This window comes from Stegostoma tigrinum, unplaced genomic scaffold (assembly GCF_030684315.1).
Source record: "Stegostoma tigrinum isolate sSteTig4 unplaced genomic scaffold, sSteTig4.hap1 scaffold_286, whole genome shotgun sequence".
NCBI lineage: Eukaryota > Metazoa > Chordata > Chondrichthyes > Orectolobiformes > Stegostomatidae > Stegostoma > Stegostoma tigrinum.
In genome coordinates this window covers 148,597-219,858 of record NW_026728214.1, presented here as the reverse complement: position 1 = coordinate 219,858, position 71,262 = coordinate 148,597, and the positions used below count along the sequence as shown (strand labels likewise).

The following is a 71,262-nucleotide window of genomic DNA, read 5'->3' as shown; positions in this document are numbered from 1 at the left end:
GCCATATTCTCTCTGGTTGGAGCTGATTGCTGCTGAGCACTTGTGTGGTGCATATGTTACTTATCCTTTATCAGGCCAAGCCTGATCGTTGTCCAAGTCTCACTGTATTTTCTCATCGTTGACTTCACTGTTGGAAAAGTCATGAATTCTGCTGGACACCTGGACAATATTCAATGAACGTTCATGTCTCCACTTTGGTTCAAATGAAGACATGACTTCAACCAGTGCAGGTATCCAGTGAATGCCACTGACTCAATTTTCTATTCCTCTGCTGAACACCACATTCAATCAGAAGTTGCCTTGGTGGAAATGACAGATTGCAGTTTCCTTCCTTTTCAAGCTCAGGATCTCTGATCATATTTGTGGTAAATCCTGAACGAGGTTACGAGAAGTGTGGGCATGACGAAAAGTAAACTGAGCCTTAGTGTGCAGCTGTTTGACAGCACTGTCATCCAGATGTTGCATTACTTTGCTGATGATTGAGAATACATTGAGGTCATAATTGGTCAGGACAATTTGTCTGCCGATTGCGTGATAGGTCATCTTTCTCTGAAATATGAGTATCGCGAGTGTTTAAAAATGTACTGGAAAACATTTACTGTTGGTGTGCTGACCTTGGCGCACATTGTTCCAGTACAGTTTGTGGGATGCTGCCAGGTGCCATGGCATTTGCAGTATCCAGAGCATTCAGTCTTGTTATTGCATGAAATAATTTGAATTGCGTGTAAGTTAAGATCTGTGATGCCTCCTCAGGATGAGGGCAAGAAGATCATCCAGACTGATGCTATGAATGGTTTCATCTGCTCCTACACCTTTTGTTCATAACATCTTGTAGTAACTCCATGTAGCCTGATGAGAAACTAAAGCTCATCTTGATTCATTTGCATTTGAAGGTGCCTATTTTTCCCAAACAAAAGGACCCATCACTGAGCGGGAAGTATGGAGAATGTTATAGACATCAGTGGTGAGATAATGCTGGATCTTGACCAGCAAAACTATTGTTGTGTTGGTGAAATGCAAACAAAAATCTATATGATGTAAACTTTATTCTCAGCTAATCCCTTTCTCAAATGACAGATTCTGATGTCGGTAACTGGAAAGCCTCCATTGTTGGAGGACGAGAAGCCGTATCCAATTGAAGCAGCACAGGCTTCTGCGATGACTGTGGAAACCACTGCTTAGGCCTTGCTTCAAGCATTGTCAAGGAATGATATTGACTATGCAACACGGATTGCGAGGTGGCTAACGATGCAACAGAACTATGGTGGTGGATTTCACTCGATGCAGGTAAATGCTTGAGATCACAACAGCAGGCATTCAGATATTTCCATTGATCGTGTTACTAACTGGTGGTTGTTGCAGTTTGCAATCAAACTGGGCACTGCATTTTCATCTGCAGGTTTGGTGCATTGACACAAATTCCAGTTCTTCAATGGTGTTAATCCTTGGTTAAATTCTTACATGCACTTTGCCTGTGCATCACTTTTCCTTTTGGCATTGTCCTTGAAAACGACCTGTTTCTGCAAACCTTCACTTACTTGTCATAGGATCATTGAGGGACAGCATAATAGAGTGCTGTGGCAATGGAACAGACCCTTCAGCAAATTGTATGTGCCCTCACAAGATGCAAGTCCCAAACTATTCTCATCACATTTCCCAGCACTCGACCCAGAGCCTTGTATGCCTTGGCATCACAAATGCCCAATCAAAGACTTGTTAAATGTTATCATGCTTTCTGCCTCTACCACCCACACAGTCGGTGCGTTCCACATTCTCACCACAGGTTGGGTGCAAAAACAAGTAAGCTTCCTCAAGAGATAGTAGGAACTTGCCAATGCTGGAGAATCTGAGAGAACAAGGTGTAGAACTGGATGAACACAGCGGGCCGAGCAGCATCAGAGAAGGAAGAAAGCTGACGTTTCAGATTGAGACCCTTCTTGAAAACCGGGGGAGGAGAAGGGGATTCTGTAAAACATAGGGAGAAGTGGGGAGGCAGACAGAAGATGGATAAAGGAGAAGATAGGTGAACTGTCCTGTGCTGTCCCCTCACTGCCCCCTGCTCCAGAATCAGAGTATTCTACAGAATTGAACAGGCACTTCATTCCATTGTGTCTGTAACCACTGAAGCCACACTAAGTTGACATTCGGCTCATGTTCCAGCAATAGACCAATTGCCTTGAATGTTATTTCATTTTAAGTGCTGTACCAACCCTTTTTCTTTAATGTGAAAAGATTATCCACCACCTCAACTAAAGTCCCAGACAATGAATTCCAAACACCCAGCACCTTCTGGGTGTCTTTTCTTTCCTGAAATTCCTTCTGAGCTTTTAACTTAAATGTACGTATCTCTTCCTCTACCACCACCGCCCCCCCGCCACCGACCCCATTATGAACCTTCTTTTTACCTCGCCTATACCCATATTAATCCAAACAATTTTTTCAGGACCTCCTTCAACCCTCTCTACTCGAAAGAAAACAATCCAACCTTATCCAGATAAAACAGTGATGCTCGAGACAATGGAAACTGCAGATGCTGGAGAATACAAAAGAAAACATAGTGTGGAGCTGGCTGAACACAACAGGCCAAGCAGCATCTCAGGAGCGCAAAAGCTGATGTTTCAGGCCTAAACCCTTAATCAGAGATCAGCAACAGTGATGCTGCCTGGCCTGCAGTGTTCCTCCAGGTCCACACTGTGTGATCTCAGACTCGAGCATTGGCAGTTATTACTAACACAAACTTATCCCAAGAGTTAAAATGCTTCACCCCCTCAGAACATCTTGATGAATGTCCTCCACACATGCTCAAATGCAAACACCTCCTTCCTATAATGGAGAGACCAGAACTGCACTGAGCAGTTCAGCTGGGGCCTAACCAAAGTCCTGTACAGCTCTTGAGCCATATGCTTTCTGAACTGTCCTTTTAAGCTGCCATTCCATGTTCAGGAATCTGTGGCCGAGTACCCCAAGATCACACCATTCCTCTGACCTTCCTAGTGTCCTGGCATTTCTTTGAATGATTCCTTGCCTTGTTCGTTTGTCCAAATTGCATTACCTGACTGATCAGGGTTAACATTCCATCTACCACTGACCTGCCCATTTGACCAATCTGTAACTTTGGATTCAACTTGCTGTATTTTCCTGGACCCCATGAGCTTTACCTTCTTTGCCACGCTCCCATTTGGGACCCTGTCCAAGTCTTTGCTGAAATCTATTTTCACCACATCAACTCCCATCTGCACACTCCGTCACCTCTTTGAAAGGATCATCTCGGTTTGTGAGGCATGACCTCCGTCTGACAAAGCTATGCTGACCGTCGCTGATCAAACCCTGCTTCTTTCAAAGGAAATTAAGCCTGCCGTTCAGAATTTTGTCCAATATTTTCCTATCTACTGATGTGATACTCACTGGTCTGTAATACTCTGCTTTATGTTTGTCACGCATTTTGATAAGTGGAACTATGTTACCTGTTCTCCAGTCCCTTGGTACTTGTGAAAGCTCTGTATGAGGGCGAGTGGATTTTTTTCTCTCATCTCCCTGGGCATCTTGGCATACACTTCATCCAAACCTGGGATTTGTCCAATTTTAAATTCACCAAAACACCTAACATCTCCCCAGTCTCTGTTAATTCTGCTCGGGAATTGTGTGCTCCTTCTCACATGTAAAAGCTGATGTGAAGTTCTCGTTTAACACCTGACAATTGCTCTCCAGTTCAAACCATTGATTTGCCTCTTCATCCCTAATGAGACTTGGTTTTCCCTGGGTTTTCTCTTTCCCTCTGAGACACTTGTAGAAGATTTTGAGATTCTCCCTAATTCTAATCTTGGTCACCAGCGTTCTGTTGCCCTGTATTTGTTCTCTGAATTGCTATGACGAGATGCCCCTGCACACTATACATCATGATCATGGTGGTTTCTCGCAGATATGGATGAAACTCTGACACTCTCCCACTCTCAGGCTGAATTGATCGGCGGCTGTACAGACCGATGCAGCTACCGTAGGCTCTGTTGCACTCGGGGCAGAAGGCAGTCGTGGGAAGGGGTGAGGGAGGTTTGGTATGGCTGCATGGCTTCCACTGCTTCCAAAGGCAAGCCTCGAGGTGTTTGATGCCTTCCCAGGTGCTCTTCAGGCTTTGGACCGTCTTAGGCTGGCGATTCCCAGGTGTCTGCAGGAATGTTGCACTTCACCATTGAGGCCTTGAGTTTATCACCGAGTGCTTCCTCTGCACATCTGGGTCTCGCCTGCTGTTTTGAAGCTCGGATGAGAACGTGGGGAGAGTCTTGTGTCAGTCATACAGATGAAGTGTCCAGCCCATTGTAGCTGATCGAGGATGGTCAGTGCCTCAGTGCTGGGGATGTTGGCCTGGTTGACGTCAGTGCGTCTACAGGGACTCTTGTTCCCTTGATGACTGTTATACACCTCCCTTTTCCTTTTTATCTGGTCAAAGAACAAAGAAAATTACAGCACAGGAACAGGCCCTTCGGCCCTCCAAGCCTGCGCCAGATCCTATTGAAAGTAGTGTGTTGATGCAATTGTGTAATGATTGTGTTTTGTTTGAGCCCTAACACTCAAAGCAGTGTAAGAATGTCTTTGTGCAGCAGGCAAGATTGAGCCTGCATAGACTTGCAAGGTGTTGAAAATTTGCCATTATTTATGAAAACGGTGATAAATTTCCATGATCAACATTTCTGTTACACTGCAATGATTATCCCGTGGCATGTAAAATCAGAAAGATACGATAAAATGAGACTGGGTCATGCCCTCGTCTTGCGGACTTGGGTCAGCATGCAGAGGGAATGGTTGCCTTTCATGTATATGGAAGTACTGAAATATTTCCATGAATCTAAAAGTCACATTTCCCTTCATTGAAGGACACAATCATTGCCTTGGAAGCTTCAACACGATGCGACATTGCATTTCTGAAGAGGGAAGAAGAAATCAATATGCAAATTCAATTCCATGTTTTTGGAAGTCCCATTGAGAAAACGATTCATTTGCGCCAGCATAATGCTCTGACTGAGAAAGAATTGAAGGTGAGTTTGTTGTTTAGAAGATCACAGCAATTTATGCATCAACGTCTTCATCAATAATGTTCCTTTGCTTTCAAACTGCATTTTCCACTCTGCAAGGTAATAACTGTTTGAACAAGCAAGAGTATTGGTAGATGGCCTATGGGGAATGCAATGTTACAAAACCCAATCCATTCAACAACATAGTGAAATGTGAGGCTGGATGAACACAGCAGGCCCAGCAGCATCTCAGGAGCACAAAAGCTGACGTTTCGGGCCTAGACCCTTCATCAGAGAGGGGGATGGGGTGAGGGTTCTGGAATAAACAGGGAGAGAGGGGGAGGCGGACCGAAGATGGAGAGAAAAGAAGATAGGTGGAGAGGAGAGTATAGGTGGGGAGGTAGGGAGGGGATATGTCAGTCCAGGGAAGACGGACAGATCATGGAGGTGGGATGAGGTTAGTAGGTAGGAGATGGAGGTGCGGCTTGGGGTGGGAGGAAGGGATGGGTGAGAGGATGAACAGGTTAGGGAGGCAGAGACAGGTTGGACTGATTTTAGGATGCAGTGGGTGGAGGGGAAGAGCTGGGCTGGTTGTGTGGTGCAGTGGGGGGAGGGGACTAGCTGGGCTGGTTTAGGGATGCGGTGGGGGAAGGGGAGATTTTGAAGCTGGTGAAGTCCACATTGATGCCATTGGGCTGCAGGGTTCCCAAGTGGAATATGAGTTGATTATCACCATTCAACAACATATTTCAGATATGTCGACAAATTAAATATTCCAGCAGAGGGATAAAACAAGGAAGATGAGAGTGAGGAGGCAAAAGTTTTGATGACAAAAGAACAGAAATTTACCTTTATCCATTTGAGCAATAAAGCAGGCACACAAACAAATAATCAGCTAACAATGCACATGTGCAACGGAGGCTACAGGGGGACTAAGAATGCCGAATTGTTGTCATGCGTATTGCTGAAAGGATGATTGAAACAGGATCTGTGGTAAATTTGAAGAAATACAGATAATACATCTCAGGATGTTCGAGAAAGAACATTATGGACTGAGGCAAATTGTATTGCCCTTTTCAGGAGTTATTAGGTTCATAATGAATTGAAAGACTTTCTTCCGTGCTGAAAGCTTTAGTTTAGTTGCACCTGGATGACAATTTCTGTTCCTGGTAGTATTTAGCAAACTGTTAAAAGTGAATGTCACTGCACAGAATTCCAAACATGACTCCAATCAGTAGAGAAAATATCCAAGGGGTGTGATGAGTTGTATCCTCTCATGTTGAACAATGCAGCTACAGATACAATGGAGGCACTGATGATAATGTTCCAAGAATCCTTAGATTGTGGAAAATTCTCAGAGGATTGTAAGATTGTGAACATAACACCATTATTACAAAGATACTTGGACAAAATAGTAAGCCAGTATTGCCAATTTAGGTCAACCTGGGTAGATGTTCATGCCGGCAATGAAAGATGAAATAACAGGGTACTGAGTGTGCAATAACATCCTACAGAGTTAACATCCTTTCATAAAGGGGAAATTATTCTTGACAAACTTGCTACAGTGCTTTGAGAAGGAAACAAACATTACTGATGAAGGACCACCACTTGATGTAGTACATTGAGATTTCAAAAAAGCATTTGATAAGGTACAGCTCATAAGGTGTCTCAAAAGAAAAGAGCCCATGTGTTCAAGGGTAGTATGTTAGGATGGACAGAGGACTGCATCGTAAATGGAAGTAGAGTCGCAGCAGCAGGATGGTAACTTACAAGTCATGTACGGCCACAGAGCGAATGCTGCGGAGGCCGTACGCCTCATGTTGACTGGGTTGATTTCAGAAATGGCGCAGGGGATTGCTATGCTTATGAATGTTGGGCAGGGTGGGACTACGTTCATTGGCGTTTATAAGATTGAAAAAAATCTTATTTTTTCGACATTTAAGATTCTTAAGAGGCTTGATGGTGTATATCCGTAGAGATTACTCCCATTTGTGAAAGATTTTACGACCAGAGGCCACATTTTCAAATTGGTTGCCCATTATTTCAGGGAAGAATTACTTCTTTCAGGTTGTAGCAATTTATTGAACACTTTAGCCAAGAAGATTTTAGAGGTAATGCCATTAATTATATGCTAGGCTGTAACGGCCAGGTTAATTTTTAAATCAAGAAACAATGATAATGAGAAAGAGGTCTAGGCCTGAAACGTCAGCTTTTGTGCTCCTGAGATGCTGCTGGGCCTGCTGTGTTCATCCAGCCTCACATTTTGTTATCTTGGATTCTCCAGCATCTGCAGTTCCCATTATCAGTGATAATGAGAGAAGGGTAGTCTTTCCAGTGGAAGATACTTCAAGGATCCCCTTATTACTACAGAATACAGGGAGGAATTAAGCCCGTCACTGCCACACCATCAGTACCATGAGAGAAGTAGCAGTAGACAATCAGATGGAGTGAAAGCAGATTAGACTCTTTGCCGTGATGGTTTCCTTTCTAAGATTCTCAACAATGAGCTTCAGAGTCGGTGTATGCATTGATTGTAATTTCCCAAACAGGTTTAGATTCGAGAGAAGCATCCGAGGGCTGGAAAAATGCTGATGTGACATCCCTATTTAAAAAGGAGAGAGGCAAAAAGAAGGTAACTACAATCGAAACAGCCTAACATCTCTTGTTGGAAATATGTGGCAATCAACTATGAAGAAAATAATAGCAGGACATTTGGAAAATCAGAATCTAATCAGACAGAATCACCATACATAATGGGAACTGCAGATGCTGGAGAATCCAAGATAATAAAATGTGAGGCTGGATGAACATAACAGGCCCAGCAGCATCTTAGGAGCGCAAAAGCTGACGTTTCGGGCCTAGACCCTTCATCAGAGATGGGGATGGGGAGAGGGTTCTGAAATAAATAGGGAGAGAAGGGGAGGCAGACCGAAGATGGAGAGAAAAGAAGATAGGTGGAGAGAGTATAGGTGGGGAGGTAGGGAGGGGATAGGTCAGTCCAGGGAAGACGGACAGGTCAAGGAGGTGGGATGAGGTTAGTAGGTAGATGGGGGTGCGGCTAGGGGTGGGAGGAAGGGATGGGTGAGAGGAAGAACAGGTTAGGGAGGCAGAGACAGGTTGGACTGGTTTTGGGATGCAGTGGGTGGAGGGGAAGAGCTGGGCTGGTTGTGTGGTGCAGTGGGGGGAGGGGACGAATTGGACTGGTTTAGGGATGCGGTGGGAGAGATTTTGAAACTGGTGAAGTCCACGTTGATACCATTATGCTGCAGGGTTCCCAGGCGGAATATGAGTTGCTGTTCCTGCAACCTTTGGGTGGCATCATTGTGGCACTGCAGGAGGCCCATGATGGACATGTCATCTAAAGAATGGGAGGGGGAGTGGAAATGGTTTGCGACTGGGAGGTGCAGTTGTTTGTTGCGAACTAAGCGGAGGTGTTCTGCAAAGCGGTCCCCAAGCCTCCGCTTGGTTTCCCCACTGTGAAGGAAGCCACACCGGGTACAGTGGATGCAGTATACCACATTGGCAGATGTGCAGGTGAACCTCTGCTTAATGTGGAATGTCATCTTCGGGCCTGGGATAGGGGTGAGGGAGGTGGTGTGGGGGCAAGTGTAGCATTTCCTGCGGTTGCAGGGGAAGGTGGTGGGGTTGGAGGGCAGTGTGGAGCGAACAAGGGAGTCATGGAGAGAGTGGTCTCTCCGGAAAGCAGACAGGGGTGGGGATGGAAAAATGTGTTGGGTGGTGGGGTCGGATTGTAGATGGCGGAAGTGTCAGAGGATGATGCGTTGTATCCGGAGGCTGGTGGGGTGGTGTGTGAGAACGAGGGGAATCCTCTTTGGGCGGTTGTGGCGGGGGCGGGGTGTGAGGGATGTGTTGCGGGAAATATGGGTGATGCGGCCAAGGGCGTTCTCAATCACTGTGGGGGGGAAGTTGCGGTCCTTGAAGAACTTGGACATCTGGGATGTGCGGGAGTCGAATGTCTTATCGTGGGAGCAGAAGCGGTGGAGGCGGAGGAATTGAGAATAGGGGATGGAATTTTTGCAGGATGGTGGGTGGGAGGAGGTGTATTCTAGGTAGCTGTGGGAGTCGGTGGGCTTGAAATGGACATCAGTTACAAGCTGGTTGCCTGAGATGGAGACTGAGAGGTCCAGGAAGGTGAGGGATGTGCTGGAGATGGCCCAGGTGAACTGAAGGTTGGGGTGGAAGGTGTTGGTGAAGTGGATGAACTGTTTGAGCTCCTCTGGGGAGCAAGAGGCGGCGCCGATACAGTCATCAATGTACCGGAGGAAGAGGTGGGGTTTGGGGCTTCCAGTGACAGTGCAGCACTCCCTTAATATTGTGAAAGATTTTACGACCAGAGGCCACATTTTCAAATTGGTTGCCTATTAATTTTGGGGGAAGAATTACTTCTTTCAGGTTGTCGCAATCTATTGAACACTTTAGCAGAGAAGGTTTTAGAGGTAATGCCATGAATTATATGCTCGGCTGAGATGGCCAGGTTAATGTTTAAATCAAGGAACAACGACAATGAGGAAAGGGTAGCCTTTACAGTGGAAGATACTTCAAGGATCCCCTTATTACTAAAGAATACAGGGAGGAATTAAACACCTCACTACCACACCATCACTACCATGAGAGAAGTAGCAGTAGACAATCTAATGGAGTGAAAGCAGATTGGACTCTTTGCCGTGATGGTTTACTTTCTAAGATTCTAAACAATGAGCTTCAGAGTCGTTATATGCATTGACTGTAATTTCCCAAAAAGGTTCAGATTCTCGAGAAGCATCTGAGGGCTGGAAAAATGCTGATGTGACGTCCCTATTTAAAAAGGAGAGAGGCAAAAAGAAGATAACTACAACCGAACCAGCCTAACATCTATTGTTGGAAATATGTGGCAATCAACTATGAAGAAAATAATAGCAGGACATTTGGAAAATCATAATCTAATCAAACAGAATCACCATAGCCTGATGAAAGAGAAATTATGTCTGGCTAATTTGTTTGGGTTTTTGGAGGAAGTTTTGGGAGGAGAATTAATAGAGGAAAACCAGTAAATGTGTTGTGTTTGGACTTGGAGAAAGCATTGAGAATGTATTCAAAAGTAATAAGCTAAGAGCTGAGGTTTTGAAGGTAGTATATTGCTATGGATCAGTATGCTTTGCACGTTCTGGAAGAAGAGATCACATCTCGAGTGAAATGCACCAAGTGAATATATATTTTGGGGAACTTGGTGGCAACGCGGTAAGTCAGTGCAGAGTGTAAGAGGTGCCATTTGCTTGCTTTTTTTGCCTGATAGTTCATAAGCATTTTTTTTTTGAGACAGGGTGAATTGAAGCCAGAATCAGGGACCGAGAGGGTGAACCAGGTTCATTGGTTGGTGATCGCTACTGGTTTAAGAATCTATCATCGGTAGCTTTCAGATTGAAAGTAAATCGGAGAAATATTTACAGGCTACAAACTAAAAGACCGTAATGTTTTCAAATCAAATTAAGATCGAAGTAATTGAAATGGAGATGCCAGGCCAGATGATGATTTGTACCTACATGACGGGCGAGTGGTCAGGCCCCAGACTCCACCTTACGGTTGATGAACTGGAATCTCAGTTTTGACCAATCAACAAATCATGTGGGGCAGAGTTACCAGGGAATGCTGTGTTTCAGGAGGCAGTCACACACCTTAGATTAACTAGCTGAAACTCGGTCAGTGGCCAATGACAAAGAACAGGGCAGGTGGAAGGATCCAGGATGTCGTGCAGAATGAACCTTGGTCTTTGATCTTATCTAACAGGTTTGAGATTCTTTCTTCCTGTGTGGATGAGAGTGCAGGGTATAGGGAAGATGAGTAAACTGAGTGTAGCACTGTGGTACAGGTGGGACATTCAGGAGGGGATAAAAAGTGAAATGTGGTTATAATCAGAGGTAGTATAGTTAGGGGAATGAACACTGTTCGTTGTGACCAGGATCGAGAGTCTCGAAAGTAGTGTTGCCTGCCTGGTGCCCAGGTTCAGGATATTCCATCTCGGCTACAAAGGAACTTGAAGTGGGAGGAGTAGAAATCCAGCTATTGTGGTCCGCACAGGTACCATTGATATGGAAGAAAGAGGAAAGAGGTTCTCCTGAGGGATTATGAGCACCGAGGTGCTGAGTTGAGAAAGCAGAACTAGAATGGTAATAATCTCTGGATTATTATCTGAGCACTTTGGCACGGTGTGAACATAATTATAGATGTACATTGTTCAAATGGTGGCATGGCAGAAATGTGTTTGAATTCATGGGACATTGGCATCGGTATGGGGAAGGAGGGAGTCGTACTGGTGTTATAGGCTCGACGAGAATCATATTGGGACAAGTATCCTCGCAAAATACAGAGCTAGGTCTGGGGCTAGGGCGTTAAAATAAAAAGTGTGGAGTGGGTGAGCTCAGTTGCATGGAAAATTGTGGAAAAAGTTAGAAGCTGGTAAGTGCTCAGCAAAGTTTCCAGAGCAAGTAATAGGACAAAAAGTATGGAAATGGTCAGGAGTCTCACTTCAGCTGCAGCAGATAAGAAGGGTGGCTGTAAATGCCAGACTGAAGATCTTGTATTGAATTGCAGGGAGTGTATGAAACAAAGTGAATGAGTTTGTGGAGCAGATTGAAATTGACAGATACATCACTCTGGGTATCACAGAGAGGTGGTTGTTTGGCTATTTCGTTCCCAACACTTATCCCCTATGATTCATGTCCGATAGAAAGAACAGGCAAATGAACAGAGATAACAAAGTGTGGAGCTGGATGAGCACAGCAGGCCAAGCAGCATCTCAGGAGCGTAAAAGCTGACGTTTTGTGCCGAGACCCTTCTACTTCTGTGTGTTCATGCTGCTGTGTTCATCCAGATCCACACTTTGTTATCTTGGATTCTGAAGCATCTGCAGTTCTCATTATCTCCGATACAAATGGACAGAGATGCCAGGGTTGGCTTGTCAGTCAGAAATGAGGTCGCGCTGAAGGAACCACAGCTCTTGTGCTTGTTTATTAATGACTTGGAGGAAAGAGGTGCATGTGCTGTGGCTAAATTTGTAGATGACTGAAAAAATATTTAGAAAGACAAGGCATGGCACAGAAACAGAGATTTACCAGGATGTTACTTGGATCGGAATGTATTAGCTATAAGGAGGGTTTGGTGGAAATGCTGTGTCATGATAAATGTAATGAGATCAATCATGATCTCACCGAATGATGGAGGAATATTCAATGGGCCAAGTGGCTTTTTTTGTGAGCCTTCTTGTTTGACAATGCATTCATGAAGGTGTTTTTTTTTCACTCTTGGATAAGATGTGAAAATGAAATGTATACGAGATAATGGGAACTGCAGATGCTGAAGAATCCAAGACAACAAAATGTGAGGCTGGATGAACACAGCAGGCCAAGCAGCATCTCAGGAGGACAAAAGTGCTCCTGAGATGCTGCTTGGCCTGCTGTGTTCATCCAGCCTCACATTTTGTTGTCATGAAATGTATACACTTCCTTTTCATCTGGGAATAAATAATTGTTCTGAACGATTTCCATTGACTAATAGCAATCTGACAAGCTTCGCAATGTAAAGAGATTTTTAGCTTCATTTTAATTGTAAAGGTATTCTTTGGAATTAATTTGGCATATATTATTTGCATCTCAGGAAGTATGTTCATCACTGCATCTCAAAAAGTGCTCTGTTGTATGACAGCAGCTTTTTAAAGATCACTTCAATGGTTGTGATTTTGAGTTGCCATAACACACATTAAATTACACTGTTGGCCAATCTGTCCATGATTATTTCATTATGTTATGCTTCAAACAGACAAGGAAATATTGGTGATGCAATGAAGTGTTTGACTCTCAAATATAATTGCTGTTATAGTTTCCACTTGGAAGAAAGATTCACATCAAATTGACTGGTCAAGGAAATGGGACACTGACTGTGAGTACTTTGAATGTTCGAGTTATTCCTAAAATGAAAGTCATGACCTTGATGATTTCTCTTTCATGCAGATATGAAGAGACTCTTTTAAAATACCCTCTAGGTTAGTGGTTCAGGCATAAAAGTGCAATATGTATATTTATGTATATACATGTACATGCGTCATCTGAAAAGATAATGAGTATAAATCACTTGTGACAAGGTGAGAATGAGTTATCCAGATAGTAAGAACTGCCAATGTTGGTGTCTGAGATAACACATTGTGGAGCTGGAGGAACACAGCAGGGCAGGCAGCATCAGAGGCTCAAGAAAGTTGAGGTTTTGGGTCAGGACCCTTCCTGAGAAATGGAGGGTGGAAGGGAGCTCAGAAACAAATAGCGTGGAGGGGGAGGAGGTGCTGGGGAAGGTAGGTGGGACGGTAATAAGTGAGTACTATCCAGATTGGAACAGATTTTCCCCAGGGGGTATTGAGTACCAATTCCAAATCACTCTCAAAATCTTAGTGACTGTTAACATTGATGTTTTTTGTCTGTGTGTTTCAGTAATTGCATGACTGTTGAATGGTTCGTTGAGAGTGAGGAACCTATGGACTCTCACACACCAAGATGGAATTTAGTTCGAAGAGTGACTTCAAAATAGTTGCTTGCTTTTAAAATCTTGACCGTTTTTGCTGTCCAGTTGAATGAATTTAGCTTCATACTGCTTCAATAGGAATTAGTGTTTAATAGGAACATATTTGTGAAACTTACAGTTGCGTAAGTTTTAGCATAAACTGGTGCAGCGTTTCGGTGCTTGCGAAAAGGCTCACCTCTCCATTAATACCGAAGGAAAATTGGAGTTTAAAAGTAAGTTCACCCGCTGTCAGGGAATGAAATGTTAATGTTGACTCGAACATAATTTTTAAAAAAGTGATATCTTTGTGTAACACTGAACTCAAATTAAAATTTGGATATGCTAGTTTTACAGATGGTTGGATATTGAATTCATTTTAAATGAGGGTGAAGATCACTTTAAATCTAGCATATTTGTGAAGAAAAGAAATAGCATGTCAAATAAAATTAACTGCATGACTCTTCATAGCCCTATATGTAGAATTTCATTCTGAACTATGAGACAGTTGTGACCCCATTCTACCTCAGTGCTCCTGGCAAGAGTAAGACCCCTGTTTGACCTGCTGTGCACTGCATGGAATGGCGGCAACATCAGATTCATTGATGCTTGAGAATCAAAAGAATATGACGATAAGATTTAAAATCAAAATCTCATTGAACACTTCAAGGAATGTATTACAGGAAGAGGGGGAAAGCATGTATGACTAATAGAAGGTGGTGGCGCAGATCACATAGACCTGTGTGCTAAAACTTATCACAAATTTCACATTGAATGTAACAGTTCAAACAGGCTGGAGGAAGCAGACATGCCAGCCCAAACTTTTTGAATTTGAGCATTCTGTTCATAAACATCAGCAAAATTGTGGGAAACATGTTTATTCTTTCTCTTTTATTGCACAGAACCATACGATGAGACTGTTTTGATGAGGAATTTAAAGATTATGTGTCCCATCCGTTTGACTCACAGTTTGGTACCATAGGTTGGTACGATCTTCGTTCGAGAAAGAAAAGGGATGTTCCAGAGACAGAAAACCGTCAAACCATTTACAACAAAGTCCGTTTCTGGTTAGTATTAATTAATGCAGTTAACATTTTTAGCTTGACATGATTGCACAATGGAGTCAATAAGAAAATTCCATCTGATATTCCACATAAATTTTCAGTGGATATTAAAGCAGCTCATTTCTTTTTCACGCTGTATGCTGCTTTTAAGAATGGTTGTCTTCTTGTCGAAATGTTTAGCTTTGACTCCATGGCTTCTTCCATTAGCTCACATTGAAACACATGTTTCTTCAGCCAAAAATGCACGTTTACCCGGTGTAGCTTAACTCACTTTCCCCTGTGGTCGTTCCCCTGAAATCCCCTGCGGTCGCTCCCCTGAAAAACAACTAGACCATTTTGGATATTGTTCCGAGGGACGGGTTAGCAGGGGTATGCAGTAGGGTGCAGGTCTCTGGCACAGAGTCTGTCCCTCTTGCACAGAAGGGAAGCAGGGATAGGAAGAGAGTGATAGTCATTGGGGACTCAGTAGTAAGAGGGACTGATGGAAGATTTGCCGGGAATGAAAGAGACTCACGATTGGTGTGTTGCCTACCAGGTGCCAGGGTCTGTGATGTCTCGGATCGTGTGTTTAGGGTCCTGAGGGGAGAGGGTGACCAGCCGCAAGTCGTGATCCACATAGGCACCAACGGCATATGTAGAAAGAGGGATAGGGATGTCAGGCAGGATTTGAGGGAGCTAGGGTGGAAGCCGAGAGCTAGAACAAACAGAGTGGTCATCTCTGGTTTGTCACCCGTACCACGTGATAGCGAGGCAAAGAACATGGAGAGATTTCAGCTGAAGACGTGGCTGCAGGGATGGTGCAGGTGGGAGGGCTTCAGGTACATGGACAATTGGGGCTCATTCTGGGGAAGGTGGGACCTGTGCAAACAGGACGGTCTCCACTTGAATGAGAGGGGCACGAATACCCTGGGTGGGAAATTGGCTAGTGCCATTCGGTTGGATTTAAACGAGCTCGGAAGGGGGATGGGAAACTGAGGTGTAGTCCTAGTACACAGGAGGATGAGCGTCGGGAGGACATGGTCAGGACCTCACTGTCACAGGAGTGTGCTGGCAGACAGCAAGCTGGATTGAAGTGTGACGACTTTAATGCCGGGAGTATCCGGAATAATGTAGGTGAGCTTGCAGCTTGGATAGGTACCTGGGACTTCGATGTTGTGGCCATTTGGGAGGCATGGATAGAGCAGGGTCAGGAATGGATGTTGCAGGTTCTCGTGTTTAGATCTTTCATTAAGGTCAGGGAAGGTGGCAAAAGAGGGGGAGGTGTGGCTTTGTTGGTCAAGGACAGTATGACGGCGGCTGAAAGAACCTTTGAGGACTCGTCTCCTGCGGTGGTATGGGCTGAGGTTGCCAAGGAAGGTTTGTCGACTGAGTCAGTGTGGGTGGAAGTTCGGAACAGCAAGGCAGCAGTCACCTCACTGGGGGTTTTCGATAGACCCCAAATAGCAGTTGGGAGATCGAAGAACTCATTGGCCGGCAGATTGTTGAAAAGTGCAAACGTATCAGGGTTGTTGTTATGGGTGACTTCAACTTTCCCAATATAGATTGAAACCTCCTGAGTGCAGATGGTTTGGATGGAGCCGTTTTTGTCAGGTGTGTTCAGGAGGGTTTCCTGACTCAGTATGTGGAGAGGCCGACGATGGGGGGAGGCCATTTTGGATTTGGTGCTCGGCGATGAGCCAGGACAGGTGTCAGATCTTGTGGTGGGAGAACACTTTGGCGACAGTGACCGCAAGAGCCTCCCATTTACCATAGCCATGGAAAGGGAAAGGAGCAGTTCCCAGGGGAAGATATTTCACTGGGGTCAAGGAAACTATGCTGCTATCAGACAGGAGTTGGGAAGTACAGATTGGGAGCAATTGTTCCACAGAAAGGGCGCAGCAGACATGTGGAGGCTGTTCAAGGAGCAGTTTTTGCGAGTGATGTATAAATTTGTTCCTCTGAGACAGGTAAGAAGGGGTAAGATTAAGGAGCCTTGGATGACGGGTACAGAGGTGCTTCTTGTCAAAAAGAAAAGGCAGCGTACGTAAGGTGGAGGAAGTGAGGGTCTAGCACAGCTTTAGAGTATTACAGGCCTGCTCGGAAGGAGCTCAAAAGATATTGCGTGTACAATTGTTACCTGTTACAACCTTTGCATCCACGCTTGCTCATTCAATGGTGTCAAGATGCCAACAGTGAGTGTACCTTCTCCATCCCCGAATGCTGTCAGCTCACATAAGACATAGTCCTTACTTAAAATCTTCTGATCAACCAAAGTTCATTGTAATGGACATTTTAGTTGTCTGTCATGAAACGAAAACTGATTCTGACTGGCATGACCTGCAGTGCAAATGAATATAATCTGCGAAACGAGATTCCTTATGGGCTTGCAGCCGCTACAAATAATTGCTTTTCAAAGACGTTGCACACATACATTTTTTTCTCCTATTACCTTAGATTATTTTTTTGTTTATGCATGTTGTGTGGGTTTCCAGTCAGGCCCATAAACACAGGTTGATGCAGTCACTGTTACAACACGGTATTGAAGGAGAATTTGTGATCTTTGGAGTTTGATTCCACTGCCTGAAGGAGTGCACCATCAAGCCACTTCAGAGCACTACTGGCGACGAATTGTTGCAAGTTTTCAAGTGTTACCGATCGTCACATAAAATATGGCCTTTTTGTTGTTACGCTATTCATCTTAACTGCACCATATCTAGTATTTAGGCTTGGAAACTATTTCAATTTTTTTGATTTACTTGTTCAAAATCATTTATGATTGTTGTCATGATATCTACAAGATGTTATTTTGATAGGACATAGAGGATTGGATCTGTCTTAATGGAAATAATGTATGCGCTTATAAAACCCCTTCTGGGCAAGGTAGTTGCTCAGTGGTTAGAGCTGCTCATGCACTGGGGAGCCAATTGAGATTCCAGTCTTGGGTAACTATCTGTGTGGAATTGACACGTCCTCCCCGCGTCTGCGAGGGTCTTCTGCCAGGTGCTGCAGTTTCCTCCCATTGTTCAAAGATGTGCAGGTCCTTATATGTGATTTGTGAAGCATTTCTTAAATGTTTCAATCCTGCCAGCATCCAGTGCCTTGGACAAAATAACTGGAGATGAATAAAAGATACAGTGCCTTTTGACACCATTTCCTACTGGATTTTCATCAATCCTGCTTTATATCGGTGACAACTTCCATGACCTTTTTTGATGCTATGTCTGAATTGACAGTCTAGTTCCAAATATTAGTTGTGCAGTATTTCAAGGTCTCTGTTACAGCATACCCATGAATGTCCACTTCAAAAGATACTTCCATATCATAGAATCCCTACGGTGTGGAAACAAGCCCCTTTTGACCCAAGAATTCCACGGCCACGCTCCAAAGAGCATCTCACCCTGACTCATCCCCCGACCCTTTCCTCAGTAACCCTACATTTCCCATGACTAACACACCTAATCTACACATCCCTAAACACAATGGGCAAGTTTGGCATGGCCCATACACCGAGCCTGCACATCTTTGGACTGTGGGAGGAAACCAGAGCACCCAGCAGGAACCCATGCAGGCATGGGCAGAATGTACAAACTCCGCACAGAAAATCGTCCAACGGTGGGATCGAACCTGGGTCCCTGGCGCTGTGAGTCAGCAGTGCTAACCACTGAGCCACCGTGCTGCCCTTGGAGTTATACAGAGCTTGCTTGTTCCTGGGTGGCCTCAAACTGCCAACCTCCACTTAGTGGCAAAAGTGCTGACCAACTGCACTCATCTTCACTGCTTTTTGCTTTTTATCATTGAATTCAATCCTTCAAACTCTATGATAAATATTTAAATTTCCATTGATATGTGAGCGTTGTTTTTAGTACGCAGTATTGGTTTATTATGTTTCATTGGTACATAATGAATATTTTATGTATATGCAAATGGGCAAGTTGGTAATGATGCAGTCCACAGACCTGGAGGATAATAACACTGTCCTTCAATCGCCCACGATGCCCTCTGCAAATTGGTAGAAAACAAAAATTTCTATAAAATTAATCTCTCCTCCCGTCAGTCAATCAAAATTAATTCAGGATTTTGTACAGGCCAATAACCGTAAGATTACACGAGCCTAAACAAAACTACTGGCTCATGTTAGTTGAGTGAAGTGAAAGGGTAACAATAGAGGTAGTAGGAACTGCAGATGCTGGAGAATCTGAGATAAGAAGGTGTAAAGCTGGATGAACACAGCAGGTCAAGCAGTATCATTCGGCTCTACACCTTGTTATCTCAGACTCTCCAGCGCCAATTTTCTGAAGCAGGGTCTCGTCCCGAAACATCAGCTTTCTTGCTTCTCTGATGCTGCTTGACCTGCTGTGTTCATCCAGCTCTCCACCTTGGGCAACAATAGAGTATGCTTGAAGTCACTAGGTATGTTACGTGGGTTTGTCTTCCTTAGGGTGGAGTTAGTGGAACCGAAAAAGATGTCTCCCTCACAGCGTTTGTGACAAAAGAATTGCATCGTTCCTTGGCGGCCTTTCAACAGAAGAATATTCAGAGATTTCACGAGTGGTAAGAATGTAACTTCTTTTACTTCTCTTTATCTCACTTTTTCCAACAATTGGAACATAGATTTTAGAAATCACGTCGAGCTGATGAAGTGTGAAAAGAAGAATAATTCCAAGCAGTGGTGGGAGTTGGTCAGTGAGGTGGGAGGAGTGGATAGGTGGGAGAGAAGGCGGACAGGTCATGGAGGCGGGGATGAGGGGAGGAACTAGTCTTGGGATGAGGCTGGCGGGTGGGGAGATTTTGAGTGTGGCCAAGTCCACATTGAGGCTGTTGAGTTGGAAGCTCCCGAGGCAGAATATGAGGTGCTGCTCCTCCAGTTTCTGGGTGGTTTGGTTGTGACACTGGAAGAGGCCCAGGATGGACATGTCATTCAGGGAGTGGGAGGGGGAGTTGAAGTGATGCAATGATTTGGACATGAAAATAGAAGGTGTGGTTAGTAAGTTTCCCAATGATTGAAGGTGTAGTAGCCAGCCAAGAATGTCACCTCAGAATACAATGGGATATTGACAAGGGCCAATAAACTGAGGAATGGCAGGTGGTGTTGAGGTTAGACAAATGTGAGGTGCTACATTTTGGAAAGGCAAATCAGGGCAGCACGTTTACACTGAAGGTTGTGGGGAGTGTTGCTGAATAAAGAGACGCTGGAGTGCAGTTTCGTAGTTCCATCAAAGTACAGCCACCGGTAGAAAGGATATGAAGGAGACATTTGGTGTGCTCGCCTTTATCGGTCAGTGCATTGAGTATAGGAGTTGGGAGATCACTTTGCAGCCATGTAGGACGTTGGTTCGGCTGCTTTTGGAATACTGCAATCGATTTTGGTCTCCTTGCGAGAGGAAGGATGTCGGCGCAACATTGAGGGCCGAAGGGCCTGTTCTGCGCTGTATTGTTGTATGTTGTAAACTTGAAAGGGTTCAGAGAAGCTCTAAAAGGATGTTACCAGCATCGGAGGTTGGAGGTATACCGTGGGATTGAACAGGCAGCTATTTCTTGGAACTTTGGAGTTCAGGGCTGACCATATAGAAGTTTATACAATTACGAGGGACGTGGATAGAGCGAACAGCCAAGATCTTTTCCCCGGATTGCTGGAAGCCAAAACTGGAGGGAATAGGTTAAAAATGAGAGAGGGAAGATTTAAAATGGACCGGATTTTTTTCATAGTGGTGCATGTATGGAGTGAGCTGCCAGAGGAAGTGGTGGAGGCTTGTACATTTAAAAGGCATGTGGATGGGTATATGAATAGGATGGGTTGAGAGGAATATGGGCGAAATGCTGGCAAATGGGACTAAATTAATTTAGGATATCTGGTCAACATAGACAAATTGGGCCAAAGGATCTGTTTCCCGACTGTACATCTCTGTGATTCTAAGTGTCTTTTTTCTTAACCACGTGGCCCATAATTAGAAAAACGTGAATCAGGATTTGGGAATGTGACAATTCTAATTGGATCTGTTTGATGAAATTAACTCTGAAGGTAATGGTGGTTGAATTATGATTCGTCAAATTTGAGTTTATTGCAGCATCCTATAGAATAGAGGAGACACATGTAATCAAAATTGAAAATCAAAACTTGGTAAAATTTTGCATTGGAAATACATGACCAACCATTGGAGGAGATTCATGACCATTGCATTCAAGTGAGAACAACAAATGTGATTCAGTGATTCAGTGAAACGGGATGCAGTGTCTCAGTGAAATGGGATGCAGTGACTGAGTGAAGTGGGATGCAGTGACTGAGGGTATTGGGATGCAGTGACTGAGGGTATTGGGATGCAGTGACTGAGGGTATTGGGATGCAGTGACTGAGGGTATTGGGATGCAGTGACTGAGGGTATTGGGATGCAGTGACTGAGGGTATTGGGATGCAGTGACTGAGGGTAATGGGATGCAGTGACTGAGGGTAATGGGATGCAGTGACTGAGGACAATGGGATGCAGTGACTGAGTGAAATGGGATGCAGTGACTGAGGGAAATGGGATGCAGTGACTGGGAAATGGGACGCAGTGATTGATGGAAATGGGACGCAGTGACTGAGGGAAATGGGATGCAGTGACTGAGGGAAATGGGATGCAGTGACTGAGGGAAATGGGATGCAGTGACTGAGAGAAATGAGATGCCGAGACTGAGTGAACTGGGATGCAGTGACTGATGGAAATGGTATGCAGTGTCTGTTGGAAATGGGATCCTGCGACTGAAGGTAATGGGATGCAGTGACTGAGGGTAATGGGATGCAGTGACTGAGGGTAATGGGATGCAGTGACTGAGGGTAATGGGATGCAGTGACTGAGGGTAATGGGATGCAGTGACTGAGGGTAATGGGATGCAGTGACTGAGGGTAATGGGATGCAGTGACTGAGTGAAATGGGATGCATTGACTGAGGGGAATCGGATGCAGTGAATGAGGACAATGGGATGCAGTGACTGAGGACAATGGGATGCAGTGACTGAGGGCAATGGGATGCAGTGACTGAGTGAAATGGGATTGCCGTGACTGTGGAAAGGAGATGCAGTGACTGAGGAAATGGGACGCAGTGACAGATGGAAATGGGATGCCCTGACTGAGTGTAAAGTGAAGCATTGAGTGAAACGGGATGCAGTGAATGAGTGAAATGGGATGCAGTGGCTGTGTGAACTGGGATGCAGTGACTGTGTGAATAGGGATGCAGTGACTGAGGGAAAGGAGATGCAGTGTCTGTTTGAAATGGGATGCTGCGACTCAAGTGAATGGGATGCCGTGACTGTGGGGAATGGGATGCAGTGACTGAGATAAATGGGATGCAGTGACTGAGATAAATGGGATGCAGTGACTGATGGAAATGGGATGCAGTGAATGTGGGAAATGGGATTCAGTGACTGTGGGGAATGGGATGCAGTGTCTGAGGGAAATGGAATTCAGTGACTGAGATAAATGGGATGCAGTGATTGGTGGAAATGGGATGCAGTGACTGAGGGAAATGGGATGCAGTGACTGTGTCAAATGGATGCAGCGACTGAGTGGAATGGGATGCAGTGACTGATCAAAATGGGATGCAGTGACTGACAGTAATTGGATGGAGTGACGGACGGTAATGGGATGCAGTGACTGAGAGAAACGGGACGCAGTGTCACAGTGAAATAGGATGCGGTCAATGAGTGAAATGGCCTGCAGTGATTGAGTGAAGTGGGATGCAGTGACTGAGGGAAATGGGATGCAGTGGCTGAGTGATATGGGATACAGTGGCTGAGTGATATGGGATACAGTGGCTGAGTGATATGGGATACAGTGGCTGAGTGAAATGGGATGCAGTGTCTGATGGAAATGGGATGCTGTGAGTGAGTGAAATGGGCTGCTGTGACTGAGCGTAATGGGATACAGTGACTGAGGGAAAGGAGATGCAGTGACTGAGACAAATGGATGCAGTGACTGATGTAAATGGGTGCAGTGACTGATGGAAATGGGATGCATTGACTGATGGAAATGGGATGCATTGACTCAGGGAAAGGAGATTGCGTGACTGTGGAAACAGGATGCTGTGACTGAGCGAAATGGGATGCAGTGACTGAGTGAAATGGGATGCAGTGACTGAGTGAAATGGGATGCTGTGACTGAGGGAAAGGACATGCCGTGACTGAGGGAAAGGAGATGCAGTGTCTGTGGGAAATGGGATACTGTGACTCAGGGTAATGAGATGCAGTGACTGAGTGAAATGGGATGCAGTGACTTGGTGAAATGGGATGCAGTGACTGTGTGAAATGGGCTGCAGTGTCTGTGTGAACTGTAATGCAGTGACTGTGTGATCTAGGATGCGGTGGCCGAGTGAAATGGGATGCAGTGGCTGAGTGAAATGGGATGCAGTGGCTGAGTGAAATGGGATGCAGTAATTGGTGGAAATGGGATGCAGTAATTGGTGGAAATGGGATGCAGTGACTGTGTCAAATGGATGCAGTGACTAAGTGTAATGGGATGCAGTGACTGATCAAAATGGGATGCAGTGACTGACAGTAATTGGATGGAGTGACGGACGGTAATGGGATGCAGTGACTGAGGGAAACGGGACGCAGCGTCAGAGTGAAATAGGATGCAGTCAATGAGTGAAATGGCCTGCAGTGATTGAGTGAAGTGGGATGCAGTGACTGAGTTAAATGTGATGCAGAGGCTGAATGAAATGGGATGCAGTGACTGCTTGAAATGGGATGCAGTGACTGAGTGAAATGGGCTGCTGTGACTGAGCGTAATGGGATGCAGTGACTGAGGGAAATGGGATGCAGTGACTGAGGGAAATGAGATGCAGTGTCTGTTTGAAATGGGATCCTGCGACTGAAGTTAATGGGATGCAGTGACTGAGTGAAATGGGATGCAGTGACTGAGTGAAATGGGATGCAGTGACTGAGTGAAATGGGATGCAGTGACTGAGTGAAGTGGGATGCAGTGACTGAGGGTAATGGGATGCAGTGACTGAGGACAATGGGATGCAGTGACTGAGGGTAATGTGATGCAGTGACTGAGTGAAATGGGATGCAGTGACTGAGGGAAATGGGATGCAGTTACTGGGAAATGGGATGCAGTGATTGATGGAAATGGGACGCAGTAACTGAGGGAAATGGGATGCAGTGACTGAGGGAAATGGGATGCAGTGACTGATGGAAATGGGATGCCGAGACTGAGTGAACTGGGATGCAGTGACTGATGGAAATGGTATGCAGTGTCTGTTGGAAATGGGATCCTGCGACTGAAGGTAATGGGATGCAGTGACTGAGGGTAATGGGATGCAGTGACTGAGGGTAATGGGATGCAGTGACTGAGGGGAATGGGATGCAGTGACTGAGGGGAATCGGATGCAGTGAATGAGGACAATGGGATGCAGTGACTGAGGGCAATGGGATGCAGTGACTGAGTGTAATGGGATTGCCGTGACTGTGGAAAGGAGATGCAGTGACTGAGGAAATGGGATGCAGTGACGGATGGAAATGGGATGCCCTGACTGAGTGTAAAGTGAAGCATTGAGTGAAACGGGATGCAGTGGCTGTGTGAAATGGGATGCACTGGCTGTGTGAACTGGGATGCAGTGGCTGTGTGAACTGGGATGCAGTGACTGAGGGAAAGGAGATGCAGTGTCTGTTTGAAATGGGATGCTGCGACTCAAGTGAATGGGATGCCGTGACTGTGGGGAATGGGATGCCGTGACTGTGGGGAATGGGATGCAGTGACTGTGGGGAATGGGATGCAGTGACTGTGGTGAAGGAGATGCAGTGATTGAGTGAAATGGGATGCAGTGACTGAGTGAAATGCGAAGCAGTGACGGCGTTAAATGGGATGCAGTGACTGCGTGAAATGGGACGCAGTGACTGAGTGAAATGGGATGCCGTCACTGAGTGAAATGTGTTGCAGTCACTGAGTGAAATGGGATGCAGTGACTGAGGGAAATGGGATGCAGTGACTGATAGAAATGGGATGCAGTGTCTGACGGAAATTGAATGCAGCATCAGTGAGAAACGGGATGTAGTGACTGAGAAAAATGGGATCCAGCGACTGAGGGAAATGGAATGCCGTGACTGAGGGAAATGGGATGCAGTGACTTAGGGAAAGGGGATGCAGTAACTGACGGAAATGGGATGAAGTGACTGATGGAAATGGGATGCAGTGACTGAGTGAGATGGGATGCAGTGTCTGAGTGAGATGGGATGCAGTGTCTGAGTGAGATGGGATGCAGTGTCTGAGTGAAATGGGATGCAGTTAATGAGTGAAATGAGATGCAGTGACTGATGGAAATTGAATGCAGTGACAGAGTGACATGAGCTGCAGTGCCTGATGGAAATGCGATGCAGTTACTGTGGGACATGGGATGCAGTGGCTGAGGTCCTGGGAAGGAGTGACTGAGTTAAAAGGGATTCAGTGCCCGAGCGGGCTTGGGGTACAGTGACTGAGAGAAATGGGACGCACTGTCTTAGTGAAATGGGATGCAGTGAGTGAGGGACATGGGATGCAGTGAGTGAGGGACATGGGATGCACTGACTGCCTCTGACCCGGTCACAGGGACCCTGGCCCCGCCGCCCTGACCCGCTCACAGCGGCCTGGGCCCCGCAGCCCTGTCCCGCTCACAGGGACCCTGGCCCCGCCTCCCTGACCCGCTCGCAGTGGCCTGGGAACCGAAGCCCTGACCCGCTCACAGCGTATTGCCCCCTGCAGTCCTGACCCGCTCACAGTGGCCTGCCCCCTCACTCCTGACCCGCTGGCAGGGACTGGGCCCCGGCGCCCTGACCCGCTTGCTGCGGCCTGGGCCCTGGCGCCCTGACCCGCTCGTAGCCGCCTGCCCCCGCCGCCCTGACAGGCTCGCAGCGGCCTGCCCCCGCCGCCCTGACCTGCTGGCAGGGACTGGGCTCCGCCGCCCTGACCCGCTCACAGCGGCCTGTGCCCCGCACCCCTGTCCCGCTCACAGGGACTGGGCGCCGCATCCCTGACCCGCTCGCAGTGGATGGGTCCCGAAGACCTGATCCGCTCACAGCGGCCTGCCCCCTGCGCCCTGACCCGATCACCACGGCCTGGGCCCCGCAGCCCTGACCCGCTCACAGCGGCCTGACCCCTGCGCCTTGACCCGCTCACAGCGGCCTGCCCCCGCCGCCCTGAGCCGCTGACAGGGACTGGGCCCCGCAGCCCTGACCCGCTCACAGCGGCCTGGGCCCCGAACTCCTGACCCGCTCACAGCGGCTTGCCCCTGCAGCCCTGTCCCTCTGACAGGGACTAAGTCCCCCAGCCCTATCCCCCTCACAGGGACTGGGCCCCGCTGCCCTGTCCTGCTCACAGCGTATTGCCCCCTGCAGTCCTGTCGTGCTCAAAGCGACTTGCCCCCGCCGCCATGTCCCGCTCACAGCGTCCTGACCCTGCAGCCTTGTCCCGCTCACAGGGACTGGGCCCCGCAGCCCTGACCCACTAACAGGGACTGGCCCCCGCAGCCCTGACCCGCTCACAGCGTACTACCCCCGACAGCCGTGACCCGCTCACAGCGGACTGGGCCCTGCAGCGCTGTCCCGCTGACAGTGTACTGCCCCCCGCAGTCCTGTCCCGCTCACATGGACTAGCCACCGCAGACATTTCCCGCTCACAGGGTCTGGCCCCCGCAGCCCTGACCCGCTCACAGGGACTGGGCCCAACAGCCCTGACCCGCTCACAGGGACTGGGCCCTGCAGCCCTGTCCCACTCAGAGCGACTTGCCCCCTCAGTCCTGTCCCGCTCACAAGGACTAGCCACCGCAGACATTTCCCGCTCACAGCGGCCTGCCCCCTCAGGCCTGACCCGCTCGCAGTGGCCTGGGCCCCGAAGCCCTGACCCGCTCACAGCGGCCTTCCCCCGCCGCCCTGACAGGCTCGCAGCGGCCTGCCCCTGCCGTCCTGACCCGCTTGCAGCGGCCTGGGCCCTGCCGCCCTGACCCGCTCACCGCGGCCTGGGCCCCGAAGCCCTGACCCGCTCACAGCGGCCTGGGCCCTGAAGCCCTGACCCGCTCACAGCGGCTTGCCCCTGCAGCCCTGCCCCTCTGACAGGGACTGGGCCCCCCAGCCCTGTCCCGCTCACAGGGACTGCTTCCCGCAGCCCTGTCCCGCTCACAGGGACTGGGCCCCGCAGCCCTGACCCGCGCACAGCAACTTGCCCCCTGCAGCCCTGACCCGCTCACAGCGACTTGCCCCCTGCAGCCCTGGCCTGCTCACAGCGACTTGCCCCCGCAGCCCTGTACCGCTCGCAGCTTATTGCCCCCTGCAGTCCAGACCCGCTCACAGGGATTGGCCCCCACAGCCCTGACTGCTCACAGGGACCCTGGCCCCGCCGCCCTGACCTGCTAACAGCGGCCTGGACCCCGCAGCCCTGTCCCGCTCACAGAGACCCTGGCCCCGCCGCCCTGACCCGCTCACAGCGGCCTGGGCCCCGAAGCCGTGACCCGCTCACAGCGTATTGCCCCCTGCAGTCCTGACCCGCTCACAGCCACCTGCCCCCTCAGTCTTGACCCGCTCACAGGGACTGGTCCCAGCAGCCCTGACCCGCTCACAGCGACTTGCCCCCTCCAGTCCTGTCGTGCTCGCAGCGACTTGCCCCGCAGCCCTGACCTGCTCACAGGGACTGGCCCCCACAGCCCTGTCGCGCTCACAGCGACTTGCCCCCTCATTCCTGTCCCACTGACGGGGGCTGGCCCCCGCAGCCCTGTCGCGCTGACGGCGTCCGGCCCCCGAAGCCCTGTCGCGCGGACAGGGACTGGCCCCCATAGCCCTGTCCCACTCAAAGGGACTGGCCCCCGCAACCCAGTCCCGCTCACAGGGACTGGCCCCCGCAGCCCTGTCCTGCTTACAGGAACATGGCCCCGCAGCACTGACCCGCTCACAGGGACTGGCCCCCGCAGCCCTGACCCGCGCTCAGGGACTGGCCCCCGCAGCCCTGACCGGCTGACAGGGTCTGGCCCCTGTAGCCCTGACCCGCTCACAGCGATTTGCCCCCGCAGTCCTGTCCCGCTGACAGGGCCTCGCCCCCGCAGCTCTGTCCCGCTGACAGGGACTGGCCCCCGCAGCCCTGTCCCGCTGACAGGGTCTGGCCCCCGCAGCCCAGTCCCGCTGACAGGGACTCGCCCCCGCAGCCCTGTCCCGCTGACAGGGACTGGACCCCGCAGCCCTGTCCCGCTGACAGGGACTGGCCCCCGCAGCCCTGTCCCGCTGACAGGGACTGGCCCCCGCATCCCTGACCCGCTCACAGGGACTGGCACCCGCAGCCCTGACCCGCTCACAGCGATTTTCCCCCGCAGTCCTGTCCCGTTGACAGGGACTTGCCCCCGCAGCCCTGTCCCGCTGACAGCGATTTGCCCGCGCAGCCCTGTCCCGCTGACAGCAATTTGCCCCCGCCGCCCTGACCCGCTCACAGCGGCCTGCCCCCGCAGCCCTGACCCCCTCACAGGGACTGGCCCCCGCAGCTCTGACCCGCCCCCGCAGCCCTGTCGCGCTGACAGGGACTGGGCGCCGCCTCCCTGACCCGCTCGCAGTGGCTTGGGTCCCGAAGAACTGACCCGCTCACAGCGGCCTGCCCCCTGCGCCCTGACCCGCTCACAGCGGCCTGACCCCTGCGCCTTGACCCGCTCACAGCGGCCTGCCCCGCCGCCCTGACCCGCTGACAGGGACTGGGCCCCGCAGCCCTGACCCGCTCCCAGCGGCCTGGGCCCCGAAGCCCTGATCCGCTCACAGTGGCTTGCCCCTGCAGCCCTGTCCCTCTGACAGGGACTGGGTCCCCCAGCCCTATCCCGCTCACAGGGACTGGGCCCCGCTGCCCTGTCCTGCTCACAGCGTATTGCCCACTGCAGTCCTGTCCTGCTCAAAGCGACTTGCCCCCGCCGCCCTGTCCCGCTCAGCGTACTGACCCTGCAGCCTTGTCCCGCTCACAGGGACTGGGCCCCGGAGCACTGTCCCGCTCACAGGGACTGGGCCCCGGAGCACTGTCCCGCTCACAGTGACTGGCCCCCGCAGCCCTGACCCACTAACAGGGACTGGCCCCCGCAGCCCTGACCCGCTCACAGCGTACTGCCCCCGACAGCCGTGTCCCGCTCACAGCGGACTGGGCCCTGCAGCGCAGTCCCGCTGACAGTGTACTGCCCCCCGCAGTCCTGTCCCGCTCACATGGACTAGCCACCGCAGACATTTCCCTTGGATACAGACTTGGATACAGAATTGGCTGGCCAACAGAAGACAGCGTGTGGTAGTAGAAGGAAAATATTCTGCCTGGAAGTCAGTGGTGAGTGGGGTTCCACAGGGCTCTGTCCTTGGGCCTCTACTGTTTGTAATTTTTATTAATGACTTGGACGAGGGAATTGAAGGATGGGTCAGCAAGTTTGCAGACGACACAAAGGTCGGAGGTGTCGTTGACAGTGTAGAGGGCTGTTGTAGGCTGCAGCGGGACATTGACAGGATGCAGAGATGGGCTGAGAGGTGGCAGATGGAGTTCAACCTGGATAAATGCGAGGTGATGCATTTTGGAAGGTCGAATTTGAAAGCTGAGTACAGGATTAAAGATAGGATTCTTGGCAGCGTGGAGGAACAGAGGGATCTTGGTGTGCAGATACATAGATCCCTTAAAATGGCCACCCAAGTGGACAGGGTTGTTAAGAAAGCATATGGTGTTTTGGCTTTCATTAACAGGGGGATTGAGTTTAAGAGTCGTGAGATCTTGTTGCAGCTCTATAAAACTTTGGTTAGACCGCACTTGGAATACTGCGTCCAGTTCTGGGCGCCCTATTATAGGAAAGATGTGGATGCTTTGGAGAGGGTTCAGAGGAGGTTTACCAGGATGCTGCCTGGACTGGAGGGCTTATCTTATGAAGAGAGGTTGACTGAGCTCGGTCTCTTTTCATTGGAGAAAAGGAGGAGGAGAGGGGACCTAATTGAGGTATACAAGATAATGAGAGGCATAGATAGAGTCGATAGCCAGAGACTATTTCCCAGGGCAGAAATGGCTAGCACGAGGGGTCATAGTTTTAAGCTGGTTGGTGGAAAGTATAGAGGGGATGTCAGAGGCAGGTTCTTTACGCAGAGAGTTGTGAGAGCATGGAATGCGTTGCCAGCAGCAGTTGTGGAAGCAAGGTCATTGGGGTCATTTAAGAGACTGCTGGACATGCATATGGTCACAGAAATTTGAGGGTGCATCCATGAGGATCAATGGTCGGCACAACATTGTGGGCTGAAGGGCCTGTTCTGTGCTGTACTGTTCTATGTTCTATGTTCTATGTTCTATTTCCCGCTCACAGGGTCTGGCCCCCGCAGCCCTGACCCGCTCACAGGGACTGGGCCCAACAGCCCTGACCCGCTCACAGGGACTGGGCCCTGCAGCCCTGTCCCACTCACAGAGTACTGCCCCCCGCAGCCGTGTCCCGCTCACAGCAGATTGGGCCCCCGCAGCCCTGACCCGCTCACAGCTTCCTGCCCCCCACAGCCGTGTCCCGCCCACAGGGACTGTCCCGCGCAGCCCTGTCCCGCTCACAGGTACTGGGCCCCGCAGCCCTGTCCCACTCAGAAGGTATTGCCCCCTGCAGCCGTGTCCCGCTCACAGGGACGGGCCCCTGCAGTCCTGACCCGCTCACAGGGCCTGGCCCCCGGAGCCCCTTACCCACTCACAGGGCCTTTGCCCCGCAGTCCTGACCCGCTCACAGTGACTGGCCCCCGCAGCCCTGACCCGCTCACAGAGACTTGCCCCCCGCAGTCCTGTCCCACTCACAAGGTATTGCCCCCTGCAGCCGTGTCCCGCTCACAGGGCCTGGCCCCCAGCAGTCCTGACCCGCTCACAGCGACTTGCCCCCCGCAGCCCTGTCCCGCTCACAGCGTACTGCCCCCCGCAGCCGTGTCCCGCTTACAGGGTCTGGCCCCCGGAGCCCTGACCCACTCACAGGGACTGGGCCCCGCAGCCCTGTCCTGCACACAGGGACTGGGCCCCGCAGCCCTGTCCCGCTCCCGGACTGGCCCCCGCAGCCCTGTCGCGCTGACAGGGACTGGGCCCCGCCTCCGTGTCCCGCTCAAAGTTACTTGCCCCCGCAGCCCTGACCCGCTCACAGCGACTTGCCCCCTCAGTCCTGACCCCCTCACAGGGACTGTCCTCCGCAGCCCTGACCCGCTCCCGGACTGGCCCCCGCAGCCCTGTCGCGCTGACAGGGACTGGGCCCCGCAGCCCTGACCCGCTCACAGGGACCCTGGCCCCGCCGCCCTGACCCGCTCACAGCGGCCTGCCCCCTCAGTCCTGACCCGCTCACAGCGGCCTGCCCCCGCCGCCCTGACCCGCTGACAGGCACTGGGCCCCGCAGCCGTGAGCTGCTCACAGCGGCCTGGGCCCCGAAGCCCTGACCCGCTCACAGCGGCCTGGGCCCCGAAGCCCTGACCCGCTCACAGCGGCCTGGGCCCCGCCGACCTGTCCCGCTCACAGCGGCCTGACCCCGCCGCCCTGACCCGCTGACAGGGACTGGGCCCCGCAGCCGTGACCCGCTCACAGCGGCCTGCCCCCGCCGCCCTGACCCGCTGACAGGGACTGGGCCCCGCAGCCGTGACCCGCTCACAGCGGCCTGGGCCCTGAAGCCCTGACCCACTCACAGCGGCTTGCCCCTGCAGCCCTGCCCCTCTGACAGGGACTGGGCCCCCCAGCCCTGTCCCGCTCGCAGGGACTGCTTCCCGCAGCCCTGTCCCGCTCACAGGGACTGGGCCCCGCAGCCCTGACCCGCGCACAGCAACTTGCCCCCTGCAGCCCTGACCCGCTCACAGCGACTTGCCCCCCGCAGCCCTGTACCGCTCACAGCTTATTGCCCCCTGCAGTCCAGACCCGCTGTCAGCGACTTGCCCCCGCAGCCCTGTCCCGCTCACAGCATATTGCCACCCGCCGCCCTGACCCGCTCACAGGGATTGGCCCCCACAGCCCTGACTGCTCACAGGGGCCCTGACCTGCTAACAGCGGCCTGGACCCCGCAGCCCTGTCCCGCTCACAGGGACCCTGGCCCCGCCGTCCTGACCTGCTCACAGCGTATTGCCCCCTGCAGTCCTGACCCGCTCACAGCCATCTGCCCCCTCAGTCCTGACCCGCTCACAGCGACTTGCCCCCTCCAGTCCTGTCGTGCTCGCAGCGACTTGCCCCGCAGCCCTGACCTGCTCACAGGGACTGGCCCCCACAGCCCTGTCGCGCTCACAGCAACTTGCCCCCTCATTCCTGTCCCACTGACGGGAGCCGGCCCCCGCAGCCCTGTCCCACTGACGGGGGCCGGCCCCCGCAGCCCAGACCCGCTCACGGGGTCCGGCCCCCGCAGCCCTGTCGCGCGGACAGGGACTGGCCCCCATAGCCCTGTCCCACTCATAGGGACTGGCCCCCGCAGCCCAGTCCCGCTCACAGGGACTGGCCCCCGCAGCCCTGTCCCGCTGACAGGGACTGGACCCCGCAGCCCTGACCCGCGCTCAGGGACTGGCCCCCGCAGCCCAGACCGGCTCACAGGGACTGGCCCCTGCAGCCCTGACCCGCTCACAGCGATTTGCCCCCGCAGTCCTGTCCCGCTGACAGGGCCTCGCTCCCGCAGCTCTGTCCCGCTGACAGGGACTGGACCCCGCAGCCCTGTCCCGCTGACAGGGACTGGCCCCCGCAGCCCTGTCCCGCTGACAGGGACTGGCCCCCGCAGCCCTGTCCCGCTGACAGGGACTGGCCCCCGCAGCCCTGTCCCGCTGACAGGGACTGGCCCCCGCAGCCCTGTCCCGCTGACAGGGACTGGCCCCCGCAGCCCTGTCCCGCTGACAGGGACTGGCCCCCGCAGCCCTGTCCCGCTGACAGGGACTGGCCCCCGCAGCCCTGTCCCGCTGACAGGGACTGGCCCCCGCAGCCCTGTCCCGCTGACAGGGACTGGCCCCCGCAGCCCTGTCCCGCTGACAGGGACTGGCCCCCGCAGCCCTGTCCCGCTGACAGGGACTGGCCCCCGCAGCCCTGTCCCGCTGACAGGGACTGGCCCCCGCAGCCCTGTCCCGCTGACAGGGACTGGCCCCCGCAGCCCTGTCCCGCTGACAGGGACTGGCCCCCGCAACGCAGTCCCGCTGACAGGGACTGGCCCCCGCATCCCTGACCCGCTCACAGGGACTGGCACCCGCAGCCCTGACCCGCTCACAGCGATTTGTCCCCTGCAGTCCTGTCCTGCAGACAGGGACTAGACCCCGCAGCCCTGTCCCGCTGACAGGGACTGGACCCCGCAGCCCTGTCCCGCTGACAGGGACTGGCCCCCGCAGCCCTGTCCCGCTGACAGGGACTGGCCCCCGCAGCCCTGTCCCGCTGACAGGGACTGGCCCCCGCAGCCCTGTCCCGCTGACAGGGACTGGCCCCCGCAGCCCTGTCCCGCTGACAGGGACTGGCCCCCGCAGCCCTGTCCCGCTGACAGGGACTGGCCCCCGCAGCCCTGTCCCGCTGACAGGGACTGGCCCCCGCAGCCCTGTCCCGCTGACAGGGACTGGCCCCCGAAGCCCTGTCCCGCTGACAGGGACTGGCCCCCGCAGCCCTGTCCCGCTGACAGGGACTGGCCCCCGCAGCCCTGTCCCGCTGACAGGGACTGGCCCCCGCAGCCCTGTCCCGCTGACAGGGACTGGCCCCCGCAGCCCTGTCCCGCTGACAGGGACTGGCCCCCGCAGCCCTGTCCCGCTGACAGGGACTGGCCCCCGCAGCCCTGTCCCGCTGACAGGGACTGGCCCCCGCAGCCCTGTCCCGCTGACAGGGACTGGCCCCCGCAGCCCTGTCCCGCTGACAGGGACTGGCTCCCGCAACGCTGTCCCGCTGACAGGGGACTGGCCCCCGCTTCCCTGACCCGCTCACAGGGACTGGCACCCGCAGCCCTGACCCGCTCACAGCGATTTGTCCCCTGCAGTCCTGTCCTGCAGACAGGGACTGGCCCGCGCTGCCCTGTCCCGCTGACAGTGACTGGCCCCCGCAGCCCTGTCCCGCTGACAGGGACTGGTCCCCGCAGCCCTGTCCCGCTGACAGGGACTGGCCCTTGCAGCCCTGTCCCGCTGACAGGGACTGGCCCCCGCAGCCCTGTCCCGCTGACAGGGACTGGCCCCCGCAGCCCTGACCCGCTCACAGCGGCCTGGGCCCCGCAGACCTGTCCCGCTCACAGCAGCCTGACCCCGCCGCCCTGTCCCACTGACGGGGGCCGGCCCCCGCAGCCCAGACCCGCTCACGGGGTCCGGCCCCCGCAGCCCTGTCGCACGGACAGGGACTGGCCCCCGTAGCCCTGTCCCACTCATAGGGACTGGCCCCCGCAGCCCAGTCCCGCTCACAGGGACTGGCCCCCGCAGCCCTGTCCCGCTGACAGGGACTGGACCCCGCAGCCCTGACCCGCGCTCAGGGACTGGCCCCCGCAGCCCTGACCGGCTCACAGGGACAGGCCCCCGCAGCCCTGACCCGCTCACAGCGATTTGCCCCCGCAGTCCTGTCCCGCTGACAGGGCCTCGCTCCCGCAGCTCTGTCCCGCTGACAGGGACTGGACCCCGCAGCCCTGTCCCGCTGACAGGGACTGGCACCCGCAGCCCTGACCCGCTCACAGCGATTTGTCCCCTGCAGTCCTGTCCTGCAGACAGGGACTGGCCCCCGCTGCCCTGTCCCACTGACAGTGACTGGCCCCCGCAGCCCTGTCCCGCTGACAGGGACTGGTCCCCGCAGCCTTGTCCCGCTGACAGGGACTGGCCCTTGCAGCCCTGTCCCGCTGACAGGGACTGGCCCCCGCAGCCCTGTCCCGCTGACAGGGACTGGCCCCCGCAGCCCTGACCCGCTCACAGCGGCCTGGGCCCCGCAGACCTGTCCCGCTCACAGCGGCCTGACCCCGCCGCCCTGTCCCACTGACGGGGGCCGGCCCCCGCAGCCCAGACCCGCTCACGGGGTCCGGCCCCCGCAGCCCTGTCGCACGGACAGGGACTGGCCCCCGTAGCCCTGTCCCACTCATAGGGACTGGCCCCCGCAGCCCAGTCCCGCTCACAGGGACTGGCCCCCGCAGCCCTGTCCCGCTGACAGGGACTGGACCCCGCAGCCCTGACCCGCGCTCAGGGACTGGCCCCCGCAGCCCTGACCGGCTCACAGGGACTGGCCCCCGCAGCCCTGACCCGCTCACAGCGATTTGCCCCCGCAGTCCTGTCCCGCTGACAGGGCCTCGCTCCCGCAGCTCTGTCCCGCTGACAGGGACTGGACCCCGCAGCCCTGTCCCGCTGACAGGTACTGGCCCCCATAGCCCTGTCCCACTCATAGGGACTGGCCCCCGCAGCCCAGTCCCGCTCACTGGGACTGGCCCCCGCAGCCCTGTCCCGCTGACAGGGACTGGACCCCGCAGCCCTGACCCGCGCTCAGGGACTGGCCCCCGCAGCCCTGACCGGCTCACAGGGACTGGCCCCCGCAGCCCTGACCCGCTCACAGCGATTTGCCCCCGCAGTCCTGTCCCGCTGACAGGGCCTCGCTCCCGCAGCTCTGTCCCGCTGACAGGGACTGGCCCCCGCAGCCCTGTCCCGCTGACAGGGACTGGCCCCCGCAGCCCTGTCCCGCTGACAGGGACTGGCCCCCGCAGCCCTGTCCCGCTGACAGGGACTGGCCCCCGCAGCCCTGTCCCGCTGACAGGGACTGGCCCCCGCAGCCCTGTCCCGCTGACAGGGACTGGCCCCCGCAGCCCTGTCCCGCTGACAGGGACTGGCCCCCGCAGCCCTGTCCCGCTGACAGGGACTGGCCCCCGCAGCCCTGTCCCGCTGACAGGGACTGGCCCCCGCAGCCCTGTCCCGCTGACAGGGACTGGCCCCCGCAGCCCTGTCCCGCTGACAGGGACTGGCCCCCGCAACGCAGTCCTGCTGACAGGGACTGGCCCCCGCATCCCTGACCCGCTCACAGGGACTGGCACCCGCAGCCCTGACCCGCTCACAGCGATTTGTCCCCTGCAGTCCTGTCCTGCAGACAGGGACTAGACCCCGCAGCCCTGTCCCGCTGACAGGGACTGGACCCCGCAGCCCTGTCCCGCTGACAGGGACTGGCCCCCGCAGCCCTGTCCCGCTGACAGGGACTGGCCCCCGCAGCCCTGTCCCGCTGACAGGGACTGGCCCCCGCAGCCCTGTCCCGCTGACAGGGACTGGCCCCCGCAGCCCTGTCCCGCTGACAGGGACTGGCCCCCGCAGCCCTGTCCCGCTGACAGGGACTGGCCCCCGCAGCCCTGTCCCGCTGACAGGGACTGGCCCCCGCAGCCCTGTCCCGCTGACAGGGACTGGCCCCCGCAGCCCTGTCCCGCTGACAGGGACTGGCCCCCGCAGCCCTGTCCCGCTGACAGGGACTGGCCCCCGCAGCCCTGTCCCGCTGACAGGGACTGGCCCCCGCAGCCCTGTCCCGCTGACAGGGACTGGCCCCCGCAGCCCTGTCCCGCTGACAGGGACTGGCCCCCGCAGCCCTGTCCCGCTGACAGGGACTGGCCCCCGCAGCCCTGTCCCGCTGACAGGGACTGGCTCCCGCAACGCTGTCCCGCTGACAGGGGACTGGCCCCCGCTTCCCTGACCCGCTCACAGGGACTGGCACCCGCAGCCCTGACCCGCTCACAGCGATTTGTCCCCTGCAGTCCTGTCCTGCAGACAGGGACTGGCCCCCGCTGCCCTGTCCCGCTGACAGTGACTGGCCCCCGCAGCCCTGTCCCGCTGACAGGGACTGGTCCCCGCAGCCCTGTCCCGCTGACAGGGACTGGCCCTTGCAGCCCTGTCCCGCTGACAGGGACTGGCCCCCGCAGCCCTGTCCCGCTGACAGGGACTGGCCCCCGCAGCCCTGACCCGCTCACAGCGGCCTGGGCCCCGCAGACCTGTCCCGCTCACAGCAGCCTGACCCCGCCGCCCTGTCCCACTGACGGGGGCCGGCCCCCGCAGCCCAGACCCGCTCACGGGGTCCGGCCCCCGCAGCCCTGTCGCACGGACAGGGACTGGCCCCCGCAGCCCTGTCCCACTCATAGGGACTGGCCCCCGCAGCCCAGTCCCGCTCACAGGGACTGGCCCCCGCAGCCCTGTCCCGCTGACAGGGACTGGACCCCGCAGCCCTGACCCGCGCTCAGGGACTGGCCCCCGCAGCCCTGACCGGCTCACAGGGACAGGCCCCCGCAGCCCTGACCCGCTCACAGCGATTTGCCCCCGCAGTCCTGTCCCGCTGACAGCGCCTCGCTCCCGCAGCTCTGTCCCGCTGACAGGGACTGGACCCCGCAGCCCTGTCCCGCTGACAGGGACTGGCACCCGCAGCCCTGACCCGCTCACAGCGATTTGTCCCCTGCAGTCCTGTCCTGCAGACAGGGACTGGCCCCCGCTGCCCTGTCCCGCTGACAGGGACTGGCCCCCGCAGCCCCGTCCCGCTGACAGGGACTGGCCCCCGCAGCCCCGTCCCGCTGACAGGGACTGGCCCCCGCAGCCCTGTCCCGCTGACAGGGACTGGCACCCGCAGCCCTGACCCGCTCACAGCGATTTGTCCCCTGCAGTCCTGTCCCGCTGACAGGGACTGGCCCCCGCAGCCCTGTCCCGCTGACAGGGACTGGCCCCCGCAGCCCCGTCCCGCTGACAGGGACTGGCCCCCGCAGCCCCGTCCCGCTGACAGGGACTGGCCCCCGCAGCCCTGTCCCGCTGACAGGGACTGGCCCCCGCAGCCCTGTCCCGCTGACAGGGACTGGCCCCCGCAGCCCTGTCCCGCTGACAGGGACTGGCCCCCGCAGCCCTGTCCCGCTGACAGGGACTGGCCCCCGCAGCCCTGTCCCGCTGACAGGGACTGGCCCCCGCAACGCTGTCCCGCTGACAGGGACTGGCCCCCGCATCCCTGACCCGCTCACAGGGACTGGCACCCGCAGCCCTGACCCGCTCACAGCGATTTGTCCCCTGCAGTCCTGTCCTGCAGACAGGGACTAGACCCCGCAGCCCTGTCCCGCTGACAGGGACTGGACCCCGCAGCCCTGTCCCGCTGACAGGGACTGGCCCCCGCAGCCCTGTCCCGCTGACAGGGACTGGCCCCCGCAGCCCTGTCCCGCTGACAGGGACTGGCCCCCGCAGCCCTGTCCCGCTGACAGGGACTGGCCCCCGCAGCCCTGTCCCGCTGACAGGGACTGGCCCCCGCAGCCCTGTCCCGCTGACAGGGACTGGCCCCCGCAGCCCTGTCCCGCTGACAGGGACTGGCCCCCGCAGCCCTGTCCCGCTGACAGGGACTGGCCCCCGCAGCCCTGTCCCGCTGACAGGGACTGGCCCCCGCAGCCCTGTCCCGCTGACAGGGACTGGCCCCCGCAGCCCTGTCCCGCTGACAGGGACTGGCCCCCGCAGCCCTGTCCCGCTGACAGGGACTGGCCCCCGCAGCCCTGTCCCGCTGACAGGGACTGGCCCCCGCAGCCCTGTCCCGCTGACAGGGACTGGCCCCCGCAACGCTGTCCCGCTGACAGGGGACTGGCCCCCGCTTCCCTGACCCGCTCACAGGGACTGGCACCCGCAGCCCTGACCCGCTCACAGCGATTTGTCCCCTGCAGTCCTGTCCTGCAGACAGGGACTGGCCCCCGCTGCCCTGTCCCGCTGACAGTGACTGGCCCCCGCAGCCCTGTCCCGCTGACAGGGACTGGTCCCCGCAGCCCTGTCCCGCTGACAGGGACTGGCCCTTGCAGCCCTGTCCCGCTGACAGGGACTGGCCCCCGCAGCCCTGTCCCGCTGACAGGGACTGGCCCCCGCAGCCCTGTCCCGCTGACAGGGACTGGCCCCCGCAGCCCTGTCCCGCTGACAGGGACTGGCCCCCGCAGCCCTGTCCCGCTGACAGGGACTGGCCCCCGCAGCCCTGTCCCGCTGACAGGGACTGGCCCCCGCAGCCCTGTCCCGCTGACAGGGACTGGCCCCCGCAGCCCTGTCCCGCTGACAGGGACTGGCCCCCGCAGCCCTGTCCCGCTGACAGGGACTGGCCCCCGCAGCCCTGTCCCGCTGACAGGGACTGGCCCCCGCAACGCAGTCCTGCTGACAGGGACTGGCCCCCGCATCCCTGACCCGCTCACAGGGACTGGCACCCGCAGCCCTGACCCGCTCACAGCGATTTGTCCCCTGCAGTCCTGTCCTGCAGACAGGGACTAGACCCCGCAGCCCTGTCCCGCTGACAGGGACTGGACCCCGCAGCCCTGTCCCGCTGACAGGGACTGGCCCCCGCAGCCCTGTCCCGCTGACAGGGACTGGCCCCCGCAGCCCTGTCCCGCTGACAGGGACTGGCCCCCGCAGCCCTGTCCCGCTGACAGGGACTGGCCCCCGCAGCCCTGTCCCGCTGACAGGGACTGGCCCCCGCAGCCCTGTCCCGCTGACAGGGACTGGCCCCCGCAGCCCTGTCCCGCTGACAGGGACTGGCCCCCGCAGCCCTGTCCCGCTGACAGGGACTGGCCCCCGCAGCCCTGTCCCGCTGACAGGGACTGGCCCCCGCAGCCCTGTCCCGCTGACAGGGACTGGCCCCCGCAGCCCTGTCCCGCTGACAGGGACTGGCCCCCGCAGCCCTGTCCCGCTGACAGGGACTGGCCCCCGCAGCCCTGTCCCGCTGACAGGGACTGGCCCCCGCAGCCCTGTCCCGCTGACAGGGACTGGCCCCCGCAGCCCTGTCCCGCTGACAGGGACTGGCTCCCGCAACGCTGTCCCGCTGACAGGGGACTGGCCCCCGCTTCCCTGACCCGCTCACAGGGACTGGCACCCGCAGCCCTGACCCGCTCACAGCGATTTGTCCCCTGCAGTCCTGTCCTGCAGACAGGGACTGGCCCCCGCTGCCCTGTCCCGCTGACAGTGACTGGCCCCCGCAGCCCTGTCCCGCTGACAGGGACTGGTCCCCGCAGCCCTGTCCCGCTGACAGGGACTGGCCCTTGCAGCCCTGTCCCGCTGACAGGGACTGGCCCCCGCAGCCCTGTCCCGCTGACAGGGACTGGCCCCCGCAGCCCTGACCCGCTCACAGCGGCCTGGGCCCCGCAGACCTGTCCCGCTCACAGCAGCCTGACCCCGCCGCCCTGTCCCACTGACGGGGGCCGGCCCCCGCAGCCCAGACCCGCTCACGGGGTCCGGCCCCCGCAGCCCTGTCGCACGGACAGGGACTGGCCCCCGCAGCCCTGTCCCACTCATAGGGACTGGCCCCCGCAGCCCAGTCCCGCTCACAGGGACTGGCCCCCGCAGCCCTGTCCCGCTGACAGGGACTGGACCCCGCAGCCCTGACCCGCGCTCAGGGACTGGCCCCCGCAGCCCTGACCGGCTCACAGGGACAGGCCCCCGCAGCCCTGACCCGCTCACAGCGATTTGCCCCCGCAGTCCTGTCCCGCTGACAGCGCCTCGCTCCCGCAGCTCTGTCCCGCTGACAGGGACTGGACCCCGCAGCCCTGTCCCGCTGACAGGGACTGGCACCCGCAGCCCTGACCCGCTCACAGCGATTTGTCCCCTGCAGTCCTGTCCTGCAGACAGGGACTGGCCCCCGCTGCCCTGTCCCGCTGACAGGGACTGGCCCCCGCAGCCCCGTCCCGCTGACAGGGACTGGCCCCCGCAGCCCCGTCCCGCTGACAGGGACTGGCCCCCGCAGCCCTGTCCCGCTGACAGGGACTGGCACCCGCAGCCCTGACCCGCTCACAGCGATTTGTCCCCTGCAGTCCTGTCCCGCTGACAGGGACTGGCCCCCGCAGCCCTGTCCCGCTGACAGGGACTGGCCCCCGCAGCCCCGTCCCGCTGACAGGGACTGGCCCCCGCAGCCCCGTCCCGCTGACAGGGACTGGCCCCCGCAGCCCTGTCCCGCTGACAGGGACTGGCCCCCGCAGCCCTGTCCCGCTGACAGGGACTGGCCCCCGCAGCCCTGTCCCGCTGACAGGGACTGGCCCCCGCAGCCCTGTCCCGCTGACAGGGACTGGCCCCCGCAGCCCTGTCCCGCTGACAGGGACTGGCCCCCGCAACGCTGTCCCGCTGACAGGGACTGGCCCCCGCATCCCTGACCCGCTCACAGGGACTGGCACCCGCAGCCCTGACCCGCTCACAGCGATTTGTCCCCTGCAGTCCTGTCCTGCAGACAGGGACTAGACCCCGCAGCCCTGTCCCGCTGACAGGGACTGGACCCCGCAGCCCTGTCCCGCTGACAGGGACTGGCCCCCGCAGCCCTGTCCCGCTGACAGGGACTGGCCCCCGCAGCCCTGTCCCGCTGACAGGGACTGGCCCCCGCAGCCCTGTCCCGCTGACAGGGACTGGCCCCCGCAGCCCTGTCCCGCTGACAGGGACTGGCCCCCGCAGCCCTGTCCCGCTGACAGGGACTGGCCCCCGCAGCCCTGTCCCGCTGACAGGGACTGGCCCCCGCAGCCCTGTCCCGCTGACAGGGACTGGCCCCCGCAGCCCTGTCCCGCTGACAGGGACTGGCCCCCGCAGCCCTGTCCCGCTGACAGGGACTGGCCCCCGCAGCCCTGTCCCGCTGACAGGGACTGGCCCCCGCAGCCCTGTCCCGCTGACAGGGACTGGCCCCCGCAGCCCTGTCCCGCTGACAGGGACTGGCCCCCGCAGCCCTGTCCCGCTGACAGGGACTGGCCCCCGCAACGCTGTCCCGCTGACAGGGGACTGGCCCCCGCTTCCCTGACCCGCTCACAGGGACTGGCACCCGCAGCCCTGACCCGCTCACAGCGATTTGTCCCCTGCAGTCCTGTCCTGCAGACAGGGACTGGCCCCCGCTGCCCTGTCCCGCTGACAGTGACTGGCCCCCGCAGCCCTGTCCCGCTGACAGGGACTGGTCCCCGCAGCCCTGTCCCGCTGACAGGGACTGGCCCTTGCAGCCCTGTCCCGCTGACAGGGACTGGCCCCCGCAGCCCTGTCCCGCTGACAGGGACTGGCCCCCCGCAGCCCTGACCCGCTCACAGCGGCCTGGGCCCCGCAGACCTGTCCCGCTCACAGCGGCCTGACCCCGCCGCCCTGTCCCACTGACGGGGGCCGGCCCCCGCAGCCCTGTCGCACGGACAGGGACTGGCCCCCGTAGCCCTGTCCCACTCATAGGGACTGGCCCCCGCAGCCCAGTCCCGCTCACAGGGACTGGCCCCCGCAGCCCTGTCCCGCTGACAGGGACTGGACCCCGCAGCCCTGACCCGCGCTCAGGGACTGGCCCCCGCAGCCCTGACCGGCTCACAGGGACAGGCCCCCGCAGCCCTGACCCGCTCACAGCGATTTGCCCCCGCAGTCCTGTCCCGCTGACAGGGCCTCGCTCCCGCAGCTCTGTCCCGCTGACAGGGACTGGACCCCGCAGCCCTGTCCCGCTGACAGGGACTGGCACCCGCAGCCCTGACCCGCTCACAGCGATTTGTCCCCTGCAGTCCTGTCCCGCTGACAGGGACTGGCCCCCGCAGCCCTGTCCCGCTGACAGTGACTGGCCCCCGCAGCCCTGTCCCGCTGACAGGGACTGGCCCCCGCAGCCCTGTCCCGCTGACAGCGACTGGCCCCCGCAGCCCTGACCCACTCACAGCGATTTGTCACCCGCAGCCCTGACCCGCTCACAGGGACTGGCAGCCGCAGCTCTGACCCGCTAACAGGTACTGGCCCCCACAGCTATGACCCGCTCACAGCGGCTGGCCCCCACAGCCCTGACCCGCTCACAGCGACTTGCCTGCCGCAGCCCTGTCCCGCTGACAGCGACTTTCCCCCGCAGCCCTGTCCCGCTGTCAGCGGCTCGCTCCCGCAGCCCTGACCCGCTCACAAGGTCTGGCCCCAGCAGCCCTGACCCGCTCACAGCGACTTGCCCCCTCCAGTCCTGTCGTGCTCGCAGCGACTTGCCCCGCAGCCCTGACCTGCTCACAGGGACTGGCCCCCACAGCCCTGTCGCGCTCACAGCGACTTGCCCCCTGCAGTCCTGTCGCGCTCACAGCGACTTGCCCCGTCATTCCTGTCCCACTGACTGGGGCCGGCCCCCGCAGCCCTGTCCCACTGACGGGGGCCGGCCCCCGCAGCCCAGACCCGCTCACGGGGTCCGGCCCCCGCAGCCCTGTCGCGCTGACGGCGTCCGGCCCCCGAAGCCCTGTCGCACGGACAGGGACTGGCCCCCATAGCCCTGTCCCACTCATAGGGACTGGCCCCCACAGCCCAGTCCCGCTCACAGGGACTGGCCCCCGCAGCCCAGACCTGCTCACAGGGACTGGCCCCCGCAGCCCTGTCCCGCTTACAGGGACTTGGCCCCGCAGCCCTGACCCGCTTACAGGGACTGGCACCCGCAACGCTGTCCCGCTGACAGGGACTGGCCCCCGCAGCCCTGTCCCGCTGACAGGGACTGGCACCCGCAACGCTGTCCCGCTGACAGGGACTGGCCCCCGCATCCCTGACCCGCTCACAGGGACTGGCACCAACAGCCCTGACCCGCTCACAGCGATTTGTCCCCTGCAGTCCTGTCCTGCAGACAGGGACTGGCCCCCGCTGCCCTGTCCCACTGACAGTGACTGGCCCCCACAGCCCTGACCCGCTCACAGCGATTTTCCCCCAGCAGCCCTGTCCCGCTGACAGCGACTTTCCCCCGCAGCCCTGTCCCGCTGACAGGGACTGGCCCCCGCATTGCTGTCGCTGTCACAGCAGCTGGCCCCCGCAGGCCTGACCGGCTCACAGCGATTTGCCCCCTGCAGTCCTGTCGCGCTCTCAGGAACTGGCCCCTGCAGCCCTGTCCAGCTGACAGCAACGGGCCCCCGCAGCCCTGACCCGCTCCCGGACTGTCCCCCGCACCCTGTCGCGCTGACAGGGACTGGGCCCCGCAGCCCTGACCCGCTCACAGCGGCCTGGGCCCCGAAGCCCTGACCCGCTCACAGCGGCTTGCCCCTGCAGCCCTGTCCCTCTGACAGGGACTGGGTCCCCCAGCCCTGTCCCGCTCACAGGGACTGGGTCCCGAGGCCCTTTCCGCTGACAGGGACTGGGCCCCGCAGCCCTGTCCCGCGCACAGGGACTGGGCCCTGGCGGCCTGACCCGCTCGTAGCCGCCTGCCCCCGCCTCCCTGACAGGCTCGCAGCGGCCTGCCCCCGCCGCCCTGACCCGCTGGCAGGGACTGGGCCCCGCCGCCCTGACCCGCTCACAGCGGCCTGCCCCCGCAGTCCTGTCCCGCTGATAGGGACTCGCCCCCTCAGCCCTGACCCGCTCACAGGGACTTGGCCCCGCAGCCCTGACCCGCTTACAGGGACTTGGCCCCGCAGCCCTGTCCCGCTCACAGGGACTGGCCACCGCAGCCCAGACCCGCTCACAGGGACTGGCCCCCGCAGCCCTGACCCGCTCACAGGGACTGGCCCTGCAGCCCTGACCTGCTCACAGGGACTGGACCCCGCAACCCTGGCCTGCTCACAGCGACTTGCCCCCCCGCAGTCCTGTCCCTCTCACAGGGACTGGGCCATGCCGCCCTGACCCGCTCACAGCGGCCTGGGCCCCGCAGCCCTGACCCGCTCACAGCGGCCTGCCCCCACTGCCCTGACCCGGTCACAGCGTATTGCCCCCTGCAGTCCTGACCCGCTCACAGCAGCCTGCCCCTGCCACCCTGACCCGCTGGCAGGGACTGTCCCGCGCAGCCCTGTCCCGCTCACAGGTACTGGGCCCCGCAGCCCTGTCCCACTCAGAAGGTATTGCCCCCTGCAGCCGTGTCCCGCTCACAGGGACGGGCCCCTGCAGTCTTGACCCGCTCACAGGGCCTGGCCCCCGGAGCCCCTTACCCACTCACAGGGCCTTTGCCCCGCAGTCCTGACCCGCTCACAGTGACTGGCCCCCGCAGCCCTGACCCGCTCACAGAGACTTGCCCCCCGCAGTCCTGTCCCACTCACAAGGTATTGCCCCCTGCAGCCGTGTCCCGCTCACAGGGCCTGGCCCCCAGCAGTCCTGACCCGCTCACAGCGACTTGCCCCCCGCAGCCCTGTCCCGCTCACAGCGTACTGCCCCCCGCAGCCGTGTCCCGCTTACAGGGTCTGGCCCCCGGAGCCCTGACCCACTCACAGGGACTGGGCCCCGCAGCCCTGTCCTGCACACAGGGACTGGGCCCCGCAGCCCTGTCCCGCTCCCGGACTGGCCCCCGCAGCCCTGTCGCGCTGACAGGGACTGGGCCCCGCCTCCGTGTCCCGCTCAAAGTTACTTGCCCCCGCAGCCCTGACCCGCTCACAGCGACTTGCCCCCTCAGTCCTGACCCCCTCACAGGGACTGTCCTCCGCAGCCCTGACCCGCTCCCGGACTGGCCCCCGCAGCCCTTTCGCGCTGACAGGGACTGGGCCCCGCAGCCCTGACCCGCTCACAGGGACCCTGGCCCCGCCGCCCTGACCCGCTCACAGCGGCCTGCCCCCTCAGTCCTGACCCGCTCACAGCGGCCTGCCCCCGCCGCCCTGACCCGCTGACAGGCACTGGGCCCCGCAGCCGTGAGCTGCTCACAGCGGCCTGGGCCCCGAAGCCCTGACCCGCTCACAGCGGCCTGGGCCCCGAAGCCCTGACCCGCTCACAGCGGCCTGGGCCCCGCCGACCTGTCCCGCTCACAGCGGCCTGACCCCGCCGCCCTGACCCGCTGACAGGGACTGGGCCCCGCAGCCGTGACCCGCTCACAGCGGCCTGCCCCCGCCGCCCTGACCCGCTGACAGGGACTGGGCCCCGCAGCCGTGACCCGCTCACAGCGGCCTGGGCCCTGAAGCCCTGACCCACTCACAGCGGCTTGCCCCTGCAGCCCTGCCCCTCTGACAGGGACTGGGCCCCCCAGCCCTGTCCCGCTCGCAGGGACTGCTTCCCGCAGCCCTGTCCCGCTCACAGGGACTGGGCCCCGCAGCCCTGATCCGCGCACAGCAACTTGCCCCCTGCAGCCCTGACCCGCTCACAGCGACTTGCCCCCCGCAGCCCTGTACCGCTCACAGCTTATTGCCCCCTGCAGTCCAGACCCGCTGTCAGCGACTTGCCCCCGCAGCCCTGTCCCGCTCACAGCATATTGCCACCCGCCGCCCTGACCCGCTCACAGGGATTGGCCCCCACAGCCCTGACTGCTCACAGGGGCCCTGACCTGCTAACAGCGGCCTGGACCCCGCAGCCCTGTCCCGCTCACAGGGACCCTGGCCCCGCCGTCCTGACCTGCTCACAGCGTATTGCCCCCTGCAGTCCTGACCCGCTCACAGCCATCTGCCCCCTCAGTCCTGACCCGCTCACAGCGACTTGCCCCCTCCAGTCCTGTCGTGCTCGCAGCGACTTGCCCCGCAGCCCTGACCTGCTCACAGGGACTGGCCCCCACAGCCCTGTCGCGCTCACAGCAACTTGCCCCCTCATTCCTGTCCCACTGACGGGAGCCGGCCCCCGCAGCCCTGTCCCACTGACGGGGGCCGGCCCCCGCAGCCCAGACCCGCTCACGGGGTCCGGCCCCCGCAGCCCTGTCGCGCGGACAGGGACTGGCCCCCATAGCCCTGTCCCACTCATAGGGACTGGCCCCCGCAGCCCAGTCCCGCTCACAGGGACTGGCCCCCGCAGCCCTGTCCCGCTGACAGGGACTGGACCCCGCAGCCCTGACCCGCGCTCAGGGACTGGCCCCCGCAGCCCAGACCGGCTCACAGGGACTGGCCCCTGCAGCCCTGACCCGCTCACAGCGATTTGCCCCCGCAGTCCTGTCCCGCTGACAGGGCCTCGCTCCCGCAGCTCTGTCCCGCTGACAGGGACTGGACCCCGCAGCCCTGTCCCGCTGACAGGGACTGGCCCCCGCAGCCCTGTCCCGCTGACAGGGACTGGCCCCCGCAGCCCCGTCCCGCTGACAGGGACTGGCCCCCGCAGCCCCGTCCCGCTGACAGGGACTGGCCCCCGCAGCCCCGTCCCGCTGACAGGGACTGGCCCCCGCAGCCCCGTCCCGCTGACAGGGACTGGCCCCCGCAGCCCCGTCCCGCTGACAGGGACTGGCCCCCGCAGCCCCGTCCCGCTGACAGGGACTGGCCCCCGCAGCCCCGTCCCGCTGACAGGGACTGGCCCCCGCAGCCCTGTCCCGCTGACAGGGACTGGCCCCCGCAGCCCTGTCCCGCTGACAGGGACTGGCCCCCGCAGCCCTGTCCCGCTGACAGGGACTGGCCCCCGCAGCCCTGTCCCGCTGACAGGGACTGGCCCCCGCAGCCCTGTCCCGCTGACAGGGACTGGCCCCCGCAACGCTGTCCCGCTGACAGGGACTGGCCCCCGCATCCCTGACCCGCTCACAGGGACTGGCACCCGCAGCCCTGACCCGCTCACAGCGATTTGTCCCCTGCAGTCCTGTCCTGCAGACAGGGACTAGACCCCGCAGCCCTGTCCCGCTGACAGGGACTGGACCCCGCAGCCCTGTCCCGCTGACAGGGACTGGCCCCCGCAGCCCTGTCCCGCTGACAGGGACTGGCCCCCGCAGCCCTGTCCCGCTGACAGGGACTGGCCCCCGCAGCCCTGTCCCGCTGACAGGGACTGGCCCCCGCAGCCCTGTCCCGCTGACAGGGACTGGCCCCCGCAGCCCTGTCCCGCTGACAGGGACTGGCCCCCGCAGCCCTGTCCCGCTGACAGGGACTGGCCCCCGCAGCCCTGTCCCGCTGACAGGGACTGGCCCCCGCAGCCCTGTCCCGCTGACAGGGACTGGCCCCCGCAGCCCTGTCCCGCTGACAGGGACTGGCCCCCGCAGCCCTGTCCCGCTGACAGGGACTGGCCCCCGCAGCCCTGTCCCGCTGACAGGGACTGGCCCCCGCAGCCCTGTCCCGCTGACAGGGACTGGCCCCCGCAGCCCTGTCCCGCTGACAGGGACTGGCCCCCGCAACGCTGTCCCGCTGACAGGGGACTGGCCCCCGCTTCCCTGACCCGCTCACAGGGACTGGCACCCGCAGCCCTGACCCGCTCACAGCGATTTGTCCCCTGCAGTCCTGTCCTGCAGACAGGGACTGGCCCCCGCTGCCCTGTCCCGCTGACAGTGACTGGTCCCCGCAGCCCTGTCCCGCTGACAGGGACTGGTCCCCGCAGCCCTGTCCCGCTGACAGGGACTGGCCCTTGCAGCCCTGTCCCGCTGACAGGGACTGGCCCCCGCAGCCCTGTCCCGCTGACAGGGACTGGCCCCCGCAGCCCTGACCCGCTCACAGCGGCCTGGGCCCCGCAGACCTGTCCCGCTCACAGCGGCCTGACCCCGCCGCCCTGTCCCACTGACGGGGGCCGGCCCCCGCAGCCCTGTCGCACGGACAGGGACTGGCCCCCGTAGCCCTGTCCCACTCATAGGGACTGGCCCCCGCAGCCCAGTCCCGCTCACAGGGACTGGCCCCCGCAGCCCTGTCCCGCTGACAGGGACTGGACCCCGCAGCCCTGACCCGCGCTCAGGGACTGGCCCCCGCAGCCCTGACCGGCTCACAGGGACAGGCCCCCGCAGCCCTGACCCGCTCACAGCGATTTGCCCCCGCAGTCCTGTCCCGCTGACAGGGCCTCGCTCCCGCAGCTCTGTCCCGCTGACAGGGACTGGACCCCGAAGCCCTGTCCCGCTGACAGGGACTGGCACCCGCAGCCCTGACCCGCTCACAGCGATTTGTCCCCTGCAGTCCTGTCCTGCAGACAGGGACTGGCCCCCGCTGCCCTGTCCCACTGACAGTGACTGGCCCCCGCAGCCCTGTCCCGCTGACAGGGACTGGTCCCCGCAGCCCTGTCCCGCTGACAGGGACTGGCCCTTGCAGCCCTGTCCCGCTGACAGGGACTGGCCCCTGCAGCCCTGTCCCGCTGACAGGGACTGGCCCCCGCAGCCCTGACCCGCTCACAGCGATTTGCCCCCGCAGTCCTGTCCCGCTGACAGGGCCTCGCTCCCGCAGCTCTGTCCCGCTGACAGGGACTGGACCCCGAAGCCCTGTCCCGCTGACAGGGACTGGCACCCGCAGCCCTGACCCGCTCACAGCGATTTGTCCCCTGCAGTCCTGTCCTGCAGACAGGGACTGGCCCCCGCTGCCCTGTCCCACTGACAGTGACTGGCCCCCGCAGCCCTGTCCCGCTGACAGGGACTGGTCCCCGCAGCCCTGTCCCGCTGACAGGGACTGGCCCTTGCAGCCCTGTCCCGCTGACAGGGACTGGCCCCTGCAGCCCTGTCCCGCTGACAGGGACTGGCCCCCGCAGCCCTGTCCCGCTGACAGGGACTGGCCCCCGCAGCCCTGACCCGCTCACAGCGGCCTGGGCCCCGCAGACCTGTCCCGCTCACAGCGGCCTGACCCCGCCGCCCTGTCCCACTGACGGGGGCCGGCCCCCGCAGCCCAGACCCGCTCACGGGGTCCGGCCCCCGCAGCCCTGTCGCACGGACAGGGACTGGCCCCCGTAGCCCTGTCCCACTCATAGGGACTGGCCCCCGCAGCCCAGTCCCGCTCACAGGGACTGGCCCCCGCAGCCCTGTCCCGCTGACAGGGACTGGACCCCGCAGCCCTGACCCGCGCTCAGGGACTGGCCCCCGCAGCCCTGACCGGCTCACAGGGACTGGCCCCCGCAGCCCTGACCCGCTCACAGCGATTTGCCCCCGCAGTCCTGTCCCGCTGACAGGGCCTCGCTCCCGCAGCTCTGTCCCGCTGACAGGGACTGGACCCCGCAGCCCTGTCCCGCTGACAGGGACTGGCCCCCATAGCCCTGTCCCACTCATAGGGACTGGCCCCCGCAGCCCAGTCCCGCTCACAGGGACTGGCCCCCGCAGCCCTGTCCCGCTGACAGGGACTGGACCCCGCAGCCCTGACCCGCGCTCAGGGACTGGCCCCCGCAGCCCTGACCGGCTCACAGGGACTGGCCCCCGCAGCCCTGACCCGCTCACAGCGATTTGCCCCCGCAGTCCTGTCCCGCTGACAGGGCCTCGCTCCCGCAGCTCTGTCCCGCTGACAGGGACTGGCCCCCGCAGCCCTGTCCCGCTGACAGGGACTGGCCCCCGCAGCCCTGTCCCGCTGACAGGGACTGGCCCCCGCAGCCCTGTCCCGCTGACAGGGACTGGCCCCCGCAGCCCTGTCCCGCTGACAGGGACTGGCCCCCGCAGCCCTGTCCCGCTGACAGGGACTGGCCCCCGCAGCCCTGTCCCGCTGACAGGGACTGGCCCCCGCAGCCCTGACCCACTCACAGCGATTTGTCACCCGCAGCCCTGACCCGCTCACAGGGACTGGCAGCCGCAGCTCTGACCCGCTAACAGGTACTGGCCCCCACAGCCATGACCCGCTCACAGCGGCTGGCCCCCACAGCCCTGACCCGCTCACAGCGACTTGCCTGCCGCAGCCCTGTCCCGCTGACAGCGACTTTCCCCCGCAGCCCTGTCCCGCTGTCAGCGGCTCGCTCCCGCAGCCCTGACCCGCTCACAAGGTCTGGCCCCAGCAGCCCTGACCCGCTCACAGCGACTTGCCCCCTCCAGTCCTGTCGTGCTCGCAGCGACTTGCCCCGCAGCCCTGACCTGCTCACAGGGACTGGCCCCCACAGCCCTGTCGCGCTCACAGCGACTTGCCCCCTGCAGTCCTGTCGCGCTCACAGCGACTTGCCCCGTCATTCCTGTCCCACTGACTGGGGCCGGCCCCCGCAGCCCTGTCCCACTGACGGGGGCCGGCCCCCGCAGCCCAGACCCGCTCACGGGGTCCGGCCCCCGCAGCCCTGTCGCGCTGACGGCGTCCGGCCCCCGAAGCCCTGTCGCACGGACAGGGACTGGCCCCCATATCCCTGTCCCACTCATAGGGACTGGCCCCCACAGCCCAGTCCCGCTCACAGGGACTGGCCGCCGCAGCCCAGACCTGCTCACAGGGACTGGCCCCCGCAGCCCTGTCCCGCTTACAGGGACTTGGCCCCGCAGCCCTGACCCGCTTACAGGGACTGGCACCCGCAACGCTGTCCCGCTGACAGGGACTGGCCCCCGCAGCCCTGTCCCGCTGACAGGGACTGGCACCCGCAACGCTGTCCCGCTGACAGGGACTGGCCCCCGCATCCCTGACCCGCTCACAGGGACTGGCACCAACAGCCCTGACCCGCTCACAGCGATTTGTCCCCTGCAGTCCTGTCCTGCAGACAGGGACTGGCCCCCGCTGCCCTGTCCCACTGACAGTGACTGGCCCCCACAGCCCTGACCCGCTCACAGCGATTTTCCCCCAGCAGCCCTGTCCCGCTGACAGCGACTTTCCCCCGCAGCCCTGTCCCGCTGACAGGGACTGGCCCCCGCATTGCTGTCGCTGTCACAGCAGCTGGCCCCCGCAGGCCTGACCGGCTCACAGCGATTTGCCCCCTGCAGTCCTGTCGCGCTCTCAGGAACTGGCCCCTGCAGCCCTGTCCAGCTGACAGCAACGGGCCCCCGCAGCCCTGACCCGCTCCCGGACTGTCCCCCGCACCCTGTCGCGCTGACAGGGACTGGGCCCCGCAGCCCTGACCCGCTCACAGCGGCCTGGGCCCCGAAGCCCTGACCCGCTCACAGCGGCTTGCCCCTGCAGCCCTGTCCCTCTGACAGGGACTGGGTCCCCCAGCCCTGTCCCGCTCACAGGGACTGGGTCCCGAGGCCCTTTCCGCTGACAGGGACTGGGCCCCGCAGCCCTGTCCCGCGCACAGGGACTGGGCCCTGGCGGCCTGACCCGCTCGTAGCCGCCTGCCCCCGCCTCCCTGACAGGCTCGCAGCGGCCTGCCCCCGCCGCCCTGACCCGCTGGCAGGGACTGGGCCCCGCCGCCCTGACCCGCTCACAGCGGCCTGCCCCCGCATTCCTGTCCCGCTGATAGGGACTCGCCCCCTCAGCCCTGACCCGCTCACAGGGACTTGGCCCCGCAGCCCTGACCCGCTTACAGGGACTTGGCCCCGCAGCCCTGTCCCGCTCACAGGGACTGGCCACCGCAGCCCAGACCCGCTCACAGGGACTGGCCCCCGCAGCCCTGACCCGCTCACAGGGACTGGCCCTGCAGCCCTGACCTGCTCACAGGGACTGGACCCCGCAACCCTGGCCTGCTCACAGCGACTTGCCCCCCCGCAGTCCTGTCCCTCTCACAGGGACTGGGCCATGCCGCCCTGACCCGCTCACAGCGGCCTGGGCCCCGCAGCCCTGACCCGCTCACAGCGGCCTGCCCCCACTGCCCTGACCCGGTCACAGCGTATTGCCCCCTGCAGTCCTGACCCGCTCACAGCAGCCTGCCCCTGCCACCCTGACCCGCTGGCAGGGACTGGGCCCCGCAGCCCTGTCCCGCGCACAGAGACTGGGCCCCGGCGCCCTGACTCGCTCACAGCAGCCTGCCCCTGCCGCCCTGACCCACTTGCAGCGGCCTGGGCCCCGCCGCCCTGTCCTGCGCACAGGGACTGGGCCCCGCAGCCCTGATCCGCTCACAGGGACTGGGTCCCGAAGCCCTGACGCGCTCACAGGAACTGCGCCCCTCAGCCCTGTCCCGCTCACAGCGGCCGGCCTCCGCCGCTCTGACCCGCTCACAGCGGTCAGCCCCCGCAACCTGGTCCCGCTCACAGCGTAATGCCCCCTGCAGTCCTGTCCCGCTCAAAGCAACTTGCCCCCGCAGCCCTATCCCGCTCACAGCGTATTGCCCCCCACAGCCCTGACCCGCTCACAGCGACTTGCCCCCTGCAGCCCTGTCCCGTTCACAGCGACTTGCCCCCTCAGTCCTGACCCGCTCACGGGGTCTGGCCCCCGCAGCCCTGACCCGCTCCCGGACTGGCCCCCGCAGCCCTGTCGCGCTGACAGGGACTGGGCCCCGCCTCCCTGACCCGCTCACAGCGGCCTGTGCCCGGCAGCCCTGTCCCGCTCACAAGGATTGAGCCCGGCCGCCCTGACCCGCTCGCAATGGCCTGGGCCCCGCAGCGCTGTCCTGCTCACAGGGACCGGGCCCCGCCGCCCTGACCCGCTCACAGTGGCCTGGGCCCCGCAGCGCTGTCCTGCTCACAGGGACCCTGGCCCCACCGCCCTGACCCGTGCACAGTGGCCTGGGCCCCGAAGCCCTGACCCACTCACAGCGTATTGCCCCCTGCAGTCCTGACCCGCTCACAGCGGCCTGCCCCCGCCGCCCTGACAGGCTCGCAGCGGACTGCCCCCGCCGCCCTGACCCGCTCACAGCAGCCTGCCCCCGCCGCCCTGACCCACTTGCAGCGGCCTGGGCCCAGCCGCCCTGACCCGCTCACAGCGGCCTGGGCCCCGCAGCCCTGTCCCGCGCACAGGGACTGGGCCCCGGCGCCCTGACAGGCTCGCAGCGGCCTGCCCCCGCCGCCCTGACCCGCTCACAGCAGCCTGCCCCCGCCGCCCTGACCCGCTGGCAGGGTCTGGGCCCCGCCGCCCTGACCCGCTCACAGCGGCCTGGGCTCCGCAGCCCTGACCCGCTCACAGGGACTGGGTCCCGCAGCCCTGACGCGCTCACAGGAACTGCCCCCGCCGCCCTGACCCGCTGGCAGGGACTGGGTCCCGCAGCCCTGACCCGCTCACAGGAACTGCCCCCGCCGCCCTGACCCACTCACAGTGGCCTGCCCCCGCCGCCCTGACCCGCTGGCAGGGACCGGGCCCGCTGCCCTGACCCGCTCACAGCGTTCTGGGCCTCGCAGCCCTGTCCTGCTCACAGGGACCCTGGCCCCGCCGCCCTGACCCGCTCGCAGTGGCCTCGGCCCCGAAGCCCTGACCCGCTCACAGCGTATTGCCCCCTGCAGTCCTGACCCGCTCACAGCGGACTCAGCCTCGCAGCCATGTCCCGCTCACAGGGACTGGGCCCCGGAGCTCTGTCCCGCTCACAGCGACTGGCCCCCGCAGCCCTGACCCACGAACAGGGACTGCCCCCCGCAGCCGTGTCCCGCTCACAGTGGACTGGGCCCCGCAGCCCTTTCCCGCTCACAGGGACTGGCCACTGCAGCCCAGACCCGCTCACAGGGACTGGGCCCCGCAGCCCTGTCCCACTGACAGGGACTTTCCCCCGCAGCCCTGTCCTGCTCACAGGGACTTTCCCCCGCAGCCCTGACCCGCTCACAGGGCCTCGCCCCCGTAGTCCTGACCCTCTCTCAGGGACTTGACCCGCAGCCCTGTCCCGCTCACAGCGTACTGCCCCCAACAGCCGTGTCCCGCTTACAGGGTCTGGCCCCCGGAGCGCTGACCCGCTCACAGCGTACTGCCCCCCACAGCCGTGTCCCGTTTACAGGGTTTGGCCCCCGGAGCGCTGACCCGCTCACAGGGACTTGGCCCCGCAGCCCTGTCCTGCTCACAGGGACTTTCCCCCGCAGCACTGACCCGCTCACAGGGCCTGGCCCCCAGCCGTCCTGACCTGCTCACAGCAACTTGCCCCCTGCAGTCCTCTCCCGCTCACAGCGTACTGCCCCCTGCAGCCGTGTCCCGCTCACAGCGTCTGGCCCCCGGAGCCCTGACCCGCTCACAGGGACACTGGCCCCGCAGCCCTGTCCCGCTCACAGCGACTGGCTCCCGCAGGCCTGACCTGCTCACAGCGGCCTGGGCCCCGCCGCCCCGACCCGCTCACAGCGGCTTGCCCCTGCAGCCCTGTCCCGCTCACAGGGACTGGGCCCCGCAGCCCTGTCCCGCTCACAAGGTATTGCCCCCCGCAGTCCTCTCCCGCTCACAGCGTACTGCCCCCTGCAGCCGTGTCCCGCTCACAGCGTCTGGCCCCCGGAGCCCTGTCCTGCTCACAGGGACCCTGGACCCACCGCCCTGACCTGCTCACAGTGGCCTGGGCCCCGAAGCCCTGACCCGCTCACAGCGTATTGCCCCCTGCAGTCCTGACCCGCTCACAGCGGCCTGCCCCCGCCGCCCTGAACCGCTTGCAGCGGCCTGGGCCCCGCAGTCCTGACCCGCTCACAGCGGCCTGCCCGCTCAGTCCTGACCCGCTGGCATGGACAGGGCCCCGGCACACTGACCCGCTCACAGCAGCCTGCCCCCGCCGCCCTGACCCGCTTGCAGCGGCCTGGTCACCGCCGCCCTGACCCGCTCACAGCGGCCTGGGCCCCGCAGCCCTGAACCGCTTGCAGCGGCCTGGGCCCCGCAGTCCTGACCCGCTCACAGCGGCCTGCCCGCTCAGTCCTGACCCGCTGGCAGGGTCAGGGCCCCACCGCCCTGACCTGCTCACAGTGGCCTGCCCCCGCCGCCCTGACCCGCTGGCAGGGACCGGGCCCGCTGCCCTGACCCGCTCACAGCGTTCTGGGCCTCGCAGCCCTGTCCTGCTCACAGGGACCCTGGCCCCGCCGCCCTGACCCGCTCGCAGTGGCCTCGGCCCCGAAGCCCTGACCCGCTCACAGCGTATTGCCCCCTGCAGTCCTGTCCCGCTCAAAGCAACTTGCCCCCGCAGCCCTATCCCGCTCACAGCGTATTGCCCCCCACAGCCCTGACCCGCTCACAGCGACTTGCCCCCTGCAGCCCTGTCCCGTTCACAGCGACTTGCCCCCTCAGTCCTGACCCGCTCACGGGGTCTGGCCCCCGCCGCCCTGACCCGCTCCCGGACTGGCCCCCGCAGCCCTGTCGCGCTGACAGGGACTGGGCCCCGCCTCCCTGACCCGCTCACAGCGGCCTGTGCCCGGCAGCCCTGTCCCGCTCACAAGGATTGAGCCCGGCCGCCCTGATCCGCTCGCAATGGCCTGGGCCCCGCCGCCCTGACCCACTCACAGTGGCCTGCCCCCGCCGCCCTGACCCGCTGGCAGGGACCGGGCTCGCTGCCCTGACCCGCTCACAGCGGCCTGGGCCCCGCAGCGCTGTCCTGCTCACAGGGACCCTGGCCCCACCGCCCTGACCCGCGCACAGTGGCCTGGGCCCCGAAGCCCTGACCCGCTCACGGCGTATTGCCCCCTGCAGTCCTGACCCGCTCACAGCGGCCTGCCCCCGCCGCCCTGACAGGCTCGCAGCGGCCTGCCCCCGCCGCCCTGACCCGCTCACAGCAGCCTGCCCCCGCCGCCCTGACCCACTTGCAGCGGCCTGGGCCCAGCCGCCCTGACCCGCTCACAGCGGCCTGGGCCCCGCAGCCCTGTCCCGCGCACAGGGACTGGGCCCCGGCGCCCTGACAGGCTCGCAGCGGCCTGCCCCCGCCGCCCTGACCCGCTCACAGCAGCCTGCCCCCGCCGCCCTGACCCGCTGGCAGGGTCTGGGCCCCGCGGCCCTGACCCGCTCACAGCGGCCTGGGCCCCGCAGCCCTGACCCGCTCACAGGGACTGGGTCCCGCAGCCCTGACGCGCTCACAGGAACTGCCCCCGCCGCCCTGACCCGCTGGCAGGGACTGGGTCCCGCAGCCCTGACCCGCTCACAGGAACTGCCCCCGCCGCCCTGACCCACTCACAGTGGCCTGCCCCCGCCGCCCTGACCCGCTGGCAGGGACCGGGCTCGCTGCCCTGACCCGCTCACAGCGTTCTGGGCCTCGCAGCCCTGTCCTGCTCACAGGGACCCTGGCCCCGCCGCCCTGACCCGCTCGCAGTGGCCTCGGCCCCGAAGCCCTGACCCGCTCACAGCGTATTGCCCCCTGCAGTCCTGACCCGCTCACAGCGGACTCAGCCTCGCAGCCATGTCCCGCTCACAGGGACTGGGCCCCGGAGCTCTGTCCCGCTCACAGCGACTGGCCCCCGCAGCCCTGACCCACGAACAGGGACTGCCCCCCGCAGCCGTGTCCCGCTCACAGTGGACTGGGCCCCGCAGCCCTTTCCCGCTCACAGGGACTGGCCACTGCAGCCCAGACCCGCTCACAGGGACTGGGCCCCGCAGCCCGGCCCCGCAGCCCTGTCCCACTGACAGGGACTTTCCCCCGCAGCCCTGTCCTGCTCACAGGGACTTTCCCCCGCAGCCCTGACCCGCTCACAGGGCCTGGCCCCCGTAGTCCTGACCCTCTCTCAGGGACTTGACCCGCAGCCCTGTCCCGCTCACAGCGTACTGCCCCCAACAGCCGTGTCCCGCTTACAGGGTCTGGCCCCCGGAGCGCTGACCCGCTCACAGCGTACTGCCCCCCACAGCCGTGTCCCGTTTACAGGGTTTGGCCCCCGGAGCGCTGACCCGCTCACAGGGACTTGGCCCCGCAGCCCTGTCCTGCTCACAGGGACTTTCCCCCGCAGCACTGACCCGCTCACAGGGCCTGGCCCCCAGCCGTCCTGACCTGCTCACAGCAACTTGCCCCCCGCAGTCCTCTCCCGCTCACAGCGTACTGCCCCCTGCAGCCGTGTCCCGCTCACAGCGTCTGGCCCCCGGAGCCCTGACCCGCTCACAGGGACACTGGCCCCGCAGCCCTGTCCCGCTCACAGCGACTGGCTCCCGCAGGCCTGACCTGCTCACAGCGGCCTGGGCCCCGCCGCCCCGACCCGCTCACAGCGGCTTGCCCCTGCAGCCCTGTCCCGCTCACAGGGACTGGGCCCCGCAGCCCTGTCCCGCTCACAAGGTATTGCCCCCCGCAGTCCTCTCCCGCTCACAGCGTACTGCCCCCTGCAGCCGTGTCCCGCTCACAGCGTCTGGCCCCCGGAGCCCTGTCCTGCTCACAGGGACCCTGGCCCCACCGCCCTGACCTGCTCACAGTGGCCTGGGCCCCGAAGCCCTGACCCGCTCACAGCGTATTGCCCCCTGCAGTCCTGACCCGCTCACAGCGGCCTGCCCCCGCCGCCCTGAACCGCTTGCAGCGGCCTGGGCCCCGCAGTCCTGACCCGCTCACAGCGGCCTGCCCGCTCAGTCCTGACCCGCTGGCAGGGACAGGGCCCCGGCACCCTGACCCGCTCACAGCAGCCTGCCCCCGCCGCCCTGACCCGCTTGCAGCGGCCTGGTCACCGCCGCCCTGACCCGCTCACAGCGGCCTGGGCCCCGCAGCCCTGAACCGCTTGCAGCGGCCTGGGCCCCGCAGTCCTGACCCGCTCACAGCGGCCTGCCCGCTCAGTCCTGACCCGCTGGCAGGGACAGGGCCCCACCGCCCTGACCTGCTCACAGTGGCCTGGGCCCCGAAGCCCTGACCCGCTCACAGCGTATTGCCCCCTGCAGTCCTGACCCGCTCACAGCGGCCTGCCCCCGCCGCCCTGAACCGCTTGCAGCGGCCTGGGCCCCGCAGTCCTGACCCGCTCACAGCGGCCTGCCCGCTCAGTCCTGACCCGCTGGCAGGGACAGGGCCCCGGCACCCTGACCCGCTCACAGCAGCCTGCCCCCGCCGCCCTGACCCACTCACAGCGGCCTGGGTCCCGCAGCCCTGACCCGCTCACAGGAACTACCCCCGCCGCCCTGACCCACTCACAGTGGCCTGCCCCCGCCGCCCTGACCCGCTGGCAGGGACCGGGCCCGCTGCCCTGACCCGCTCACAGCGTGCTGGGCCTCGCAGCCCTGTCCCGCTCACAGGGACCCTGGCCCCGCCGCCCTGACCCGCTCGCAGTGGCCTCGGCCCCGAAGCCCTGACCCGCTCACAGCGTATTGCCCCCTGCAGTCCTGACCCGCTCACTGCGGCCTGCCCTCTCCGCCCTGTCCCACTCACAGTGTGTTGCCCCCCGCAGCCCTGCCCTGCTCACAGCGTGTTGCCCCCCGCAGCCCTGTCCCGCTCACAGTGGCTGGCCCCCGCAGTCCTGTCCCGCTCACAGCGGCTTGCCCCCGCAGCCCTGTCCCGCTCACAGCGACTTGCCCCCTCAGTCCTGACCCGCTCACAGCGGCCTGCCCCCGCAGCCCTGTCCCGCTCACAGCGGCTTGCCCCCGCAGCCCTGTCCCGCTCACAGCGGCTGGCCCCCGCAGTCCTGTCCCGCTCACAGTGGATGGCCCCCGCAAATCTGCCCCGCTGACAGCGCTTTGCCCCCGCAGCCCTGTCCCGCTGACGGCGATTTGCCCCCCGAGCCCTGACCCCCTCACAGGGACTTGGCCCCGCAGCCCTGTCCCGCTCACAGGGACTGGCCCTCAGCAGTCCTGACCCGCTCACATCGACTTGCCTCCCTGCAGTCCTGTCCCGCTCACAGCGGACTCGGCCACGCAGCCATGTCCCGCTCACAGGGACTGGGCCCCGGAGCTCTGTCCCGCTCACAGCGACTGGCCCCCGCAGCCCTGACCCACTAACAGGGACTGCCCCCCGCAGCCGTGTCCCGCTCACAGTGGACTGGGCCCCGCAGCCCTGTCCCGCTCACAGGGACTGGCCACCGCAGCCCAGACCCGCTCACAAGGTATTGCCCTCCGCAGCCGTGTCCCGCTCACAGGGACTTTGTCCCGCAGCCGTGTCCCGCTCACAGGGTCTGGCCCTTGGAGCCCTGACCCGCTCACAGGGACTTGGCCCCGCAGCCCTGACCCGCTCACAGGCTCTGGCCCCCGCAGCCCTGACCCGCACACATGGACTGGGCCCTGCAGCCCTGACCCGCTCACAGCGATTTTCCCCCTGCAGTCCTCTCCCGCTGACAAGGACTGACCCCCTGCAGTCCTGACCCGCTCACAGGGACTGGCCCCCACAGCCCTGATCCGCTCACAGCGATTTACCCCGCAGTCCTGTCCCGCTGACAGGGACTTGCCCTCGCAGCCCTGACCTGCTCACAGCGACTTTCCCCTCCTTCCTGACCTGCTCACAGGCACTTGTTCCCTCCGTCGTGAGCCGCTCACAACGACTTGTCCCCTCTGTCCTGACCCGCTCACAGCGTCTTGCCTCCCATTCCTCTTAGACAGGCCACCCCTTGCTCAGAAACGGTCCCAATTATCCATGAGCCGGAAACCCTCCCCCCTGTGCCAGCTCCTTAACCATGCATTCATCTCACCTATCTTTCTATGACTTAGCTCACTAAAATGTGGCACTCATGGCAACCCATAAATTATTACCCTCTGGGTCCTGCCTTTCAGCCTCTTTGCTCACTCCTTGCACATAGTCCGCAGGATGTCATCCCTCTTTCTGCCTATGTCATTGGTACCAACGTGCCCCGTGGCCTCTGGCTGCTCACCCTCCCCTTTAACAATTTGTTGCAACCACTCAGAGATGTCCTTGACCTTGGCACCAGGGAAGCAACACGCAGCCCTGGTGTCTCAAATGTGGCGACAGAATCTATGCCCCCAACGAATGAGTCTCCAACCACGCTCGCTCACTTGGATTTGCCTTACTCTGTCCCACAGCAGGGTGGGTTGCACTATGGACCTGGCTACTGCTGGTTATATAACTGACCCAGTTTAGTTTTAGATCAGTGTTAACCTTGGTTTAGTGGATAGCCAAGCACCTCAGTAGTCTACAATACAGGAGAAATACATTCTTAAGCTGACAGATTCTGTGACAGTCAAGAACAAGCACTGAATTGTTCTGACCTCATTTCCAACACCTGGCCCGTAGCCTTGCATGGCTTGGATTGCACTTGCACATTAAAAATAAATGTAAGGATGATGTGAGGGTAAGGACATGGAATTTTTTTGATATGGTCATATTCTCTCTTGTTGGAGCTGATTGCTGCTTAGCACTTGTATGGTGCAAATGTAACTTATCCTTTATCAGGCCAAGCCTGATCGTTGTCCAAGTCTCATTGTATTTTCTCATCGTTGACTTTATGTTGGTTCGGCCCAACAGTGTTGGACATACCCTGCCTATTCTGAAACTCTACCACTTAATATTAAGTCTAATAAAGACAAGTATCCAATGTGCCTTCCAAACCACTTCAACGACCTGGTGCATTACATTGGGGGATCAACAGGCATGCACATCAAGATCCTTAGATCCTTCTGATCATTGGTGCTTGTGAGGTCCCTATGATTCATCATGGGCTCCAAGATCTGATTGTGCTGTGTCACCTAATCCTTATCCCATTTGTCCTCACATGAAATGATGTTCACAAACGCTTCTCAAAAATTCTTCCCAATCCTACTTTTAGTAATCATGATACAAGTGAGCATAAAACTTGGAACACGACAGCAACAGGAATGTGCCCTTTGGCCCACCATGTTGGGCCAAACATGACAACAAATGAAATAATCCCTTCTGCCTGTCCTTGATCCATAGTCCTCCATTCCTTGCAGATTCGTGCACTTAACTAAAAGTCCCTTTTAAATGCTTTCATCGTATCTGCATCCACTACCACCCCGGGCAATGTATTCCACACTTTTAACATGCTCAGTGTGAAATATTTGCCCCTCACATCTCTTTTGAACTTCCCCCCTCTCAGCTTAAATGCATGCCCCCTAATAGTGGACACTTCAACTCCGGGGGAGAAATTTTCTGACCGTTAGCTGTATTTATGTAACTCCTAATTTTATAGACTTCTATCAAGCCTGCCCTCAGCTTCTACTGCTCCAGAGAAAACGAAGAGTTTTTCCAGCTCCTCCCTCTCGTTCATACCCTCTATTCCAGTCAGCATGCTGGTAAATCTCTTCTGCACCCTGTCCAAAGCCTGCACGTCTGTAGTGTAATGTGGCGGCCAGAATTGAATGCAATACTCTGTGTGGTCTCACCAAAGTCTTGTAAAGCTGCAATGTGACATCCTGACTCTTGCACTGAGTTCCCCTATGAATAAAGGCAAGCATGCGATATGCCTTCTTGACCACCCTATCTACTTGTGTGGCTACTGTCAGGGAGTTATGGTCTAGGACCCCAAGATCCCTCTGGACATCACTGCTGTTTGGGGTCCTGCCATTAACTGTGTATCCCTTTCCTTAACACTTGGTCTCCTAAAATGCAACACCTCATGCCTGCCCAGATTAAATTCCATCGGCCATTTCTCCGCTCGTGTTTGCAATTGGTCTGTATCTTGCTGTGTCCTTCGACAACCTTCCATGCTGTCCACAAGTCCATTGGTCCTTATATCATCTGCAAACTTACTAATCCCCCGTCTACATTTGCAACCAAGTCATTTACATATATCACAAACAGCAGAAGTCACATCGATGCGGAACACCACTCGTCACTGAGCTGCAGCCAGAAAAACAGCTTTCCACCACTGAGACGGCAAGAACTGTCGATGCTGGAATCAGAGATAACCAACTGTGGAGCTGGAGGAACGCAGCAGGTCAGGCAGCATCAGAGGAACAGGAAAGCTGACATTGTTGATGCTGCCTGGCCTGCTGTGTTCCTCCAGCCCTATACTGTGTTATCTTTGTTAGCCTTCCACGGCTACCGTCTGCCTTATATGGGCAGGCCAAGTCACCACGGATCTCATGGATCTTAATCTTCTGGATGAGCATACCATCAGGGACCTTGTTGAAAACCTTCGTAAAATCCATGTATATGTTATCAACTGTTCTACCCAAATTGATCACCCTTGTCACCTCCAGTTAAAAACTTCAACTGACTTGGTAAGACATAACCTGCCCCGCATAATGCCATGCTGGCTGTCCCTTATTAGCCCATACCTTTGAGACATGAGACACTCACCAGTCTGTAGTTTCCTGGAAAGTCCCCGTTTTCCTGCTTGAACAGAGGAACAACTTTATCCACTCACCAGTCTCCGCAACCCCTCCAGTGCCTGGCAAGGATATCAGATCCTGTTGAAAGTCGGGTGTTGATGCATTTGTGTCATGATTGTGTTTTGTTTCAGCCCTAACATTCAAAGCAGTGTAAGAATGTCTTTGTGCAGCAGACGAGGTGTGATGAGACTGAGCCTTAATACAATTGCAAGATGTTGAAAATTTGCCATTATTTATGAAAACAGTGATAAATTTCCATGATCAACATTTCTGTTACACTGCAATGATTATCCCGTGGCATGTAAAATCAGAAAGATACGATAAAATGAGACTGGGTCATATGCAGGGAGAATGTTTGCCTTTCATGTCTATCGAAGTAGTGAAATATTTCCGTGAATCTAAAAGTCACTTTTCCGTTCATTGAAGGACACAATCATCGCCTTGGAAGCTTCATCACGATACTACTTTGCATTTCTGAAGAGGGAAGAAGAAATCAATATGCAAATTCAATTCCATGGTTTTGGAAGTCCCATGTGAGAACACGATTCATTTGCGCCGGCATAATGCTCTGACCGAGAAAGAATTGAAGGTGAGTTTGTAGTTTAGAAGATCGCAGCAATTTATGCATCAACTTCTTCATCGATAACGTTCCATTGCTTTCAAACTGCATTTTCCACTCTGCAAGATAATAACTGTTAGAACAAGCAACAGTATCGGCAGATGGTCTATGGGGAATGCAATGTTACAAAACCCAATCCATTCAACCACATATTTCAGATATGTCAACAAATTAAATATTCCAGCACAGGATAAAACAAGGAAGATGAGAGTGAGGAGGCAATAGCTCTGATGACAAAAGAACAGAAATTTACCTTTCTCCATTCGAGCAAAAAAGCAGGCACACAAATAAATAATCATCTAACAATGCACGTGTGCAACGGAGGCTACAGGGGGACTAAAAATGCCGAATTGTTGTCATGCGTATTGCTGAAAGGATGATTGAAACAGAATCTGTGGTAAATTTGAAGAAATACAGATGATGCATCTCAGGATGTTGGAGGAAGAAGATTTATGGACTGAGGCAAATTGTATTGCCCTTTTCAGGAGTTATTAGGTTCATAATGAATTGAAAGACTTCCTTCCGTGCTGAAAGCTTTAGTTTAGTTGCAGCTGGATCACAATTTCTGTTCCTGGTAGGATTTAGCAAACTGTTAAAAGTGAATGTCACTGCACAGAATTCCAAACATGACTCCAATCAGTAGAGAAAATATCCAAGGGGTATGATGAGTTGTATCCTCTCATGTTGAACAATGCAGCGACAGATACAATGGAGGCACTGATGATAATCTTCCAAGAATCCTTAGATTGTGGAAAATTCTCAGAGGATTGAAGGATTGTGAACATAACACCATTATTACAAAGATACTTCGACAAAATAGTAAGCCAGTATTGCCAATTTAGGTCAACCTGGGTAGATGTTCATGCCTGCAATGAAAGATGAAATAACAGGGTACTGAGTGTGCCATAACATCCTACAGAGTTAACATCCTTTTATGAAGGGGAAATAACACTTGACAAACTTGCTACAGTGCTTTGAGAAGGAAACAAACATTACTGATGAAGGACCACCAGTTGATGTAGTACATTGAGATTTCAACAAAGCATTTGATAAGGTACAGCTCATAAGGTGTCTCAAATGAAATGAGCCCATGTGTTCAAGGGTAGTATGTTCGGATGGACAGAGGACTGCATCGTAAATAGAAGTAGAGTTGTAGCAGCAGGATGGTAACTGACAAGTCATGTACGGCCACAGAGCGAATGCTGCGGAGGCCATACACCTCATGTTGACTGGGTTCATTTAGGAAATGGCGTAGGGGATTGCTATGCTGAGGAAAGTTGGGCAGGGTGGGACTACGTTCATTGGCGTTTGTAAGATTGAAAAAATCTTATTTTTTCAACATGTAAGATTCTAAAGAGGCTTGATAGTGTATATCCGTAGAGATTACTCCCATTTGTGAAAGATTTTACGACCAGAGGCCATATTTTCAAATTGGTTGCCTATTAATTCAGGGAAGAATTACTTCTTTCAGGTTGTAGCACTCTATTGAACACTTTAGCCAAGAAGATTTTCGAGGTAATGCCATTAATCATATGCTAGGCTGTAACGGCCAGGTTAATTTTTAAATCAAGAAACAATGATAATGAGAAAAGGGTCTAGGCCTGAAACATCAGCATTTGTGCTCCTGAGATGCTGCTTGGTCTGCTGTGTTCATCCAGCTTCACACTTTGTTATCTTGGATTGTCCAGCATCTGAGCTTCCCATTATCAGTGATAATGAGAAAAGGGTAGTCTTTACAGTGGAAGATACTTCAAGGATCCCCTTGTTACGAAAGAATACAGGGAGGAATTAAACACATCGCTACCACACCATCACTACCATGAGAGAAGTAGCAGTGGACAATCTAATGGAGTGAAAGCAGATTAGACTCTTTGCCGTGATGGTTTACTTTCTAAGGTTCTCAACAATGAGCTTCAGAGTCGGTGTATGCGTTGAGTGTAATTTCCCAAAAAGGCTTAGATTCTAGAGAAGCATCTGAGGGCTGGATAACTGCCGATGAGAGATAGCTATTTAAAAAGGAGAGAGGCAAAAAGAAGATAACTACAACCGAAACAACGTAACATCTATTGTTGGAAATATGTGGCAATCAACTATGAAGAAAATAATAGCAGGACATTTGGAAAATCAGAATCTAATCAAACAGAATCACCATAGATAATGGGAACTGCAGATGCTGGAGAATCCAAGATGACAAAATGTGAGGCTGGATGAACACAGCAGGCCAAGCAGCATCTCAGGAGCACAAAAGCTGACGTTTCGGGCCTAGACCCTTCATCAGAGAGGGGGATGGGGTGAGGGTTCTGGAATAAATAGGGAGAGAGGGGGAGGCGGACTGAAGATGGAGAGAAAAGAAGATAGGTGGAGAGAGCATAGGTGGGGAGGTAGGGAGGGGATAGGTCAGTCCAGGGAAGATGGACAGGTCAAGGAGGTGGGATGAGGTTAGTAGGTAGATGGGGGTGCGGCTAGGGGTGGGAGGAAGGGATGGGTGAGAGGAAGAACAGGTTAGGGAGGCAGAGACAGGTTGGACTGGTTTTGGGATGCAGTGGGTGGGGGGGAAGAGCTGGGCTGGTTGTGTGGTGCAGTGGGGGGAGGGGACGAATTGGGCTGGTTTAGGGATGCGGTGGGAGAGATTTTGAAACTGGTGAAGTCCACGTTGATACCATTATGCTGCAGGGTTCCCAGGCGGAATATGAGTTTCTGTTCCTGCAACCTTCGGGTGGCATCATTGTGGCACTGCAGGAGGCCCATGATGGCCATGTCATCTAAAGAATGGGAGGGGGAGTGGAAATGGTTTGCGACTGGGAGGTGCAGTTGTTTGTTGCGAACTAAGCGGAGGTGTTCTGGAAAGCGGTCCCCAAGCCTCCGCTTGGTTTCCCCAATGTAGAGGAAACCACACCGGGTACAGTGGATGCAGTATACCACATTGGCAGATGTGCAGATGAATCTCTGCTTAATGTGGAATGTCATCTTGGGGCCTGGGATAGGGGTGAGGGAGGAGGTGTGGGGGCAAGTGTAGCATTTCCTGCGGTTGCAGGGGAAGGTGCCGGGTGTGGTGGTGTTGGAGGGCAGTGTGGAGCGAACAAGGGAGTCATGGAGAGAGTGGTCTCTCCGGAAAGCAGACAGGGGTGGGGATGGAAAAATGTGTTGGGTGTTGGGGTCGGATTGTAGATGGCGGAAGTGTCAGAGGATGATGCGTTGTGTCTGGAGGTTGGTGGGGTGGTGTGTGAGAACGAGGGGGATCCTCTTGGGGCGGTTGTGGCGGGGGCGGGGTGTGAGGGATGTGTTGCGGGAAATATGGGAGATGCGGTCAAGGGCGTTCTCGATCACTGTGGGGGGCAAGTTGCGGTCCTTGAAGAACTTGGACATCTGGGATGTGCGGGAGTGGAATGTCTTATCGTGGGAGCAGAAGCGGCGGAGGCGGAGGAATTGGGAATAGGGGATGGAATTTTTGCAGGATGGTGGGTGGGAGGAGGTGTATTCTAGGTAGCTGTGGGAGTCGGTGGGCTTGAAATGGACATCAGTTACAAGCTGGTTGCCTGAGATGGAGACTGAGAGGTCCAGGAAGGTGAGGGATGTGAACTGAAGGTTGGGGTGGAAGGTGTTGGTGAAGTGGATGAACTGTTTGAACTCCTCTGGGGAGCAAGGGGCGGCGCTGATACAGTCATCAATGTACCGGAGGAAGAGGTGGGGTTTGGGGCCTCCAGTGACAGTGCAGCACTCCCTTAATATTGTGAAAGATTTTACGACCAGAGGCCACATTTTCAAATTGGTTGCCTATTAATTTAGGGGAAGAATTACTTCTTTCAGGTTGTAGCAATCTATTGAACACTTTAGCAGAGAAGGTTTTAGAGGTAATGCCATTAATTATATGCTCGGCTGAGATGGCCAGGTTAATGTTTAAATCAAGGAACAACGACAATGAGAAAAGGGTAGCCTTTACAGTGGAAGATACTTCAAGGATCCCCTTATTACTAAAGAATACAGGGAGGAATTAAACACATCACTACCACACCATCACTACCATGAGAGAAGTAGCTGTAGACAATCTAATGGAGTGAAAGCAGATTAGACTCTTTGCCGTGATGGTTTACTTTCTAAGATTCTAAACAATGAGCTTCAGAGTCGGTGTATGCGTTGACTGTAATTTTCCAAAAAGGTTCAGATTCTCGAGAAGCATCTGAGGGCTGGAAAAATGCTGATGTGACGTCCCTATTTAAAAAGGAGAGAGGCAAAAAGAAGATAACTACAACCGAACCAGCCTAACATCTATTGTTGGAAATGTGTGGCAATCAACTATGAAGAAAATAATAGCAGGACATTTGGAAAATCATAATCTAATCAAACAGAATCACCATAGCCTGATGAAAGAGAAATTATGTCTGGCTAATTTGTTTGGGTTTTTGGAGGAAGTTTTGGGAGGAGAATTAATAGAGGAAAACCAATAAATGTGTAGTGTTTGGACTTGGAGAAAGCATTGAGAATGTACTCAAAAGTAATAAGCTAAGAGCTGAGGTTTTGAAGGCAGTATATTGCTATGGATCAGTATGCTTTGCACGTTCTGGAAGAAGAGATCACATCTCGAGTGAAATGCACCAAGTGAATATATATTTTGGGGAACTTGGTGGCAATGCGGTAAGTCAGTGCAGAGTGTAAGAGGTGCCATTTGCTTGCTTTTTTTGCCTGATAGTTCATAAGCATTTTTTTTTTGAGACAGGGTGAATTGAAGCCAGAATCAGAGACCGAGAGGGTGAACCAGGTTCATTGGTTGGTGATCGCTACTGGTTTAAGAATCTATCATAGGTAGCTTTCAGATTGAAAGTAAATCGGAGAAATATTTACAGGCTACAAACTAAAAGACCAGAATGTTTTCAAATCAAATTAAGATCGAAGTAATTGAAATGGAGATGCCAGGCCAGATGATGATTTGTACCTACATGACGGGCGAGTGGTCAGGCCCCAGACTCCAGCTTACGGTTGATGAACTGGAATCTCAGTTTTTACCAATCAACAAATCACGTGGGGCAGAGTTACCAGGGAATGCTGTGCTTCAGGAGGCAGTCACACACCTTAGATTAACTAGCTGAAACTCGGTCAGTGGCCAATGACAAAGAACAGGGCAGGTGGAAGGATCCAGGATGTAGTGCAGAAGGAACCTTGGCCTTTGATCTTATCTAACAGGTTTGAGATTCTTTCTTCGTGTGTGGATGAGAGTGCAGGGTTTCGGGAAGATGAGTAAACTGACTATAGCACTGTGGTACAGGTGGGACATTCAGGAGGGGATAAAACGTGAAATGTAGTTATAATCAGAGGTAGTATAGTTAGGGGAATGAATACTGTTCGTTGTGACCAGGATCGAGAGTCTCGAAAGTAATGTTGCCTGCCTGGTGCCCAGGTTCAGGATATTCCATCTCGGCTACAAAGGAACTTGAAGTGGGAGGAGTAGAAATCCAGCTATTGTGGTCCACACAGGTACCATTGATATGGAAGAAAGAGGAAAGAGGTTCTGCTGAGGGATTATGAGCACCGAGGTGCTGAGGTGAGAAAGCAGAACCAGAATGGTAATAATCTCTGGATTATTATCTGAGCAATTTGGCCCGGTGTGAACATAATTATAGATGTACATTGTTCAAATGGTGGCACGGCAGAAATGTGTTTGAATTCATGGGACATTGGCATCGGTATGGGGAAGGAGGGAGTCGTTCTGGTGTTATAGGCTCGACGAGAATCATATTGGGACAAGTATCCTCGCAAAATACAGAGCTGGGTCTGGGGCTAGGGCGTTAAAATAAAAAGTGTGGAGTGGGTGAGCTCAGTTGCATGGAAAATTGTGGAAAAAGTTAGAAGCTGGTAAGTGCTCAGCAAAGTTTCCAGAGCAAGTAATAGGACAAAAAGTATGGAAATGGTCAGGAGTCTCACTTCAGCTGCAGCAGATAAGAAGGGTGGCTGTAAATGCCAGACTGAAGATCTTGTATTGAATTGCAGGGAGTGTATGAAACAAAGTGAATGAGTTTGTGGAGCAGATTGAAATTGACAGATACATCACTCTGGGTATCACAGAGAGGTGGTTGTTAGGGGATAAGTGTTGGGAACGAAATAGCCAATGATTCATGTCCGATAGAAAGAACAGGCAAATGGACAGAGGTAACAAAGTGTGGAGCTGGATGAGCACAGCAGGCCAAGCAGCATCTCAGGAGCGTAAAAGCTGACGTTTGTGCCGAGACCCTTCTACTTCTGTGTGTTCATCCTGATCCACACTTTGTTATCTTGGATTTTGAAGCATCTGCAGTTCCCATTATCTCCGATACAAATGGACAGAGATGCCAGGGTTGGCTTGTCAGTCAGAAATTAGGTCGCGCTGAAGGAACCACAGCTCTTGTGCTTGTTTATTAATGACTTGGAGGAAAGAGGTGCATGTGCTGTGGCTAAATTTGTAGATGACTGAAAAACTATTTAGAAAGACAAGGCATGGCACAGAAACAGAGATTTACCAGGATGTTACTTGGATCGGAATGTATCAGCTATAAGGAGGGTTTGGTGGAAATGCTGTGTCATGATAAATGTGATGAGATCACCCATGAAATCACCGAATGATGGAGGAATATTCAATGGGCCAAATGACATTTTTTGTGAGTCTTCTTGTTTGACAATGCATTCATGAAGGTGTTTTTTTTTCTCTCTTGGATAAGATGTGAAAATGAAATGTATACGAGATAATGGGAACTGCAGATGCTGGAGAATCCAAGACAACAAAATGTGAGGCTGGATGAACACAGCAGGCCAAGCAGCATCTCAGGAGCACAAAAGTGCTCCTGAGATGCTGCTTGGCCTGCTGTGTTCATCCAGCCTCACATTTTGTTGTCATTAAATGTATACACTTCCTCTTCATCTGGGAATAAATAATTGTTCTGAACGATTTCCATTGACTAATAGCAATCTGACAAGCTTCGCAATGTAAAGAGATTTTTAGCTTCTTTTTAATTGTAAAGGTATTCTTTGGAATCAATTTGGCATATATTATTTGCATCTCAGGAAGTATGTTCATCACTGCATCTCAAAAAGTGCTCTGTTGTATGACAGCAGCTTTTTAAAGATCACTTCAATGGTTGTGATTTTGAGTTGCCATAACACACATTAAATTACACTGTTGGCCAATCTGTCCATGATTATTTCATTATGTTATGCTTCAAACAGACAAGGAAATATTGGTGATGCAATGAAGTGTTTGACTCTCAAATATAATTGCTGTTATAGTTTCCACTTGGAAGAAAGATTCACATCAAATTGACTGGTCAAGGAAATGGGACACTGACTGTGAGTACTTTGAATGTTCGAGTTATTCCTAAAATGAAAGTTATGACCTTGATGATTTCTCTTTCATGCAGACATGTAGAGACTCTTTTAAAATATCCTCTAGGTTAGTGGTTCAGGCATAAAAGTGCAATATGTATATTTATGTATATACATGTACATGCGTCATCTGAAAAGATAAGGAGTATAAATCACTTGTGACAAGGTGAGAATGAGTTATCCAGATAGTAAGAACTGCCAATGTTGGTGTCTGAGATAACACATTGTGGAGCTGGAGGAGCATCAGAGGCTCAAGAAAGTTGAGGTTTTGGGTCAGGACCCTTCCTGAGAAATGGAGGGTGGAAGGGAGCTCAGAAACAAACAGTGTGGAGGGGGAGGAGGTGGTAGGGAAGGTAGGTGGGATGGTAATAAGTGAGTACTATCCAGATTGGAACAGATTTTCCCCAGGGGGTATTGAGTACGAATTCCAAATCACTCTCAAAATCTTAGTGACTGTTAACATTGATGTTTTTTGTCTGTGTGTTTCAGTAATTGCATGACAGTTGAATGGTTCGTTGAGAGTGAGGAACCTATGGACTCTCACACACCAAGATGGAATTTAGTTCGAAGAGTTACTTCAAAATAGTTGCTTGCTTTTAAAATCTTGACCGTTTTTGCTGTCCAGTTGAATGAATTTAGCTCATACTGCTTCAATAGGAATTAGTGTTTAATTGGAACATATTTGTGAAACTTAGAGTTTTAGCATAAACTGGTGCAGCGTTTCGGTGCTTGCAAAAAGGCTCACCTCTCCATTAATACCGAAGGAAAATTGGAGTTTAAAAGTACGTTCACCCGTTGTCAGGGAATGAAATGTTAATGTTGACTCGAACATAATTTTTAAAAATGTCATATATTTGTGTAACACTGAACTCAAATTAAAATTTGGATATGCTAGTTTTACAGATGGTTGGATATTGAATTCATTTTAAATGAGGGTGAAGATCACTTTAAATCCAGCATATTTGTGAAGAAAAGAAATAGCATGTCAAATAAAATTAACTGCATGACTCTTCATAGCCCTATATGTAGAATTTCATTCTGAACTATGAGACAGTTGTGACCCCATACTACCTCAGTGCTCCTGGCAAGAGTAAGACTCCTGTTTGACGTGCTGTGCACTGCATGGAATGGCGGCAACATCAGATTCATTGATGCTTGAGAATCAAAAGAATATGACGATAAGATTTAAAATCAAAATCTCATTGAACACTTCAAGGAATGTATTACAGGAAGAGGGGGAAAGCATGTATGACTAATAGAAGGTGGTGGCGCAGATCACATAGACCCGTGTGCTAAAACTTAACACAAATTTCACATTGAATGGAACAGTTTAAACAGGCTGGAGGAAGCAGACATGCCAGCCCAAACTTTTTGAATTTGAGCATTCTGTTCGTAAACATCAGCAAAATTGTGGGAAACATGTTTATTCTTTCTCTTTTATTGCACAGAACCATACGATTAGACTGTTT

The 71,262-nt window shown here is 57.8% G+C and overlaps 1 long non-coding RNA gene across 1 annotated transcript; it reads left to right on the top strand.

Annotated features, from left to right (window-relative positions):
- Positions 1-14,540: 14,540 nt before the first annotated feature.
- LOC132208087 (uncharacterized) lies at positions 14,541-69,758 on the top strand. The gene is made up of 4 exons (XR_009444180.1): positions 14,541-14,614; positions 19,029-19,141; positions 62,254-62,416; positions 69,698-69,758. It is a non-coding gene; the product is annotated as an uncharacterized LOC132208087 (long non-coding RNA).
- The last annotated feature ends 1,504 nt before the right edge of the window (positions 69,759-71,262 follow it).